The following is a 70266-nucleotide window of genomic DNA, read 5'->3' as shown; positions in this document are numbered from 1 at the left end:
CAAAACACAAAGAGGCTTTTAGGGACCTCAAGGAAACCATTATATCCAAACACAGATTTGAATTATTCACCATGATGTTTACACTGGTCTTTTTTCTAGACTGGATTCATGTTCAGACTGGTTTCTTATTCAGACTTGTTCCATGTCCCGACTGCTCTTTTATCCAAAATGGTTTCAAACTGGTTTTGTGTTCAGACTGGTTTCTTGATCTGATTGGTCTCACTTTTTCGACTGGTTTTAGTCATGTTCAGATTGGTTCCAGACTGGGTTTATTGGTGTGTGTGTTTGTGCTGTGTGACAGAAGCTGTTTGTTTTTATTATGTGTGTTGCATTCAGGTCCAGTTTGTAAATATGAGCATTGTTTAAGACTTCAGCATGAGTCTGTTTTTATAAAGTTGATATTAAAATATGTTTTTATGACAACGAGAAATGATCTCAGTTTGCCCTTTTTTATCCTAAAACTGTGTGTGTGTGTGTGTGTGTGTGTGTGTGTGTGTGTGTGTGTGTGTGTGTGTGTGTGTGTGTGTGTGAGTGTGAGTGTGTGTGTGTTGCTGCCCTGCTAAATCATGGTATCACCTTTAGTTAGGAAGACAACAGGAAGTATGTTTCATTTTGAAAAACAGTTTTTTCTCATTACATTTATTTCCAAAGCTGCAATTCAAACAAAATTTCTACCAGACATTGGTATTAACTCAAATAATCCACACATGAAAAGAAATCACAACGTTCAGGTCCATAAATAATGATTATGTGGAATCAAGTGCGATAACACAGGAAAAAAGTATTGAACACACCATGGAAAGGCTGTATACTTTGGCAAGGAAATGCACCATACCACCTGAGATCTGTCAGTAATTATTACTTGAACTTCCAATTAGTGCAAACCAACATCTGCTGGGCTAGAGCAAATTGATGGTCCTATAAAAAAGGTCATTATTTCAACAAGCAGTTAAATTAAAAAAAAAAGACAATCACAACCTGATTGTTGCTCAGCATCAGGATGGAACTGGTTACAGACTTATATCAAAGCACCTGAATATTCCAGTCAGCACCGTTGGGGCCATTATTCACAAGTGGAAGAAGCACCACCTTACCATCAACAGGCCACGCACAGGAGCTCCTTGAAGATTTCTGACCAGGGAGTCAGAAAGATAGTCAGAAGAGTACTCAACGAGCCAAGGACCACCCTGAAAGTGCTCCAGAAAGACTTGGAGGCAGCAGGTACAATTGTTACAGAGAAAACAATAGGCAATGCACTCCACCGCCATGGCCTCTATGGACGCTCAGCCCGCAAGACTCCATTCCTCAAGAAAAGGCATGTTGAAGCTGGTTTAAAGTTTGCTGAACAGCATCTTGACAAGCCTGTAGAATACTGGGAGAATGTTGTCTGGTCAGATGAGACCAAAACTGAACTTTTGGGCTGTCATACTACAGACCATGTTTGGAGGAGAAATGGCTCTGCACATCAGGCAAAAAACACTACACCAACAGTGAAGTTTGGAGGTGAAGCATCATGGCATGGGGTTGTTTCTCATCTCATGGTGTTGGCAAACTTCATATAATTGACGGAGCAATGAATGGAGCCATGTATGGGGAAATTCTTGATATGAATCTGCTGCCATCCACCAGGATGATGAAGATGAGACGTGGCTGGACCTTCCAGCAGGACAACCATCCAAAGCACACGGCAAAGCTGACTCTCAAATGGTTTCAAACAAAGAAAATCAATCTGTTACAATGGCCTAGTCATTCACCTGACTTAAATTCGATTGAACATTTCTGGAAAAGAAAAGGGTTCACCAGAGGGCACCAAAGAATATTCCAGATTTAAAGACAATCTGTGCAGAGGAATGGGCCAAAATCACACCTGAGCAGTGTGGGCCATTAGTTCAAACATACAAGAAGCTTCTGGAAGCTGTCATTGCAAACAAAGGCTTCTCCACTAAGTATTAGATGAGTCTCAGTTAGCGTGTTCAACACTTTTTTCCTGTGTTATCGTACTTAATTCACCATAATCATTATTTATGGACCTGAACGTTGTGATTTCTTTACATGTGTGGATTATTTGAGTTAATACCAATACCTACTGGTGCTCAAAGACTGCTTTTATTTTGAAAGGACAGACTGTTGCTGTAAGTGTGCAATTGATTTCTTCATGAATCATTCAAATTATCAGAAGCACAGACAGAGACAGACATCAGGGATTGGACCCAAACGCAGACTTAAGTCTGATGTTGAGTAAAAAGCTTTATTGATGATATCAAGGCTAACACAGGCAGAGATTTGTACATTTAACCCTCAAACACACTTTCACCCCCAGACATTTACACTGGTAGAAGAAAAGCTGACAGTCAGCTGCTGATTGGAAGTCAAACTCAGAGTAATTACTGTCATTTGTCTGTAAAGTCGTCTCCAAAATCGATCATTTTCTTTAGAGCGCTCAGGATCAGAGCGTCCACATCGTCATTCAGGTCGATCTCCTCGCTGTAGTTCTTCACAGGGAAGATGTAGTTCAGTGGGATTCCCACAGCTGCACTGAATTCCTCCATCTGCAGGTTCAGGAGACGACGCATCAGCTGATACATAAAGACTGACTGACAGGAAGTGACTTCACCTGTCAATACCATAGACTGTACAAAACACCTGTTTCTGAAACGGAAAATGAAGCACATCGGCTAAAGTGGCCATATTGGTAGTGGCAAGGGCTTCGCTTGCTGCCATAGAGCCTTTTTCAAATCGCCCCCTACACACTCCCCCCTCCATGATGGAGTGCACTCCGTCATGGAGTCACACTCGCAGCTGAAAGAAGTTCACTTCATTAGGGTGTAGGGTATAAATACAGCTTTGGGACAGAAACTTCCCTCTCTCAGGCGGAAACATACACAAGAAAAAAAAAGAAAATGAAACATAGAAAAGAAAAAAGAAACTTATTCCTATGCTTCTCTGGCCGCATTTCTTTTTTATTGAAGAGTTTTTCATGTTTCACTCTCACTTGAATGAATTCTTTTGTTTTTGTGACAGTCCCTGTAAATATAAAACACTCAAATAAAGACAAACTGTCTGAACAAATGCAAGGCAGACAATCAATGAAATGTACATCTAAAGTTGTTAACATCTGCATGACAATCATTCAGTATTTGTGTTAGTTTAACAGTGTTTGCGCAGGCACATATGTGTGGAACTTACATTTGTCTGTTGCTTCCTCCATGGCTGACACCGGACATAATTTAGCGCTGCACGTGTTCAGCGAGTCGGCATCCTTGCAGACTCGCTTGTGGAGGGTTTTTATAGCCCAGGATGGCCCTTAATGTGGCGGACCCTCCGCAAGGATGCGCAAACGGAGGGGTAGTGGGTAGGGAGAGTGTGTAGGGGGCGGTTTGAAAAAGTCCCCTTGGGCGCCTGTTGGTCCCATGACCCTCAGCTGTGCCTCTTATAGGGGTAGCTCGCGATCTCAATATCCTCTGAACGGCTGCGTTAGAAAAAAGTTCAACCCCGTACAGTGGGTGCTGTTAGTAGAATTAGCGACTCAGACAGGAGATGTTTTTTGAACCAGGCTGTAAATAGGTTAATTTCCCTCTTTGAAAACAGCTTTTTTTTGCTTGGTGTGTTTGTGACTTCTGGTACTTCCGGAGCCAGCCTCAAGCGAACACTCGAGAAACAGCAGATTTTAGCACCTCAGCATTGTCTCATATTCTTTGACCGGAGGTTGCTGCTTGGTCAAGACTCACTCACCTTCTTCTTAAGATGTTTGCTCTTGTAAACGTTCTTCAGGTCCTTCTCCGTTTCCTCACAAGCCTGATCGATGCATGAGATGATCGCCATCTGAGGAATCCCTGCACACACACACACACACACACACACACACACACACACACACACACACACACACACACACACACACACACACACACACACACACACACATCTATGCTGAGGAACAAAACCTGACTTTACTGATGTGATGATTATAAGACAGGAGCCATAAGATCACATGTTTGGCGTTTGAGAAATGAGGGATGGAAAGATGAATAGTCTGTAGGTAAATGGGTAAACCTGTTCCTTTTTTACGCATGGAGCTCGGGAAAAGAGCGTTTAGTTTTGCCGCTCCTACTGCATGGAACTCACTCTAAAATGAGCTAAAATGGCGGCTCTCATTTCACTTGGAGCCTTTGGCTCAATCTTAAGAGACAAACTGCACAAAAGATAATTGGGCAGTGCCTGTGTTTGGAATCTGTAATCTATCAGCAAGATTCTTCACTTCATCTGTAACTCAAATTGTACATTTTTTACTTATCGTTTTTAAAGATGTTATGAGGAGGATCTGTTTTAATTGCACTCCCTTGCCACCTTCAGTCTTGGAGTCTCTGTACACTGTCGTAAATCACTATTAGCAAGGTGTGTGTGTGTTTGTTTTGGAATCAAATGGAGATATTTTTTTGTTCATGACAACGTTTTACTGGATAAAACACGCCAAGGTAAGGTGTTTATCAGTACAGTCAACGCTATAGTTTGAAATGTGACATCAAGCAAACGTTGTAGCAGCAGGTTATATGTTAGTGCTATCGTCAGCCCCGTGCTCCAATGTTTCTGTAGGCTAACATGACAACAAGTAAAGACTGTCAGTTTGTATGTAGTTTAGTAGCCGTGTATATTTAGCCCAGCTGACAGACCGGTACTCTGAGACATGTCCTTAATGTGTAACGTTAATGAATCCTGGTTATGTTCTGCCAGTCATCTACCAATCAGAGCTAACGTAACCTCACTCTTCATTTTATTGATAGACTCTCAAGTTTGAAGAGACCACTGCAGAATAACTGCTGACTGTGGGTTGGAATCAACATTAGCACGAATAGCTTAGCCCCTGTGTTATAGAGTGATACAGCCAGAGCTAAAGGCTAATTAGCCTTTGAAATAAAAAGGCTAATTAGCCTTTAGCTCGGGTTGTATCTATCTCCTGTTTATCTTTCTTCTGCTCTTCTGTCCTTTTTCTGTCTGACAGTTAGGCTCCAGTGTCCACCATCACGACAAAATTAGTCATAGAAATCGTGTTTAGCAGAGAAAAACACAGATCTCTGAGTTTTATCTCTTCTCTCTACTAAACTTCATCAGCTGGCTTGGTGTTGTCATAGAGACCTAGACGTGCCATAGATCAATCAGGTCCTGGACAACTTGTCCTGGAAGCTAAGAAGTAACAATTTGAAATAACCTGTAACCAGCAATATTGGCGCTGATAATCTCATGTTAAAAGGTGGATTACAATCAGGCATATATCTAGAAAGGCGACTTTTTCAGGATCACTTTTAAACTCCTCACAGCCTCTTTAAAACTCTCTCTTTATCATGTTTGGCTTTCTATGATGTGAGTTGCTGCCCTACGGGCCAGGTAAAAACAAAAATGAGATCCTGATCTCTGTGGGTAATTCACCAGGTTAAGTGGACCAAAATAAAAGGAAAAAAAAATCTTCTCACCTAGGAGGCTGGCCACCTCTCTGATGTCCGCCATCTTTTTTATGACAGACTCTTTAACTTCTGCCACGTTAGCAGAGAGCACACAAACCAGGACGTGGACTTTGTTGTCCAGCGAGGGGGAGGGGTTGTACCCTGAACTTTCAGGGGTCAGTGGAGTTACAGGGTTGAACTGGAAATAAAAATGACAGCGAAAATCATTAATCATAACATCAGATAATCTAATACTTACAGCTGTATATAAAGAGGCAACTTCTGAATATTATCTAGACTATTTTAACAATAGTTTTATGTAATTATACAAATGATTTTAAGTAAAGCAAGATCATAAACAGCTTACTATTAGAACATGCAACTGGAAGTAAATATTGCTAAGCGTAATGATAATGATGATCATCATTCCCCAGAGTTCAAAGGTAGGGCTGCTCATACTTCCTGTTTAGTTTTAGCTTTTTAATTCTGCATACCATGTAACCCTCCCTCATGTGTCCTTTCAGGGCCACTTTGATGTCGTCGGCACGGACCCCCTGGCCCTCGCCGTCCTCCAGACCCATGATATCATTGAAGACAAATGGATAATGTGTTTTTTGGCCTCCGCGTCCTTTTTTGATTTTGTGAGTTTCAAACTGAAACAAAAAGCAGCAAGATTTCAGGAAGAGCTAATTTACTTTGTAGGAAACTTCATTACCGATTATCCAGGAGCAGAACCCGTGTCAGACTCTAAATCAGACTCTGGGTTTGGTTATGGATTGGGTTTGTTTTTTACCTTTTTGGTGAAACTGTGTCCTGCATGGACGACAGAAGCAGCTATAGCTGGAGTGGCCATCCTGCGTCTCATCACGCTGCTCACAGAGTTAATGAAACTGGACTTTCCAGCGCCGATGGGTCCATACAGAAGGATCCGGATATGTTGGAGGTCTTCATTTCCAGGCTGAAATTCCTGCACGTACTGCAGAGTCTCAGCATTGTTTCTGTTTAAACCAGTTTAGATTTTAGATTCATACAGAAACCTCAGATCATTAGGTTTTACTCAAACATTGATCTACCCTTTGTTGTGTCTGTCAAACAACGTCAACAATAACATTTAACTAACATAATACAACCTAAACAACCAACAAACTAACTTAACTCAGACAAATATTAAAAACACACACTAACACACACCTATTTGTGAGATTTCAAAGATATACAGCGTATCCCAAAGGAATGAAACATGCTGACTCACCCCCATGGAATCTGCCTCCATGGCTCACTGAAAGCTGCGGAGGGAATTATTTTAGAAATATTCATGTTTAAATCTCAGTGGCCCTTATCTATCAAATCTGCATATGACCAAAAAATGGGTGTATGCTCATATCCACACAATCTGAAGGTGGGCAGGGGGTACGCTCCATGCTAGGTCTGAGAAAGTTTAAGTTTCATGTCAGAGGGGAGCGCAGAGGAAAATCTGTCTATATCATAAAACTTTTAGATCATCATAGACCAGTGAATTTTCAGACAAACAGAAGTTCGGAGATAAATATTTAAGTTGGTTGCCAAAAATGGCTGGATCTCCCCAGGTTCTTCGGCAACATAGGTTTGTATGGCAAACCTTTAAGGTTCAAAATATTGACAAGAACAGCTCCTGCCTACCTGGGGTCCCTCATCCAGGTCTACACTCCTTCTCGTCCACTACGTTCTGCTTGTGAAAGACGCCTGGTGCTCCCAGCCCAGCGCGGCTCCAAGTCTCTAGCCAGACTCTTCTCCTCTGTTGTTCCCAAATGGTGGAATGAATTACCTAACTCTGTATGATCCACAGAGTCACTTTGTACTTCAAGAGATGTCTCATCAGACTCATCTGTTCAGGGAACACTTAGACCCTTAATCTGACCCTACTCCTCCTCTTCCTCAGGGGTAGAATGAGTCAGAAAGTCTAAGACTCAGCTCTTATTGATTTTTCAGCATTTATTACTGAATGTTGTTGAAGATTGAGGTATATTGTTGCAGCAATTAATTGTGGTTAGTTGGCTAGATTATTCTACACTACTTCAAATTAAAACAAAAAAAATCCTGCACTTAATGGCAGCACCTGCAACCGAATAACTTGTAGCACTTTGTCACACTAACAAATTTTTTCCTTCTGTCTAAATTCTTGCTTGTGTTGTACATCGCTTTGGACAAAAACATCCCCAGTGAAGCTCTCGGCCCCAAGGGATTATGTTGTGTAGTCCTAAACAGTACTGAACAGATAGATAAATTAGATTTGACACCAAGAATGTTTTTAACATTTCACTCTTCTTTTACCACTTGTTTTCAGCTGCCAAATTTATCGATACTATCAAGGTTTTACGAAATTAGCCCACATACGCACGTTTCATCAATCACACGTAAACATTGGTGAAAGCTTGTTTTCACACCCAAATCTGTGCCAATTCCCAGATTGATGGATGAGGGCCAGTGTGAAAGTGTTGTAAGGAAGAGAAGTCATATTTTTTACGTACTGGTAGATGGCGTCTCCTTTGCTGTAAAGGAATGTGACCCAACAAATGATTAAACATATTTTATTGTTTTCTGACCTGATAACCCAACACAGACAGGTACAAAGAACATCAGACAGTAAAGCTGTTGTTTTTTTCTGAGACCAAAAGTGAAAGTAAGACTTGAGTAAGATAACTGTCAAAGTGCACCGTTTAAATATATTTACAAGTCTTTGTTTGACCCATTCTGTTCAGGTGAGTTTCTTTCTCACCTCGATTAACACATTCATGTCGACAGAAAAAGCCATGCCCTATAGAGAGGATGGAGAAAAGGTTGTCGGGTTAAAGTAAAGGAACACCTAAAGGAATACTTCACACACTAATTAACAATGAAATACCCCTAAACAAGCTCATGCTGTGTTTATTATCTGAATACACATACCATGTTTATCCTATAATAGTTTAAACGGTATTGGCATTCACCATTGTTGCCCTACGCTCAGGAACTCCCATGACTGCATCAACGTACCCACATTCAAATCTCTGCTCAAAACCATCTGTCAGGACTTCTTTTTAATGTTGTAACCATTGTTTTACTGAATTATTGTTTTCATTAGGTCAAATAGACAAGTCACCAAGAACAACCTTATGTCTGTGACTTTATCCCCCCCAAAAAAACATTTTGATAAGAAATATTACTTAAAGAATCAACTTGACATAATAAAAATGAAAAGAAGAAATATTCTTACATAGGCTATGTCGACAGGGGCATTCCTTGCATTCCCTGCACCCCTTGCATCCCCTGCATCCCCTGTTCATCCTTCAACCTCTTGAACCGCCAGGTTACTGACACACAGCTCACACTCCCTTAATATAGCCCCTGACACACACACACACACACACACACACACACACACACACACACACACACACACACACACACACACACACACACATGAACAGAGGTGAGAGTCAAATGAATATTTTTTTTCTGTGAAGTCATGTGACCCCTGGTAGGTGTGTGTGTGTGTGTGTGTGTGTGTGTGTGTGTGTGTGTGTGTGTGTGTGTGTGTGTGTGTGTTTGATCAATATAAAGAGTGTGTCAGTATGCTGACTGTATTCAGCAGGATGGAGGAGCAACCAGCAGCTTCAGGTCAGTTCTTTTCTACAGCTTTATTAGAAAATTAGCATCAAGAATCGCACCCACTGTACTGTTTGTGTCAGAACTTAAGAAGAGACTTTAGTCCTCTCTTAGTCTCTTCGTACATGCCGACGTGTATCCAGAGGGGTGCCCTTTGCCCCCTGATCAGCCAGATCAGAGACAGAGCTTATGTGAAATCACAAGTTTGGACTGTTACCACAGGCTGGTCTCTGCTTTGTTACAAGTCAAATTGAAATCTGTGATTTTTTTCTTATGTCCTGTATTTGCTGCTCTCCTGTAATTTAAAGTGTATCAATAAAATGAACTCATGTGAAATAGCTTTTGACTCTCTGGAGTCATACCTGTCTCCACAGGTGAAGGCAGCTCCGTTGACCCAGATCACATGTCTGTGGACGATCCACAGAAATCAAACCCTGAGGTTGGCTCTTAAGTGTCCACACTGAATACAAAGACTCACTTAAAATTTTTTATTCTGAATGTTACTTTTCTTCCTATCCACAATTTTATCTTCTCATTATGTTCTTTAAATTGACTGGTACTCACAGAGTTGTTCACAAAGTGGGACCAGACCAGAACCAGGACCTGTGGAGAATGCTGTGGAAGCGACTGAGGGGGTGGTCTCTCACCCAGTCTGCCCTCATGGGGAGCAGGTGAGACCAGCAGCAGATAAACATAAAGATGGCTGTGAACATGAAGAAACTTAATGTTGTGAACCTTCTTCTTATGAATCTTTGTGTGTGTGTGTGTGTGTGTGTGTGTGTGTGTGTGTGTGTGTGTGTGTGTGTGTGTGTGTGTGTGTGTGTGTGTATGATGCTCAGCTGTACCTTATCAAATATAACAATAATCCCCAACTCAGTACCTAAACTACTCTATTTGTAATGCTGACAGATGCTAATGGGTGCTAACATGCTAATAAAGATGTACTTCCTGTTTTGTTTTCATGTTCAGCTAAATGACCTCCTGAAGGACCTGACAGGCCTGATGCCAAAAGAAGTTTTCAAAAGTATTAAAGTTTGATAAACATCACACAACACTTTGAACACTCCCTCTGTATAGAAACTCATCCTGTGTGAACTCTTATCTTTTTCATTCTTAGATTACATTTTATAGGATAATGTGTAAACCTGTGTGTTGTGAGCAGGTGTTCAGAGTTTGGTGGGAGGCTGCAGAAACCAAACTCCAGTGGAAAGCACCTCACTTATTGATCTGCTGCAGTACCTGAAGACAATACACAGGACACCTGATAAAGGTGAACACATTTCAGGCTTTTTATGTCCTTATCATGTGACTCTGCATTCGCAGTTTTTGCACACTCATGTGTGCAAAAAGGATCCACACTTTGTTTGAGAACTCATACTCATTCATTTTTCTGCTAACTGTAAAAAATCCTGATAAAGTGGAGTCATTGAGCTGTGGGGATGATTTTGTGGGTCTTTCGCTCTCTGAAAAACAAAACTTCAGTATTAATTTTTCTTTCTCAGTGAGGAAGACCTCTGACACCCGCTCTTCAAATTCATCCTCAACTTCATCAAGCCGGTATTCGTACCTGTACATAGTGAAAGTGTTCCCTGTGGTAACTGGGAAGACCTGTGGGGCTGATGAGGAAATATTGGAACGGTTGAAGAAGGTTGGAAAGATTTCAACTATGGAGATCACCACAGACCTGCAGGACTGTGATGTCATTATCCTGTTCTGTCCAATAGTATCTCGTGCTGGGACAGATGTTGATGCTGCCATGAAAAGCGTTCCAGGTAAAACTCAAGGTTATTTATTTTTAAAAAATCAGGGGGTGGAGCTTAACAAGCCTGTGTCCAATGAAAAGAAGTGTTAATTACGGGTGAACTGATCTGTCCTCTGTGTCTTGTGTTTCTGTTTTCAGGGGACAAGAAAGTCATCTTGGTTGTGATGCACCACACACGACACGCTGACTACTCAGTGGACGAGAAGAAAACATGGAGTGACGATTTCAGTAACATTGTTTTGAACGTTCACGTTCTCTTCCACGAAACTCAGCGTGGGTTACTAAAGTGTAAAAGGAATGATAAGGCAGTCAAACAAATACGAGACGCGTTACAGAAACACAGTAAAAACAGATTTACCTTAAGTTAAATAAAAAGGAACGAGTGATGAGTTTAACAGCAGTTTAAAAAACATGTGATGTACTCTCAGTAGGACCTTAAAATAATTCTGTTGAAGTGACACTACTTGTGAAAAAATACCCATCCCAATCTTCATCGTTATCATCATCAGCTTCTCTTGCAAACTAAAGAAAATAAACTGTGAATAAAAAGTAAAAACATGCTCTGCTCATTTTTTAAAACAGTTTCTCAACATCTTCTTCTATTCAGTTTGATCCGGTCTGGCTTGGAAACAGTTTATTTACTTATCTATTTATTTTTGCATGAAGTGAAGGGCCCATTGAACCTTTTTTCTGAATCACATATGAAGGAATTAATAAATTAATATGTGAATGAAAACAGTTTACCACGGTTGGATTTTTCTGTCATTAGGTCTTCATTAGATCATTAACCAACGCTCATTGTCAACTTATTTCTGATTTGAAACAGGTTTTGCCCAAACTTGCAAAAGGCCTGGCTACATTTGACAAGACGCTCAGGGACAAATCTCCTCTTTCTCCATTTATTGAAAATCACAAGTGAAGTATTATTTCACAGAAGCAATAAGTGTACAAAAAACATAATAAACAATCACACAAACAGATATTATTACCTGCTTTAACTAGCTAAGACAGCTTCGTTTTAATTTATAACACGATTATAAAGGACAGAAAACTGTAAAATACACTGCTGTCAGAACAACAAAATATCTATAAAGCAATGTAAATCCACACCAGTAGTAGCTATCTCTGAGCTGTTCTTCTCTGCACGTTTGTGTCAGTGGAAGAAACTGCCTGCAGAGCTCAGAGACAGCTTGTTTAAAGTCACAGAGATATTTACTGCAGATTAAAGGTCCCATGTTGTGCAAAAATCACTTTATTAAGTCTTTTAGTGAAGACCACAAAATGTGATATTTAATGACCAAACCTGTACTTAGTTGTGCTTGTGGATGTAAAATCCTGAATTTCCCGGATTTGCTGATGTCAGCGATTCCCTTTTTTGACCAATCAGGAGCAAGTCTGACCTGATTGGTCCACCGGAGCAGATACCTCCTCATTTATCAAGGAAATGTTCCAGCTACACTCAATAAAACTGTGCATGTGTACGGCTGACTGCTTTTCCAACTTTGGACAGTCCAACAGAGGGCTAGCCAATAGACTGGTCCTGAATCCAGGCGCATTACCAACCATGCACCAACAAACCTGGGACCCTGGAAATGTGAGTATTTTAAATGCTGTGTGCTGTGGAGCAGATGGAAGAGCTTTTCCTCAGTGTCCCCCCTGTCTCTGTGTTAGCTTCAGGATGCTAACTTTAGCTGCAGTTAGCCTGTTGTTTTAGCCTGTAATGTTACAGTAAACGAGCTTCTCTGTTTTCTAAACATTGTGCACTCGGAGCTCGTGGCGCCGCTCTCAGTGACGTGGAAGAGCGGGTCGGTATCAGCAGTGGCTCATTTACATATGAAGGCCACGCCCACTAAATCAGAGCGTTTTGAACAGAGGGGCTATGAGAGCCTGGAAACAATGCTGCTGTGCTTGATTTATTGGCTTTTTGGACCAAAACATGTTACTACCATTTCATGAAGACATCAATGATCCATATTAAACTGCAGAAAAGGAGCAGAATATGGGACCTTTAATGTTAAAAAGTGAACTTAATCAATGATTCATAAGAAAAGTGAATAAGGTGAGGGGGCTGTGAATACTTTCTGAAAAAACTGTACAATATAAATGAATACAGGATATTTCACTAACAGTATGAGACACTATATTTTTGTCTTTCACAAGCTGTTTGCCACAGTGAAAATGATTAAAAAACATGAAAACTAAAAGGCTTTGTATTAAATTTTAATCTTATATAGATCAATAGATATACATAAACATGAGGGCTCCATTTCCCAGGGTGCCCTGCAGCAAGCTGGACCTGAGAGGTGGGCGTGTTCAGTCAGCTGCATCCTCATCGATGAGCAGGATCCTGCCGGGTCTCAGTCCGTTTCCCGTCAACAGCTCGCTTCCTTTCTTTGTACCATCCTTCGTTTGTCGGTGTGTCGTCTCCCCGTTAACGGACAGGTGCGGCGATGGGAGACGCGGCGGAGTGCGGGGTGAAGGTGATGTGTCGCTTCAGGCCGCTCAACGAGGCGGAGCGGAGCCGCGGAGACAAAAACATCCCCAAATTCAACGGAGAGGACACGGTGGTGGTGGCGGTGAGTGAGCACAGAGACCCGGGGGGGACTACCGGCACACCCTGCGACCATCTGCGGGCAGAAAACAGGCACACGGCCACGATACGCACACACACACACACACACACACACACGCACAGAGACAGACGGTAGAATACACAAGCAGAGCAGACACACACACACAAAAAGAAAAACCATCAGACACGATGAAACAACAACCTAGGACAGGAGACAGGCAGACAGACCGCTCCCTCACACACTCACACACACACACACCTCACAGTCTGACTGAGCATCACTAACATCAGTACAACACAAACACACCGAAAAATAACACACTGCTGCAGATCAGTAAGATGTAAATATGCAACTGATGATGCAGCTTTAATGAGGAGCCCTCTGTCTGTCTCATTCTCTGTAATGAGACATCATTACAACAAAAACAAACCTTCCTGTCTGTTTTTTCAGGTCAGTAAATCACAGATTCAAAGAGGAAAATAGGCTAACTCAGGGGCTGGAGCTTTATCTGTACAAATACCACACATTCAATCCATAATCATACAAATTTATTGAAGGTATGATCAAACTAATGTATTAAATCTGAGATAATCTGTTTTACATAGGGTAAGGAGAAGAAGCATGACTGTGCTTCTTGTGTATTGGATTGTTTTTTGTTTATGTTTTTCGTCACAGACTCATATCAAACATTAATGAATAACAACTAAGAAATTAGGATAAACATTAGGTCTGACTATCTGATTCAAAACTGATTAATTTTTTGTATTGTATTTACATTTTTCATGTTTTTTAAAACAAGACACTCAAAAGACTAGCTAAGATTATTAATTTAATGATTATTATTACTTTAAACCCTGACGTAAACAAACACGATTACTGTTTCATCAATAACTTTTCATCTCTTCATTTAGTCACATTTGATTCACTATTTCTGTAGGAATGTGTGTGTGTGTGTGTTTGAGTGTGTGTGTGTGTGTGTGTGTGTGTGTGTGTGTGTGTGTGTGTGTGTGTGTGTGTGTGTGTGTGTGCTTGAATGTGTGTGTTTGCGCTCTGACTGTTCAGCCTCCTCCCTCTGGGATTCAGTTTCCATGCCAACAGGTGCTGTATCATCATCAGCTGTTGGATTATAACTGATTCAGCAGACATAGGTCAAAGGTCAGGGACGATAGTGGAAATACAAAACACAGACATATATATATATATATATATATATATATATATATATATATATATATATATATATATATATATTTAATTGTGTATTTAGATAAAGCATAATATATATGATTTTTTTTGTAAATAAAGTTTTCTTTCTGTTTCTCTCATTTTTCTTAAAAGGGGACATATCATGCTGATCCCTGATTTCATACTTACATATAATATAATAAAGTTGAAAACAAGACCTTTCACCCCCTGAATTTTCAAAAAATGAGATATTGTATTTTTTCTGAAATCCTAGAACGAGATTTGATGCCTCTAAAAATAGGTAATTCCCATTTGGCTGCGAGATTTGGACCTTTGTGACGACACGAGGATCCTTTCTTTTTATTGGAGTAATCTGTTAAAGCAGCTCCTCCTCTGTGATGTCAGTTAGTCACACAACCGCCACCGAGGGATACACCCACCAAGAGCCGACTGACTGAGTGCTGGATGCAGGGACTCTGCTCTGCTGAGCAGCTCGGCTTTACATGGTGAATTAGCAGTTAAAACACTGTAGTTTTAGCAGACGTGGTAATACTTGTGAGACTGTGATATTTGCATGCTTGTTCTGACATGCACTGTGAACCTGGACCACAATAATGCTGCGGTAATAACAAGTGAGGAACTGACGGTAGAGGTGATCTTTAGACTACACTTTCAGCATGATGGATAAAATAGACAGAGAAAAGTGAAGGAGCAGGATGGAGCCCTGTTATAGAAATAGTTTATTGGTGAAGTCTGCCTATATTTCCACGTATAAACTCTACATGTTACAGTACCGGTTTGACTCACCACACTGAAGCGTCCTGAGATGATCTGTGTCCAGGTGGATTTTCTTCCTCCTGAGCTGCAGAACCGTCCGGGTCTGACTCGGGGTCCAATACAAAAGGACGTATCCTACACTCTGCCATTTTATTAGTGCTATCAATGCCTTACTGTGAAGTTTTGGCAAACAGCAAACTCGCTCGGTCTGCCCCATTCAATATGGTGATTTTGTAAATACTGCCATGCTGCAAAAACCGCCCCCTGGCTCTACCCCCTCCGCCCCTCTGATAGAACTGACCAATCAGAGCACAAAGGGCTGTGACGTTGCGAGGTTACTGGAGGTCATTCTCAAAACGGAGCGTTTCAACGAGATCTTCAGAATGGCCTAAAATGAGGATTTTGAGAACGCTATTGTGGGGCAATGAAGGAACTAAATGACTTGTACTGAGGGCAGAAATGCTTTACAGGCATCCTAGTCTGGCATAGTGAAAAGGAGAAACAAGCATGATATGTCCCCTTTAATGTTTATGATTATTTTGGTTTTCTCTACAGTCATTTTATTTGTAATTAAGCTATTTTCTGTTCCTTTCCTGACGTTTTGGTTTTGGACAAACTGCTTTCCAAATTTTGAATTGTGAATGAAGATTTTTTTTTTCGAACATCTCTCAGAATCAAAGGATGATTTAAGAGATTCCCTGATTCTGTTTTTAAATCCACGCTTTAAAATGTCATTGTTTTTGTTTGTCTCTGAATGTACAATTTTTTGCTGACTCATCAACTCTAATATATTCACACTATGATTTAGGATTTAGAATTTATTAGTTCCAACAGAAAGACAAGAAAAGGCTGACTGTTGAAGGGTTTAAACTTTTATTTTGAAAGTTTGTTTCCTGTGTTTCAGGGGAAACCTTATGTGTTCGATAGAGTCTTCACCCCCAGCACTGAGCAGGTTCAGGTGTATGACACCTGTGCCCGGCAGATTGTTAAAGGTGAGTTTGTCTGTCCTTTGTATGGCTGATTCAACACAACGGAGAAAAGAGAAAAAGTTATAACAGTGTGTGTGTGTTTGTGTGTGTGTGTGTTTCAGATGTATTGGGAGGCTATAATGGAACCATCTTTGCTTACGGTCAGACCTCATCAGGAAAGACTCACACAATGGAGGTCAGTCTGCACTGCCTTATATTTTAATATATAGATCATATTTTGGGGAAAGCAGTCTGTTTACGTCTGCATGCTGTTGTGTGGGTTTTTTAATGTCTTTTATTAATTTATTTCATGTATTTCAGGGGAACCTTCATGATCCTCATCTGATGGGAATAATCCCTCGTATCTCTCGGGACATCTTCGACCACATCTACTCCATGGACGAGAACCTGGAGTTTCACATCAAGGTGATGCTGGAACTATAACAGCACTATCGATGGCACTTTTTATCATTTTTATCATAATAATCAGAGGTTAAATCAGTCTGAAGCTTTTACTGAGAGCGACCTGTGCTTCTTTCTGCAGGTGTCTTATTTTGAAATCTACCTGGATAAAATCAGAGACCTACTTGACGGTGAGGATATCTTACTTATGCCATGTTACTATTTAGAAAGACAAAACAAACAAATTCTTATTCAAATAAACAAAACTTATGTTTATTGTCGGACCTAGAGGAGCTGTTGTGATAACATTTGATTCATGTTTCAGTGTCGAAAACAAACCTGTCGGTCCATGAAGACAAAAACAGAGTTCCTTATGTGAAGGTAAATGAGTTAGAATATCAGAAATATAAATAAAACTGCTACTGTGCCTTGATGTGTTTTACTGTGTTTTTTCAGGGCTGTACGGAGCGGTTTGTTTCCAGCCCCGATGAGGTGATGGACGTCATCGATGAGGGAAAAGCAAACAGACATGTGGCCGTCACCAGTTAGTCCTTCACTTTACTACTGACACTACAGACACAACGTCAATACGACAACACTACTGCCAATAAAACTACATGATACGTTAAATCAATTTGACAGTCATCTGCATAAACCAGAGGAAGCAAACATAAACAAAAAGAAGTGGTCCAAGCACTGAACCTTGTGGAACTCCATAACTGACTGTTACACACACAGGACTTTTCATTAACAGAAATAAACTGGGATCAGTCTCATGAATCCATCTGAACTGAATGATCTGGTTTCATCCTGCAGATATGAATGAGCACAGCTCTCGGAGTCACAGTATTTTCCTGATCAACATCAAGCAGGAGAACGTCGAGACCGAGATGAAACTGTCAGGAAAACTCTACCTGGTCGACCTGGCAGGCAGTGAGAAGGTCAAAGAAAACCCACACATTTTTGATCTAACACACTGATTAGAATGATGATGATGATGCTGAAGGTGATGTTTATTTCCAGGTGAGTAAGACGGGAGCTGAAGGATCCGTTCTGGATGAAGCGAAGAACATCAACAAATCTCTGTCAGCTTTGGGAAACGTCATCGCCGCTCTGAGCGAAGGAACGGTAAGACTCTGGATTCTCATCTGTTACCATCGAATTACACAGCCTCATCTCATTAGGGATGGGAATTGATAAGATTTCATCAATACCGATGCCCTTATCGATTCTGCTTATCGATCTGATTCTTTCTTAATTCCCTTATCAATTCCTGTTATGAATTTTCTTGGGACAAAAAGTAGCTTTACAGGTTTTCTGTGTCAACAACATTTAATTGAGTTTTTACTGTAAGTGAAAAAATGTAAATGGTCCCTGAGTCTGGATATTTCTGGGCCTAATTAAACAGAAACAGGTAAAAATTGCCACAATGTGACGTTGATGTACTGTGTTTTAATATATTAATAATTCAAGTAGGCCATCTAGTGTCTCAAAGTGGTTATAGCAATGGTTTAAGTTGTTTGGAACCTTTCCGTAGTTTTGAAGTCAGCCATGAGCTTTTCATTAGCCTGTTAGCTTTTGACATTTGAAATTCTGTTTTTTTTTAAAGAGTTGATGTGATATGTTTCTGTAATGAAAGTTGAAATTCTATTCTGAAGCTGAAGTTATACTGATGTATGCTAACTGCTAGCATATCAATGCAGTTTCCCATATACGTTAGCATCAAGCTTGCGCTGTTTTGTTATTTTGGTAAATGAGGTGATTTATACCCTTTGGAATGTACTGAATATGAATCTCCTGAGAGAGAGTAATGTACATTTCTTTATGAAGTCAGTTCTTCAGTAAAACTTCAAGATGAAAATCCTGAATCAGAGTTTTCTTGGAAACGTTATCTAAATGCTAAGCTAAGATAGCTGCAGCAGACTAGTTGACGTAAGGCCCAGCGGCTCCGGCACAATGTAAAGAATTGATAAGGGAATCTTTAAGCACAAATGCTAATGATATCGATAGATTGAAACATTTCTTAACGATTCTCAACAGGAACCGGTTTTCGATTCCCATCCCTACTCCTCATATAGCACTTAGCATTAGCTCTGTACGTCTTCATATTGATATTTTGTGTGCGGATAGAAAACCCACGTCCCGTACAGAGACAGTAAGATGACGAGGATCCTGCAGGACTCTTTGGGCGGAAACTGTCGAACCACCATCATCATCTGCTGCTCGCCGTCTCTTTACAACGAGGCCGAAACCAAGTCAACGCTCATGTTCGGACAGAGGTACGACGTTACAGAGCCAAGCCTCAAAGACAGCAAGCCCTGTGATTGGTCGGCTGAGCAGGATTGTGTTTCTTCTATTTACATCTAGACTTTCCAGAATCGCTGTGGACACTCAATCAGAAATTTGAAGAGTTTAACGACACACTGTTGTCTTAAATATATCTATATGCCTTCCTCCGGTGTCCTCTCAGAGCTAAAACCATAAAGAACACAGTGTCTGTCAACCTGGAGCTGACTGCTGAAGAGTGGAAGAAGAAATACGAGAAGGAGAAAGAGAAGAACCGCAGTCTGAGCATCGCCATCCAAAAACTGGAGAATGAGCTGAAACGCTGGAGGAAAGGTGAAAATCATCATCACTGAAACTGAACTGTGTTTATTAAAGATAAACTGAGTCCCTCCCTACCTGTCCAGGTGAGTCTGTACCTGTGGAGGAGCAGCTGAGCAGCAGGAACAAGAAGAGCAGCAGTGACGCAAATGCAGTGACTGAAAGCTTGGCCCCGCCCCCTCCACCTCTGTCAGAGGAAGAGAAGACGCAATATGAGACGCTGATCACCGACCTGTACGCACAGCTGGATGACAAGGTGAGTCTCACCTTTAGTATCAGCACGTCTCACCTGAAACTTCCTGAGTGATGGCTAAAAATCTGCTGACTCATGTTTCAGGACGATGAGATCAACCAGCAGAGTCAGATGTTTGAGAAACTGAACCAGCAGCTGATTGATCAGGACGAGGTGAGTCTCACCGAACACCCTGTGATGTGTTTGTATCCTCCATGTTTAACCTTCATCCCTCCTCCTCTTCCTCCAGCTGCTCCTGTCCAGTCGTCAGGATTACGATCGCCTGCAGGAGGAGATGTCCAGGCTGCAGAGGGACAGCGACTCAGCCAAGGAGGAGGTGAAGGAGGTGCTACAGGCACTCGAGGAGCTCGCTGTCAACTACGACCACAAGAGCCAAGAGGTGGAGAACAAGAACCGGCTCAACGAGCAGCTGAATGAGGAGCTGGCAACCAAAACTGTGAGTACAAACACAGAAACACAGGGTGGTGCAGGGGTGGTATCATATCATACTGAGCAGATCCTGGTCCTGGTGTCTTTCAGGTGGGTCTGGAGGCGGTTCAGAGAGAGTTTTCTTCCCTGCAGGAGGTCAGCTCTCATTACAAGAGGAGGTCTGCGGAGATCCTCAGTCTGCTGCTCAGAGATCTCAGTGACATCGGCAGCGTCCTGGGGACCACTGACCTCAAAGCTGTAAGATTAAAAGTCCTCTTCTGCAGTCAGCGATTCATCGTCATCTGTCACTTCTTTTCTTTCTGAGGGTGTGTTCACACCTGTGGCTTGTTTGCTTATTTCCGACTCGAGGGCAAAAATGACACAATCGTAGCGGTTGTCACTTGGTTTGTTTGTGTTCACACGGCAAAAGTCTCTTCCGCTCCAAAGTTGATCGATCAATTTTTTTTCTCTCATTAGTCAGAAATCATTCCTGGAAGACGGGGAGTTTCCTTGTCTTCATTCATTCATTTATTCATGGACATTATCTTGCTCGGCTCGATGTGACGTCTCCACAAAAACTGCTCCCCCTGGTGGCTGGCTGCAGTACAAGTCAAAAAATACATCTCCCCAGTCATTCCAGATGGACTGTTGTCAAACTTTAAAAGATTAATACACCTGATAGAAATGTTTCTCAGGTTAGATTGTTGTGGTGATTTGAAGACATCATTTGGCTGCTTTGTATTCAAGTCCTCTTTTTTCTGAAAAGTTTTGTTTTCATTAGTTATTCGAGGTTTTACGTCACGTTTAATGATGATTGACAGCTGATGTTCTCGTGTATTTTTTGTAAATATGTCGGGAGGTAGAGTCAGGAAGTGGTTAGACTCTGGAAAGAAAAATATTATTATTTTGTCACCCAGCTCCACTCAGATTCTCCCAGAATCCCTCACAGTCTCTACTGCACAGACTGCACAACTGCTACAATGGCTGCGCCTGTGACGGGGGTATTTTGGCTTCAAAACCGTGCAATGATAAATGGCGAAACCACGCTGTCCACTCAATATACAGTCTTTGGTTCTTACCTGCTTTCCTCAGGGAAATGCTGTGTTCACATATGCCCAAACGAACCAGGGTTTCGAGGGGACTGCTCGCTGTTTCAGAACAACTGCCCCAAACGATCCATGTGTGAATACACCCCAAAACAAAAACATTTCACGCTTTTTTTATCCAACCAGTTCTCATTATAACTAATCAGAACATCACAAAAGCTTTTTCCTGGATTACTTTTTAGCTCTCTCTTTCTGCAGATGACAGAGGCGAGCGGTGTGATGGAGGAGGAGTTCACCACGGCCCGTCTCTACGTCAGTAAGATGAAGTCCGAGGTGAAGTCTTTGGTGAATCGCAGCAAACAGCTGGAGGTGAACCTGACGGAGAACCTGAGCAAAATTGAGGTCACTGAGAAGGAGCTGAACACCTGTCAGCTGCTGGTCTCACAGGTGAACCATCATTTCACAGATTCAGCTTATCAGTGGGAGACTGAAGAGTTTATGAGTCATGGGATCCAGAAATCGACCATGATTGATTAAAACTTTGCCATATTTATCACATTTCATCTCATTCTTGACGTGTTGTTGTTGCAGCTCCAGGCTAAGATCCAGTCTCTGACGGAGGACCTGCAAAGGGTTGAGCAGAAGAAGAGGAAGCTGGAGGAGAGTCAGGATTCTCTGATGGAGGAGGTCGCAAGACTCAACGCTCAAGGTCAGTCATGTGACCAGTGGGACAGGAAACACAGCCTCCAAATTGGCTGGAAGCTTTCTGTTAACATAAAGACACAGATTAAGGATGATACCAGTTTCTTTTAGTCAAAACTATGTTTGTGTGTGTGTGTGTGTGTTTAGGTCAGATGCATGAGTTGACAGTGATGGACAAAGAGAAAGAGCACATGAGTCGACTGAGGGACGCCGTGGAGATGAAGGTAAAATCTCACCCAAGGCTGAACTTAAGATGCAAAAAGTAAGGTGTTTGACACATGAAGTTTAAAGGAGACTCTGTGTTTAATTGATTTATTGATTTATTGATTGTTTTGTAGAGAACTCTGGAGGAACAGATGGAGAACCACAGAGAGGTTCACCACAAACACCTGAGCCGCCTCCGAGACGAGATCGAGCAGAAGCAGAGAGACATGGACCTCCTGAAAGAGTCAGATATTACTCACTAACACTTTTGATCATTCACACTCATCGTACTTTTCACTACAGGATATGAATATGCGAAATAACTGAATGTTGTGTTGTTCAGTGTGAATCAGGCTCTGCAGCTGGAGAACAGGAAGCTTCTCTCAGACTTTGACAAACTCAGAGCTGAAGATCAAAACAAAGAGCAGAGACTCCAGAAACTGATGTGAGTTTGTCCCTCAGTGCTCGCCGTAGAAGAAGTGTTTCATCTTAAATCTGTCAATTCCTTGGAGTTAAAATTTGAGTTTCATTGGGATGAAAATGTGTCTCTGTGTCTGTGATTCAGGTTCCTGAATGAGAAGAGAGAACAGGCTAAAGAGGACCTCAAAGGTCTGGAGGAGACTGTGGTACGTGGATTATTTTCTCTAACATGAAGAATCCTGAATATCTTCAGAGCAGCTGAGTTTGTGTTTTTGTCCAACAGACCAAAGAGCTTCAGACGCTCACCAACCTTCGTAAAGTCTTCATCCAGGAAATCAGTACCAGAGTCAAGAACGTAAGAAAGCAATCGATCACTTTAAGATAAACCCAGATTATGACTGTTAGATTATTCAGTTTGAGATTAGCTTTGTCAAAGATTGTTTCAAATCACCTCTACCTGCTCGTTTTTGCAGAGTTGTGAGAATGATTGCGATGAAGCTGGAGGCAGTCTGGCTCAGAGGCAGCGAATCGTCTTCTTAGAAAATAACCTCGAGCAGCTCAGCAAAGTCCACAAGCAGGTGAGCGCCCCTTAACTAAGCCCCGCCCACTTGTGTTACACCTGTTAAAGTCTCTCCTCAACCTTGATTATGTTTTGAAAAGAAGTGTCTTGTATGTGCGAGATAAGATTGTGTTTCCTGAATTGAACTATCATGTTCTCCCCTCTTGTTTGCAGCTTGTGCGGGACAACGCAGATCTTCGCTGCGAGTTGCCCAAACTGGAGAAGCGTCTGCGAGCGACAGCAGAGAGAGTCAAAGCTCTGGAAACAGCTCTGAGAGCCGCCAAAGAGTCCGCTTTAAGGGACCGCAAACGCTACCAACAGGAAGTGGATCGCATCAAAGAGGCCGTCCGGTTCAAGAATGTTTCACGCAGAGGACACACTGCGCAGATAGGTGAGCTTTCACACCCTCACAGCTGTCCGATGGGGGGAGTAAAGGACTCTGATCGCACCTTTTACTTCAGCTGATCACATGACTTAATTCTTTCCAGCCAAGCCAATCAGAGCGGGACATCAGCACCATCAGCACCAAGCCTCCTCTACATCCATCAGGACCCCCATCAGGGGAGGGGGGGCCACAGCCAGTCCACGTCACCACCTCTCTCGACAGCAGCTGCAGCAACTGCAGCAGCAGCAACTTCATCAGAGCCACACGAAGTAGGATAAAGGTGAGACACACACACACACACAGACACACAGACACACATCAATCAGGAGCCTCATTGGTCAGCTCGGCTGTCACTCACTTACTTTGATTCAGTGAGTTTATCACTTCCTGTCTCCACAGGTTAAAGACGACTCAGCCTCTGTTTCCATTGTTTTGGATTTCTGAATCTCACCACTCTGCCTTTACTGAGACAAGACTCCTCTTCTTTATTCCACCTTAACAGCCGTTAAACCTTAGCGATCATTCCACCTTAACAGTTGTTCATCTTTAACTGCCATTCCTTTTTAACAGCTGTTCAGCCTTAATAACCATCCCACCTTAAAGCCATATACAGTATTACCAACCATTTCACCTTTACAGCCATTGAGTTTTAACAACCATTCCACCTTAACAGTCGTCCAGCATTTACGATCATTCCATCTTAAAAGCCATTAAGCTATAACAACCATTCCACCTTAACAGCCATTCTACCTGAATCATTCCCCTTTAGCAGCCGTTGTACCTTAACAACCATTCCGCCTTAACAGTCTTTCAACCTGAACAACTATTCCATTTCAGCAACCTTTCCCGCCGTGATAGTGACTTCCACCTTTTCAGCCATTCCACTTTAACAGCCACAGCGCTGTCAGTCCTGTCTGTGACTCCGTGTTGTGTTCAGGGACAGTTCAGTCCTGACTCTGAGACTTTAAAGAATTCGATGTGTTCAATGAAACGTGTGATTCAGGGTTTATAAACTGTTAAGATGTCGTTGCTGTGTTTCCTTACGTGTTCTTATGACACAACAAATGTTTAAAATGTGATAAAACATTAGGAGGGATAAAAATCTGTTGATGTTTGGATAATTTTGTTTTTTTCCAAACATTATTCTGAGATTTCTTTAGAGGTAGAATTGTGTTTTTCCCCATATTTTAAAAACACATTACTTTATAATACACACATTATATGGACAAAGATTATGCTCTAAACCATAGACTGTATAATATATGGGTGATGGGTCGATGACATCACCCATTCTTTTCTGACACAGAGATTTGAGGCCCTTTATTGATAGGGTTTCTTAAAGAGACAGTAGCTGAAATAAGGGTTTTTGAAGAAAGCTGACTGAGATCAGTTAAGAGTGTTTGGGATGTAAAAGCTGCTGGAGAGTGAGTCTGTATACTAGCACAATACACTTGTATCTTATTGAATTTATTTATGAATTAATTTATTTATCTATTTATTTATTTATTTATTTATATTTTTTTACTGGGACAAGTCTTAAATGTCCTTTTTGGAAAAAGTTTTCTTTTTTTAAGTGTTTTATCAGGATAAAGTCAGTCTTTGCTCACACTTTTTTACAATAAGATTTATACATTTTAATTAGATACAGTTTAATAACTAAAGCATGAAAATAACAATTAAAACTTTTACAATTCTCATACAAAAATTACGATGTTATTATTTTAATTTACATATCTGTATTTTTTTTCCTGTTTGATTAGCACAAAAGAAATCTGAATTTATTTCACTGATATTGAATGTTTTTGATCAAAATGTATTTATATGTTGTTGTTTTTTTAAATAATTTATATGCTTCTTTTTTGAGTGTTGGAGGTTTTATCAGTGTAATGTTCCTTCTTAGTGAATGTGTTGAGCTGCTGCTGTCTTTGTTTTCTACTGTACTGGATTCACCTGAACGCCTCATGAACATGAACAGCAGTGTTATTGTGTCTGATTAAACTGTGGTAAAAACAGGACATCATTAAACAGAAGTTTGTGTGTTTTATTTTGTGTGTTTTTTAACATCAAATTTTTATGAGAGGATTTAAGGAAATGATTTAGAGATCTGATTAATGACCAGAGGAGGGCAGCGACACGCGCTTGATGCCTGTTTGAACCGTAGAAGAAGAACGCTCGCGGTGCTCGGTGATCGACTGATCGTCACTGGATCGCTGAAAATTATCGATTAATCAGGCCTGGTCTTCCACGCCAAACTGGAGTCTCCTGTCTGGTTTGAGAAGGTTCTCGTTATCTACTGTCCACGGAGAAATATCAGGAGGATCAGCGGGACACAGACTCACACTCCCCGCTGACAGAGCTCACATCATCGGGTCTGGACGTCACAGTCGCCCGGTCATGTCTTCCGGAGCGGTGGTCACCGTGAGGCTGGTTCGGTCCTTCGAGCACAGGAACTTTAAACCTGTGGTGTTTCATGGAGTCAGTCTGGAGCAGACAGTGCAGGACTTCATTCAGATGGTCCAAAACGGTGAGCATAAAATACAAACATAAACACACGCAGATAGAAATCATAATGATTATTTTTTTAGACCAAATATGAACTAAACTCTGAAATTTCTTCTAGATATCGCAACAAGAGCAGGACTCCCTCCTCCATTTAGGAAATATGGTTATGGTATGTCTGACAGGATTATTCCATATAATCTCAAATGTTTATTATCCTGTTGTTGTTGTCACAGAAACAGTCTAAGATTGTATTTTTAGAGCTACTTGTTTAGACACCTTATTGTTCATTATGCCTAAAAATGTTGTATTGTTTTATAAAACTTTGATGATACGTGCATCTTAACTATTTAAACCTCGAGTGAAGACTTACCTGTTTACTAACTTTCATTAACTCATTTTAAAAAAATATTTAATACCATTTTATGGGGTTATATTTGTGCCATCAGAAACTGAAATTGAATTAAAATATTGAATTTTGAAAGCATGAAGTGTTACTGGAAATTAATGTTTTGAAAATGAATTTATTTTTTTAATTGAATTAATTTTTAATTGAATTTGAATTTGTATTTTGTCAATGAAAATTCAATTCTTTTTATACTTTAATTTAACTTTTTTTTAAGACAAAATCAATTACACAGAATTCAATTTCAATTCACATAAAGCAGATTCAGTTTTAAAATTAAATTTCAATTAATTTTAATTTTCAGTTACACTTCATGCTTTTCAAATTCAATATTTTAATTTAATTTCAGTTTCTGATGGCACAAATATAACCCCATACCATTTTTTATAATTCAAAACGACATTGTAATTGTTTTAAATAACAACTACAATTTCTGCCGCTGCTTTAATTTCCCATCAATCCATAATCTTGTCAGTAATCCTCTGATAATTGTATGTTTCTCTATTTGAAGACACAATGAAGATTGTCCACCAAGCTCATGGAGCAAAGGTTTGTTTGTAAGATGAATTATAATAGACACTTGATATATGACATGAAATATAACTATGTAAATAGTAATAGTTTTTTCTACTTTTCTATACTTTTTATATTCTTTGTATTTCTCCAAATTTTTAATTTTGTATTCTATTATCATTATTTTATTTTTATTGTTATTGCATTACTGCAGTTTTTTGTAAGCTGCTGTTAAAAAAAAATCCCTAAGGAGGATTAATAAAGAATATTCTATTCTATTCTATTCTATTCTATTCTATTCTATTCTATTCTATTCTATGCTATTCTATGCCAGGCTTCTCAGTATAAGAGATCAGTAAATAAGGCATGTAGCATTAACTTTACCACAATGATTATTTATTTTTTTCTGGGTGTACAATTAAGCATTTTTACCTGAACTATGATTTTAAAAAATTACGGAATTTTTGGCTTTGTAATTTGTGTCTCTTGTCTGTTTTTTTCCCTCAGACTAATGAGTTGGTGATGAGTCTAGATGATGACGAAAAGTTAATTCTCAGAGACGGTCAGACGTTGAGTGACTGTGGTGTTGGTAAGAGTAGTACTTTATTGCAAACATAAACAAAGATGAATCAGCTTTTATCACACACACTTCAGACTTCAACTATTTGTCTTTGACTTACTGTGAATTCACGTTTTTTTCAGCTAATGAAACAGAGTTGGCTTTCTTCAAGAGAGAAGATTACAGTCTTTTTAAAGCAAATCCCAAAACTGTCTGGTGACGCCCGGGTTTCAGTTATAGCGGAGACAATTCTGCAAAGACAGGTCAAAGGTCAAAAACACTCAGACATTTGGAAGATTAAGAAAAATGTTGTCATGTTTCTGCTGCAGACTTTTAATTTTAAAAGATTGTTTTTAATGCAAAGCTCATTCCCCACCTCACAGGTGTGCCTTTTATTTCTCTTCTTAAGAGTGTTTCTATGAGTAATTTTGACCAAAAACTTTTTTTCATTGTTGTTTAGTTGTTTTAAAATATGTTTAATAAAGTTTTCTGACTACTTTTCTCCTGTTGGAAGTTTTTTTTATTATTTATTTATTTATTTATTTATTTTCAAGGTTTTTAAGGTTTTTAGAACAGTTGCATTTTGCCACAGAGGGTGAGCTGTGGTTATTTTCTGCAACTACACAAGTGTTTTTTAACATTATTATTTTGCCAAACTATTTGAAATTATTTTTTGGATATTTTTTCTGGAATATGCTTTTTAAAAAAACAAACAAACAAACAAACAAACAAACATGAAATGTTATGAAAAGCAGCCCACATTCTATCAACCCACCCAATGCACTTTTTTTTTCCAGCCCAATAGAAGCCCAGTTGGATGCAATCCTGCCAAATGTGGCACCACTGCTTCTAATCTCAGCTACAAAAAAGAAAAAGAAAAAAAAAGCTAAAAATGGAACAAAATTGCATGCAGAAAGGGCTAAAATGAATAACAAATTTAAAAAAATAAAAAGAAACAGCAATAAAAATCAAAATAAGGGAACTGGATTAAATATTTATGTTTGAGTAAATGATAAATTAAAAGTTTTCTGTGGTAAATAATGTCGCTCCTCAGTTGTAGAGACATGATTGGTTACAACAATCACGCCAACCAATGAGAAGCCGTGATTTTGTGCTATCATTCCTAACAGCCAATCGTGATAAGGTGTGGGCGTGTCCTACCGGCTTCAGTGTCGCTGCGGACTTCGCCCCTTCTTCTTCTTCCTCACCGTCCAACTAGCGGTCTAACTGCAGGGATCTACCGGCTACCAGGCCTCACAAAGGACCAGTAACTCAACATGGCTGACCTGAAGGTTAGTGTGCAGTTATTTGGAGAGTTGTATGCAATGAGAAGGTCTCTTATAGTCCCGTTTATGCAGAGAGAGGGGAGATTGTTAGCTTGTGCTAGTTAGCCACATGAAGTGACAGCTAGCCTCAGGTGTTGTTTCCTTCGGCGAGCACGTGGAAACTAAACAAAGGAGGTATTAAAGATACTCTGATCTATAAGACGTAAGCTCGGTCACCATTTATTAGCGTTGAAATCATGTGAGGTACAGCAATTAGAGTGAGTTTGGAGATGGTTTAGCATTCTGTCTGACCATTCGTGACCTTTGACCCACTGCCTACACATTGTGACAGCCTGAAGGGGGGAGGGAGGGAGTCACTCATCAACATTGTTAAGATTTTTTCTTTAGTTTGATCTTTAACTCTCTTTATGCTGCGATAGTATCACTGGTTTCTGTTGGAGGTTTCCACAGTGTGACATGTCTTCAGAGCTTGTTGGTTTTTAACACATGGTTATCACGGTATTACTATTCCTCCAGTAGTTATTACATACAGGAGGATCAACCCATGCATTAACCTAAACCTCAATCAGATAATTTCACTGGGGCTTTGGTCCTCCCCTCTGGCCCAGTTGGCACAGAGTGGTACCACAGAGGGGGTTAGGGGTGTCGGAGGGAATCAAAGAGTGTTTTGTGTTTGGCCTCTGTTCAGTATTACAGCATCAAGCGCCACACTCACACTCTGAAAACACTCTGAAGCAGCTTCACTTAGCTGTGCGTTAGATTAATCTGAAATTTCTACATCCAGATTTGTTTTGAATTATCCTAAACAAACCCTGAACCTATGGAGACTTCAGGGTTATCTGCATTGATCCAACCTGAGTCACCAGTTTGGTTTAAAGTCCATCACTCTCATAATGATAACTGAAGTCTGAGTAGTTCATGTGAGTAATCTGAGAAAACACACATCAGAAATCAGACTGACACGATTGAGTCTGAGCAAGTAGCAACAAACTTCCTTAAAAATAAAAATAGTTAAATAAAAAGTCTGTTATTTGTTTCTTTGATTAGCTCATTAGTATTCTTGGCTGTAAAATTTCTGTCAGGGTTGGAAATTGGTCTTACAAACCCCAGGCTCACCTTTGACCTCCTCTGCATTCACTCTTCCTTCCAGCAAAAATTTAATACAGCTGCAGAGGATGTGAAGAAACTGAAAGAGAAGCCTGCTGATGAAGAGATGCTGCAGGTCTACTCGCTGTTCAAACAAGCCACCGTAGGAGACGTCAACACACGTGAGGAACTCATTACATGATCTACTTGTCATCTTTGTTACTCTTTGATATTGATATAATATACAATGTCATTTTTAATTTTTGAATAAAAGATTAGAAAACTGTCATTCTGTCCCAAATTGTTTTAATTTTACTTTGAGAAAAAAACATTTCTGCCACATATTACCTGAAGAGGGCAGCAGAATCCTTTCCTCACACTTCATTAGACTTAATTTATTCTCTATACTAACACCTGTTTCTCTCTCTGCCTTCCTACAGCTCGTCCAGGGATGTTTGACTTCACAGGGAAAGCTAAATGGGACGCCTGGGAGAAGCAGAAAGGTACGCCTCCAGGTTTTTAATTCATTTCACAGCTCGAGTCTTGAAACATTTTTTTAAATAGTTTTCTGTGCTTTGTGCGAAAATGTCGGAGTCAGCCTCCCCCGTCTTCAGAGATTAACCCTCACCTCAGGTGTCATTACAGCTTTCAGGGTTATCTGAGGCTGTAAAAATCCATCTGTGTGAATGTTTATCATCAGGTTCAAGTTAAATGACACAAGCATGTATTAAAGGCAGCAGATTGCTGAAACATACCAATGTCATGTCATGATTCATTTAGGAAAGAGCCAAGAGGCTGCCATGGAAGACTACATCAAACTGGTTGAAGAGTTGAAAGGGAAGTACGGGATCTAATATCACACACATGAAGAAGTAGAAACCTGAGGGGCCAACTGCTGGATGGACTGGAAGCCCCCCCTTCCCTCCTTCCATCCCGACACAGTGAAGCCTTAAAACACCAGCAGAGTGTCCTTAAACACAGGAAACACATGGACTGTGTGCTGGACTGTGATTAGTCCCTGTGAGATTAACAGAAGATGAAGGTCTGATATCAAAAATTATGTCAGTGTAACTGAAAAGTCCTGGATTTTCAACATTAAATCATTCCTCTTTGACAGCTGGGTTTGACCATCTCTGATCCTTTTGTCACACTACAGCTTCAGTAAGTCCTTCTGTGGCTGGTGGGTTGAAGAGAATAGAATAAAAAATACTTTATTTATCCCCAAGGGGAAGTTCAGGAGGAGTCACAGCAGCAATCAAGAAAACAAAAGAAAGTGTATAGAAAGTGCAAAAAAGCTCCATAAGAAAATAGATGCTGACAGCTTGTCCATCATTGTCCAGTCAGCCAGCCTCCACCTCCACAGGGTCCAGGACTGAGCTTCTTCAGCAGTCTGTTCAGTCTCTGTCTCCTGGATCCTGTCTGCTCACAGCAGGTGAAGCTCTTCCAATGTGGCGTTGGTGTCTGGTGTTAGCTCTGTTAGCCATGTCTGTGAATTACATGATGCTACTCTGCCTTCTGGTATTCCCTCTGTTGCTGGGTTAGCACAGCTAGCTCGTCCATCTTATTGGAGATAGATCTTACTTTCCCAATAACGATGGATGGAAGGACAGGTCCATGTCGTCACTTCTTAGCTCACACCTGAGAACCAGCACGTCGTCCTCACCTCCTTCTCCTCACCTTGTGGTAAACATCTGGCCTTGCACCAGTTAGCATTGACATGCTACAGGCTGCTAACAGCTGATTTCACATGTAAACAATGCGGCAATAGTTAAATGTAGGATTTCCAGACAAACAAAGGAGCAAAATTAGTAAAAATATCACTGAAGCCACAAAAAGTTTGGTGTCCATGACCAACAAATGAGCCATACAAAGTAATGATCCACCCCAAATACAAAGAAAAACAACCGACAGCTCAAAATGCACTTAACATAAAATAAAACAAACTCCATGTATAACTTCTTTTTTTAATCTAAGGTTACTTTATTTATGCACATAAAAAAATACAGCAGTGAAACATGGCAAAGCAACAATCCAGCACCAAACCGTCATAACATAAAATACCTTATAAAATATTTACAGGAGAGGTGACAGATTTTAAAATATAAATAAATACAGGCAAAAATTCAATTAAAAAAGACAGTGCAGCAGTGTGGAGTCACATTTGGTTTCTTCTTGTTGATATTTCCTGGAGGTAAAGGAAATAAAGTCTGCAGCTGTGCCAACAACGCTAGGAGGCCGCTCAGTGGAGCTGAATGCTAATATCAGCATGCTAGCCTAGTGTGCTGACCTCAAACTCCCACTTACTGCAGCATGTTTCTGTCAAATCTGATCAGACTCGGGTAAACTGGATGATTTCATGATCAGAGAGATGTTTGTCGGCCCTCCTCCACTCTGGCTCAGAGAGCTACGAGGTCTCCTGGTCTCCACCTGCAGGTTCTGCTTCTGTCTCCACCTCCTCCACCTTTTCTGGAGCTCATTCTGCACCTGGAAGAGAAAAAAACAGTGCATTTACCTTAGAGTTATTTATTTTGTTGACAAACTCAGTCTTAACTAAACTATATTTGTTGTGAAAAAAGGAGCTTCTCTGTGGGGAGGAAATTGAAATGAAAGTACCTCTGCATTCAGGAAGCAGTATAGAAGAGCTACAACAAACCCCTGAAACAGCACATGAAAGAGTCATCTGTTAGTCTGATTAGAAATGACTCAAAACTGATATAAAACAAACTTTTCTGATTATTTATTTGTGCAGGATGAGTGGGAAAAGTTCTGCGCAGAAGAAAATAATGAACGTTAACAAACCGTTCATCCAAGCGTACCTGAGTTGAAGCAAAAGCCAGCTCGATAAAGTTCCAAACTTGGTGTGTTGTGTGAGTGACTTTATGTGGAAGAAAAGCAAACAGGATGTAGTGTAAGCCAAACAGAGACACGAGCAGGAACGAGGACTTAGCCAGCTTCCTGTTGGAGACACAATAAGGATAATGAATGGGAGGTTGAGAGTTTACAAAAGTGGGTTTATTCCTGTGTCTGGATTATATCTGCTCAGGACTCTTTATTTTCAGACTCTAACACCTGCTGAGTCAGAGATAGTTTGGACTCCGGTTTTAAAAAAAGACACTTAGAGATGAAATCACAGTAATTACAAGTCATACACCTGTGGAGACGTCTCACCTGTAGTGGTTAAACTCACTCCCTGGCATGTCCTGAGTCCTCAGTTTGGCCACCAGGATTCTTATAATGCAAACAAAGAATGACAGATTCACCTGAAACACACAGAGAGACAGAATAATCTGTATTGTTCTTCATATTTAAATCACATTATGACAATTAAATTAAAGCTATGGTCTACGATTTGGAAGCTTTGTACATCTTAATAATACCGTTTATAGGGCTGTAATGGTCCAATCTACACAATATAAAGACCAAAAAGAACGAAAAAAATCCGTTCAGTATATCTGCTCCATCCAATCCCCTGTCTCCCTCGCTCCACACCGTCATGCCCATGGCCCCGCCTCATCCTTCCCCACTACCCCTCTCACGTCAGCTAACTGCTCAGCTACCGAAGCGTCATGGAGCAGGAGAAGACCAAAACCAGGAAGCTGTTACTGTTACCCTCTACAGAGAAGGGAAGAAAACAAAAAAAGTTTCAAGGAAAAAGCTGAAGCAAGGAAGAATTATGAGTGATACAGGCGCCAATAGAGACTGAATATTGGAGAAATGTACGACCGGTGGAAAAAGCTGCAGAGGGATTTGGGACCGAAGACTGACACAGAGACAGCTGAGTTTCTATTGAACAGGTAATGACTTTGTTTACCACAGTGGGAGATGTCAGCTGAATAACTCTGGTTAGTCTGAGCCTGTACTGGCTAATGACTGAACGCTGCTGGTCGGAACGGGTCGGCTCTGTCAATAGATGTTAGCATAAGTTAGCCACACATCTTTAGCATTGTAAACTGAGCTGGTGAAGACACGCCGAGAAAGGTAAAGCCTCGCTCACATTCGGCTCTGCTCTGATCAGCTGGCCGTGGCAACGCCAGACCTGCTTCGCCGGCTAATTCATGGTTTTGATTGCGCAGGGAAGGGGTAAGTGAGGCTGCGTTTTTCAAATGTGTCTCATCAGCCAAACTGGGTTTCAGATCGTAGACCATAGCTTTAAATTGATGCCAAAGGTGAAATAATCCAGGTATTACTGACTGTGATGAAGATTAGAACAGGTAATCTGAGAATCCACCAGATCCACCAGATCCTCCTCGTCTCCCAACAACTTCAAGTTAAAAAACAGATCAAACAGATGTTGATAAAAGCATTAAATATTCAAATAAAAGAAACCATGTGAGCACACACATCTTTATGTCTGATCCTACCCTTCATCTTCATGGAGATACCTCGCACTGCACCATCCGATCAGGATAGCCAATGGAGCACCTACAAGACAAAAAAAAAAAAGTTAATTTCTGTTTGCTTCAGGTGTTGTTAAACTAAAGTTTTAATTTTTTTTTTTTTTACCCCAGCCAAGGACGATGTAGTACCACAGGCACCTCCTGGTGGAGAAGAGAGACACACTGAGCAGACTGTACAGGAAGTGACCCTCAGCCAGCAACCAGCTGTAGTTTGCCATGATGCTGTAGTTTGACAGAGCTGTGGCAACTTTACACCCAACCTGCGGGGGGCAGCAGAGAACAGAGACAAAACTTTAAAAACGACAGATGTCTTAAGAATAAGCATCATTTTACACTGCAGAAAATTAATGAATAACTTTGTTGGGAGTCTATAATTAATCCACTTGATATGAAAAAAAAAAAACAATAATTGTGAACTTTAACTGGTCTGATGTGATGCTGTAAGAAAACTACTTAACAGACTACCTCTAGGGGGCAGCAGAGGACAGAGGAGCAATATTTAGACTGCAGCATAAAGTTCAACTGTTGTTTAAAGGTTGTTTGAGTTCATAGAGGTGGGAAATATATGAAATAAATTCAATTATTTTTTGACATGAGGCAACAACAATGAAGAGTTTTCAGCCAAAACAAATTAAAATCCATGTTGATATTTTCCAGGGAAAATAACGAGGATTGAGTGGGTAAAGTTAAGAGAAACACAAAGCTACTATGTATCAGACAACATCTGTTTCATTATATTATTATATATTATTATTTATAAACAGGAAGTAGTTGTTTCACAGTTTGACAGCAGACAGTACCGGGTAGATACCGCAGTGGAAATGATCATCAGTGGAGAACAGAACAGAGTCTCTGATGAAGATGAGAGATGCTCTGAGGATGAAGGAGAGGAAGAGTTGGATGTGAACAAAGTTTCTGGTGCAGTGGAGCCTCCTGGTGGAGAAAAGGAATATTAACGCTAAAGAAAAACAAAAAGCATCACAGCACAGGGCAGACAAAGAATTGCTTGTGCTGGTTTCTGACCTGAACACACAGAGGATGATCACAGCGATGGTGAGGGAGACGAGGGAAAGAGCGTATCCCACAGAGTACATGATCCTCACCAGCATAAAGTAATGCTGAGACCTGAACACCTGAGGAAAAAAGATGTGTTTACTGTTAGTTCAGCCCCTGCAGGGTTAATAAAAAGAGTGTGAGTCTCTCCAACTAATGAGAGCCAAAGATAAGAAACATCCTCCCAGATTCTGACAGAGAATGAAATAATCTCTGCATACTTCTCTGCAGTTTAACAAAAAACAGAACGTAAGAGACAAAGTGCATCCACGCAGCCTGTGTTTGTCTCCTAAATCAGCTGAGAGAAGCTCTGCCGTCCCCCAACAGGAAGATCTGACCGCTGACACAAACCAGACCTCAGAGCTCACTGGTTTACTCAACATCTCCTCTTTAAACACACAAACAGACTGTGGGAATCAGACACAGACGAGATGAGCTGCAGCTCATTCAGATATTACTGTAGCAGAGCATTTTCAGCATTGGTTGTGTTGGAAAAGAGATTCTGAATTTCCTGCTTAGAAGCTTGATAGGGAATCTGCCATAGGGCACAACAGACCCTGTAAGAGAGGAAGACAGGAAGAAGAAGAGAGAAGATGGGAAGGAAGGTCGCTGAATTTTAGAATGAATGGGTAAGAGAAGAGGTCCCAGGTTTACAAGATAAACCAGATAGAGAATATTTGTTAAAATAAAGCAGATACAATTTGATTTTCAATCCTACCGACAACGCCAATTTATCTGATTACATGAAAAGCTGCTCTTTGAAGCAGATTAGCAACCAGTTTGACTCAATTATTAAACTGCTTTCCCATATTATGCAAAAATCACTTTATTAAGTCTTTTAGTGAAATTTGTGGGTCTCTGGCTTTCCTCCCAGCCCACAAAATGTGATATTTAATGACCAAACCTGTACTTAGTAGAGCTTGTGAATGTAAAATCCTGACCTAAAACAAGCTGTTTGGATTTTGGGGATTTGCCGACGTCAGCGATTCCCTTTTTTGACCAATCAGGAGCAAGTCTGACCTGATTGGACCACTGGAGCAGATACCCCCGAACTCCCTCCCCGCCCACTCCCGTCCCCGCTGCTGGAGAGAAATATCTCCAGCAGCGGGGAGGAGAATGCTGAAGTTGAGGAGCCATCACTGCTCTGTTTTTGGCTGTAAACAGCCACATAGTTCCATGCTCAAGCTTCCCATCTCGGAAGAAGACAAGACCAAGTGTCCAGAGTTCATTTATCAAGGAAATGTTCCAGCTACACTCAGTAAAACTGTTCATGTGTGTGCTAGTCACTTCATGGCCGACTGCTTTTCCAACTTTGGACAGTCCAACAGAGGGCTAGCCAATAGACTGGTCCTGAATCCAGGCGCATTACCAACCATGCACCAACAAACCTGGGACCCTGGAAATGTGAGTATTTTAAATGCTGTGTGCTGTGGAGCAGATGTAAGAGCTTTTCCTCAGTGTCCCCCCTGTCTCTGTGTTAGCTTCAGGATGCTAACTGTAGCTGCGGTTAGCCTGTTGTTTTAGCCTGTAATATTACGGTAAACAAGCTTTGCTGTTTTCTAAACATTGTGCACTCGGAGCTCGTAGTGACGCGGAAGAGCGGGGCGGTATCAGCGATGGCTCATTTACATATGAAGGCCACGCCCACTAAATCAGAGCGTTCTGAACAGAGGGGCTATGAGAGCCTGGAAACAATGCTGCTGTGCTTGATTTATTGGCTTTTTGGACCAAAACATGTTACTACCATCTCATGAAGACATCAATGATCCAGATTAAACTGCAGAAAAGGAGCAGAATATGGGACCTTTATCATGGAAAGACAGAGATAAAGAATGACCATCAGACTGAACAGATGACAGACATGTTTACCTCTGCAGGTAAGCTCTGGTTGAATCCGTACTCACAGGCTTCCTCATGTGGAGGAAAAGACTCGGACCATCCGTGATCTGTACAGTTTCTGAACACCTGACCTGCACAGATATGTGAAAATGAAATGTTTAAGATGAAAAGGAGAATTAGATTATTAGTAAATCAAAGCAAGGAAAGAGTCAAATTTTTGCTCATGGACTGGACATTTGGCCTGATGTACCTGTGGTGTGCAGAAACCTGGGACACGGCTGAGACACGACATCTCCGACTGCAGCATGAGGCCAACAGTTCAGGTGATCCCACCAGCCCCTGCAGCCTGACAGAGAGAAAAGGAAAGCTGTTAGAAACACATTTAGAGAAAAAACAAGCAATTCCCTCAGGGGGAAATTGTACCAACCAAAGACTAAAAGCTACATGATCAGGACTATTATCTACCTGCACATTTCTGTGAGTCTTTCATCATCTTTGCAGACTCCAGCTGCTACAACGACTAATACCATCTCCATCATCACTGCTACAACGCTAAAAGCTAATTTTAGAGCTCTGTCCATCTCTCTCATGTCCCTGTCAGGTCTCGCCGACCCTCTTAGATGTAGCTCATTAGTCTGTCTCGCAGCTTTGCGGCTGTAAGCAAACATTTCAAGAACTTGGCTGAGCAGCAGATTTGATCTTATATGGTCTGAATTTGTATGAAAAGGCTTCACATTAGATAAATAATCATCCCAAATAAACAAGTCGACTGTTTTTGGTTCTAAATTTTTCTTTATCACACAGTTTTTTTGCGTTGAGTCTGAGAGTCACTCTTGGAATTTGGCAGGAGAGCAGAAGAGAGTCTGGATCAGATTCAGCAAACACTTGACTCTGTGATTAACTGCTGAGAACCAGTTATTCTGCTATAAACTGACTCAGCTGGTGCTTCTTCTTCACTGACGTTCTTAAACAAAAAGTACATTTCAGGTCCAGAAATGTAAACTTAAAGAGGTCAGGAGTAGCTAGAATCAAAAGACTGAAGCAAAGAACAAACTGGTTTTCGTGCGAACATCAACATGAAGTTAATGTCCGTAATGGATCTGTAGATAAACCCGAGACTCTGAGGATCTGTAAAAATGTACGACTTCATCGTGTCCAACATCAGTCACCTTAATGCAATTCCTCTCCAGGTCTCTGGTCTCCATTACCCACCTGGGAGACGTAACTATGGCAGCATTAACTTTTACAGGTCTGTAAATGTAATCAGCTGACAGATCATGACATTACCTGCCCCAATGATGGGTGAAGGTCGCCGTTGTTTCCTCTCAGGTCAACACATTCAATAAAAATGACAGATAGGTGTGTAAGTATAGGTTTTATTCTGTCTCTGTTTTGTTCTATCTTTAGACTTCCTGGAAAAGTAAAAGCCTGAACAGACACAGACTTCAGGGTCTTAATGTCAGGGAGGTTTACTCTGCTTTCACATGGATCCACACCAGAGAAATTAATCAATGTTTTACCAACACAATATCCAGTGCAGGTGTCAAAACCTACAACAATTTGCAAACACATAATTTCTGTATTAAAAGCCTTTTCCGACCTCAAGATGTTGGATGACTGAAAACTGCAGGAGAAAAATCAACTTCAGACCAAGCAGAGAGTAATGAGTCACCTTGACCCAAAATATCTGATAATGATAACAAAGTGCTTGCTTTTTTTTCCCACACATACTGGGACACATTGTGTATTAGCATGTCAAATTATGGCTACAGTATGCTTGTCAGCTGATCAGGTTTGCTGTGTCTCTGATTGGGTCAACGTGTAATCTTAGTACCTGTTACAAGTTACAAGAATGAAAGCAACTTTTTTATTTCAGGCTGTAAAAAAATTGTCTGTTTTGCATTAGTGTGTATGTAGTTTCTGGTAATTCTGGAGCCAGCCCCAAGTGGACACATGAGGAACTGCAGTTTTCAGCATTTCTTCGTAAGTCATACAATGTGTTTACATACAGTCAGTAACCCTTTCAGATTTGGGAATATTAGCAATAACTTGGTTGCGCAAGGGCCATGTTAAGACCAATAACCCTTTTTAAAAACAGGAATATGCTTATATTCCAGTTACGAAGTTTCTGGTATACGCCAGTCGGGCGAAAAGAAGATTAAGTTGTGTTCTGCACATGCTCTGTTCACATGGAATCTTGGTCTTTTGAGTGCAGGAAGTCTGCCGTGCTGCTGCTGCTGTTGTTGTTGTTGCTATAGATACAGCAAGACAAAGCGTAGATGACGCACACTGCGTCAGGACGTTTTCCGTGCGTCGAGATGTTGCCCATGCGTTGCCATTTTGATCGTGATACCATGTAAAAAAAAAAAGGAAGAACTCTGTTTGCGAGTCCGGCTAGTGATTTGGAGCCACACTAAGCCAGAAGGAGAGCTTTGACTTTGATTGGAGCTGCTACTGGAAGCCAGTGAATCCAGATGAACAGCAGGGTGACATGCTGTTTTGGGCTGGTTAAAGACCAGATGTGCTGCTGCATTCTGGGTAATCTGCAGAGGTTTAAATGTACACGCAGGGAAGAGAGCTGCAGGAGTCGATGCATGAAATTACAAGGGCCTGTACCAGAAGCTGTGTGGCTTGTTGTGTCAGGTATGTTAATGCAGCCATAGACATTTAAATTTAATTTTAACAATAACCGTAAACATAATATGAAATAATATCATAAATAGCCAAAATATTATTATATATATATTTTTTTTCTCCATTTCTGAAAACTTGGTATTATGACTCAGGTAATCATGCTATTAGGCTAACAATTGACTTCATTCTGGAAGTTGCTACTTGATCTTCACATTCTACATCATCACATGATTTCCTCGCTGATTCGCCTCCGTGGCAGAAACGATTCACCATAGCTAAGATTTTTCAGTTGCAGAAGTGAATCCTGCTTTTACATTTTTTTTTGTGTGAGTATGATGACATTCCTGCCACGGCATTTGCGTCACGTTTAAATACGTCTTTACATCAACTCGTGTGAAACTGGAAAGGGTGATTTTTATCCTCGTCTCATGTGAAAAACTTACATAACGTGCTGTAGGTCTTACACTGACCTCTGAAATCACTAACACACACTTATCCGTCCTTACTGTGATGCTCTCATTCAGAGCCATCAGATAAAAACTCTGAACAGGAGCTTTAACTTATGAGACGTACTGTAAGAAGAAGCAGTTTACAGTATTTGTATGAACTTGTGTACTGTAAACATCCTCAGAGTTCACCTGGACTCACCTGGACTTCCTGAGCTGTGGTTGTTTCTGAGCAGCTCCAAACAGGAAACTTCTTCCTGGAGTAAAATGAAGTTTGGGTCACACTCAGGAGGGACAGCTTCAGCCTGCAAAGACATTTAAAGAGCTGAAAATACAACACAGGCAGTCAAGATGGAGGACTCTATACTTAATTCTCTAATGTAGTAAGATTCACTTTTTTTTTGGCTATAAAGGATTCTACATCTCATCTTCTTGGGACATTTATTGCACAGTTGCAGAAACTTCACCTTCAATGTTTTTGCAAAGCTAGAAAAGACAAGTCACCATCCTATTCATCAATCCTTTGACAGTAAATATCCCAGTAATGAGTCTTACCTGAGTCCAGCACTGCAGAAACAGAGTCAGAGCTGCTACTCCTCCTGGTTTCCACATGGAGACGACATTCATGATCCAAACAGGAGTTTTATAAAATCCACAAACATGTGAAGTCACTCAGCGCTTGATGAAATGATCTGGAGTCAAAGTGAGGAGAGAAAGAGTCGAGGATCCGTGGAGCGTCTTCTCCATAAACATCCTGTGTGTGTGCGTGTGTGTGTGTGTGTGTGTGTGTACTGCAGCTCTGACACACACCACACGTGATACCCTATACTTCTTTGACCCAGCCCTCCAGAGAGAAGAGTGAAGATGTGAAAACACTGTCTGCTCAAGTCGCCCTCTGACACAAACATCACAACAATAAGAGAAAAAATAATCAAAAATAAAAACTTTAAAAAGTTTGTTCCATAAAAACTTTAATGTATTTGAATCTGCATGATTTATTGAGGTAAAGAGTTTACAGCAGCTGTCAGAGTGAACAACCTCAGATTCAAACAGAGAGGGAAACCAAACTTCTGTCTGTCGTGTGAAGTGTTTATTCGTCATTAATGCCACAGTCGCTCAAATGTGACCTGCAACTTTCATGAAACAGATTTATCTTCTTGATTTGTGTGGAGGGATGAATAAAACTCTAATATTTCTGAAGAAACAAACAGATGTCAGTCACTATTTCCCCATCGAGCCCTGATCCTCTGCACCTTCGTGTTTCTGTGAAAATAAAATAAAATTAATGAACCGCAAACACAAACACTGCTGGCTCCTGCAGAGCAGCTCCACACACACACACTTTGGTTTAATGAGTGTTGCGTTCAGCGTTTAGCCTGTTTAATGTGGAAACACATCCTCTTTCTGATTCCATTTGGAGGTCACGCATGTCCCCTGAATTTATCTTAAAGTTCGTATACAACAACACAGAGCTCATAGCTGTCAAATGAGAGGATTAAAAAAAAGAGGAAGCAGATAAAAGATGTTGTATAACTTTGTTTAAAGATAAGATTGAGGAAGCAAATATAAGCTGGGGCAGAGTTTATGTTTGTTTAAGTGTCATCTTCATTTCAGAACAAAAAATAGAGGATTTGACAGCGCACACATTTATGTAAGAGGAGGCCGTAAAGTTGGAAACACAGACAGTGCAGGGAGGAGGCCGGACTGTCAACATCACATCTCTTTATAAAACAATGAAGCCAAAACACCCGCAAAGAGCGCTGACATGTTGATGTATTTTAGAGCAGAGACGCACACAAATGATCTGATGGTACAGCCCACATTTGACTTTTTGGGGCCGCTGTGGCTAAGTGGTACAGTGGGTTGTCAATTAGCGGGCCAGGGGCCACATGCAGCCTGAAAGCAGCTGCCAAGTAATTGGGATTCAGGTTCGATGAGAAAAAACATCTTTTATTAATGTTAACAAGCTCATACAAAGATTCCAACATTTTCACAAATACTGACAGCATCATTTTTCATAACTAACCCACAATGCACTGTTTTATTGAGCAGGTGTGTTTGAAAAGTTAACATTAGCAGTGCTACACAGGTAAAAATAGCCCTTCTCTTTCTAACCTAGAATTAAAAATTAACAAGGAAAATAATCAGTTTGATCCTGCGTGTGGAGAGTATCAATTTATCTAACTACCAAGCCCAAAAACCTAAACAAAATGTTTGAAAGATAATAATGTCTGAAGACACCACCCTGAAAAGCTAGGGGGCGCCAATTGTAAAGTTGCACACACTACAAATAACAACATTTGGCCTCATTTAGCTAAAAAAAAAACACTTTTTCTGCAGATTTAGAAAAATATTTATGAAATAAATTTGTCAAATATTACATATGAATGTTGAATGTTTTATAGAAATGTTATAAATGAATGCTCTGAATCTTGATATTTAGCTACATTTCTAAACATTTAGTTTCATTATAATTATTTAGCTAAGACTAAATATTCAGTCAAGATTTATAAATCTTTTGGAAAGATTTCTAGATATTTGCAAAGATTTCTAAATATGAAGTCAAGATTTCAAAATCTTGAGGTACGATTTCAAAATATTTAGCTAATATGCAAATTCACACTCCTGCCCGCCGGAAGTACCAAAATAAAAGTTCAAGGAAGCGATTTTGAGAATGTCAGGCTCTACTTCTTTGATGTCGGCCACAGGATCTTCAACAGCGCCATCAAAGCTCTTGGTTCGTTTATTCTTAACGGCTGATTTAAGCCGCGTTTCCACCAAGCAGACCGGTTCAGCTGGTTTCGGTACGGCGTGCATTTTGTGGCATTTCCACTGACTAATCCCAGGACAGATCCCCAAATAACCGAGACGAGCTGTCCCACTTTTTGGGACCCTTTCGTATGGGTGCCAGACTGAACTGATCTGCTCTGGGAAGGTGGAGCTACAACACTGCAGACCGTTGATTGGTCAAAAGAATCGTCACTTCCTGTGTGACAGCGTCCGTATCTCTCCTGGCGGCACACAGACTTCTCTGAAACAAAGCTTGATTGTTCTTTGTATCAAAGAGCTACATGCCAATCACAGAGAGGACGAAATGCTGCATGTCTTTCATCGTTGCTCTTTGTTTACCGTGCCATGTTTTTCTTCTTTGTTGGATTTATTAGCGGGGTAAACTGTGTCACACTGCTATGGCGTCACGCTATTACTTAACAGCGGCGGCGTTCAGCATCCAGCTTACACGCCTTCCACCACGAGAGGGCACAGTTTGCTGTGGAAACACAAACGGGATCAGGCATAACAGTACCAAACCGTACTGAACCGGACCAGACTGCTTAGTGGGAACGCAGCTTTAGCCGACTGTGTTTGACTTTCTCAAAATCCGCTTGGCTGGATCGCTTCCTCCAAATTTTATATTGGTACTTCCAGCAGGTGTAAGTGTGACTTTGCATGCTAGCTAAATATTTAGAAATCGTATCTCAAGATTTAGAAATCTTGACGTCATATTTTCGAAATCTATAATCAAGATTTAGAAATCTTTGTTTAAGATTTCTAAATCTTGACTAGATATTTAGAAATCTTTGCAAAAGATTTATCTTTGATAAATGTTTAGAATGAAAGTAAATGTTTAGAAATGTAGCTAAGTATTTAGAATCAGGACATTCATTTATAACATTTATAAATAACATTCAATATTTATATATAATATATGACAGATATATTTCACAAATATTTCTCTAAATCTGCAGAAAAAGTGATATTTCAGAGCCAAATGTGGAGAAATGTTGTTTGCAGTGTGCAACTTTACAGTCAGCGCCCCATAAAAAACATTTCAGACAAACTTTCCCAAGGAATCTCATGAGGGAGCGGTTAAAATTCAGAGTTTGACTGTGTGTTGCAACAAAAAGCTGAACTACAATAAAGCAGACTTGTAAAGCTCAGGAGACGACCACAGCAGCTTCACTTTGCTGTGAAAAATGTGTGACCCAGCTCATGTTCTTCGTCTGAAAATCCGTCCTGACTGAATTTTTAATTGAACAGCCGTGCACTAAAGTGGACCTAGGGGTGTGTTGGAAACATTAATACAGGAGTCATTGACTTTTCACGCCCCCTTGTGGATAATTTCGGTCATGTAAAGACATTTATGGATCCTTGTCTCCTTTATTTAGCAGTCACATTGGGATGAGAGGTTTCTTTATTGAGAAGCACCCGAACAAAAAGCTTTCTTTCCAGGCTAAACTCGAAATAAACACGTCCAGAAAAATGATCCATCAGAGTCATTATGTCTCAGTAAAGGTTTGATGTATCTCACCCATCCTCTAATCTCTGCTCACATTTCTCCATCTCCTCCCCTCGCCTCTCTAATCTCATCACCCCTGAATGTTTTCATCGATTCCTCCGAACATAAGCCGAATCAAAAAGGTACCACATCATCTCTGTGCCTGGTCATAACTCTGTTAGCTTCCTTGTTCTGTGTTTTTATCTCCCTCTGGTGATTAACGCCGTAGAGACATCACGGCTCATCCCGCAGAAAAACATTCTGTTAGTGAAGAAATCTGAAAGCGGCTGGATCAAAACAGTCGAGGAGTTTAATCCGTAAACAGCTGAGTCATGTCTCTCCTGACTCTGACAATCTAATAATATGTAGCCGCAGAGATGAGCTCATTGTTCAGATGGTATCATGACACCAGGGGGACCTGACTGCACTGCAAAAGCAGGAATCAGAGCAATGTCTTATAGGAGCCATTCTGCAAAATCAGTTCCATTTGTTTGTTGCATAAATCTCTGCTTCTTTCAACTCTTAATCTGATGAAAACAAATTTTTAACTACTCAGATTTAGCCAAAGATCATTACACTTTTCTTACTCCTGTTACCGAATTTATGTGACCTTTAAAACACATCAACTTATTTCCTGCAGCTTTTCTGCAGCACTTTGTTGGAGCTTGGTTCCCAGAAGTATTACATTCACATTGTGAAACTGACCTTAAATCTCAACAATTGGAGTAGTTGAAACTCTAAAATGTAAAAATCCTCAAAATTAGCTTGAGGCTGCACTTAAAGGTCCCATATTCTACCTGCGCTTTTACTTATTCTTTTATATTCTTATTCTTCAAATTATTTAGATCTTTATTCTGTCTTGATCTTAATGGAGGTTGCCTCTGCAACCAACACCCGTACTTCCTGCTTTGATGATAAAACATAGAGCACTTTAATAATAATAATACTAAATGTTTTATGTTCAATGTTTACTTTTTAAATTTTTTAATTTGTTCCTATCTTGTCTTTGGTGTTTTATAATTGTGTGATGTTGATCTCACGTACTGCAAAACAAATCTACCTACGGGTACAAATAAAGTAACCTGAACCTGAACCTGAACCATATTGTGCAAAATTCACTTTAGACTTGTTTTGTAACAGTAATATCCGTCCCAAGCCTGTCAACAAACACCTCAGACATGAGAAAATTGTACTGTCTCCTTCTCATGTATGCTCAAGTACGACGGCGTATTAGGGCCACTAAGAAATAAAAAGAATAAAGTCACAAATTTGTCCCTAATACGCCATCGTAGTTATGTACTTCACAGCAAAATGGACTGAATTGTAAGCCTCATAAGATTGTACTTTGGAGTTGATCTCAGCAATAAGGAGATACTACTGGTTTTAGCCCAGAGTCATTACATTCTTACGGGCTCTGAAAAGACGTTGTCGTGTCATGGGGCTGTTCAGAAGAAAGCAGCACACTGGACTTGAGGAGGAGGCATTTTATTTAAGGAATGAAAAGAAGTTAACAGCTGATCTTGCGCTTCTGCAGCGAAGACCAGAGCAACCGATTACAGTTTACAGTCCACTCTGACGTCTCAGTAGATCACAGATGAACAAATAGATCGTGCAAAAACACATGAAAACATCTGACATCTCCCATATCTGTCACAAAACAACCTTCAATTTTACAATTATTTCAACTTAGCTTTTTTTCAGCTTATCTACATCTCTCAAGTGTGGCATCCCCTCTACCTGTGCATCAGCGAACACGCGGGACTTGTCATAAACCAGCAAATATACGACTTTACAAGGTCGTAAATTTGTGACTTTTTTAACTCGAGAATTTACTAGTTTATTAAGTCGTAAATTTTCCACTTAATGAACTTGCAAATTTTTGAGTTTCTAAAGTTGTAAATTTGCGACTTTAGAAACTCAAAAATTCTGAGTTTTTTTCTCGATTTTTTTTTTTATTTCTTAGTGGCCCTAATACGCTGTCGTACTTAAAGGGCAACTCCGTTTTTTTGACACCTGGACCTTATTTATAGGTGGGTGCATGCTCATATACTCACTCAGACAAACATCGTGCAGCTCGGAGTCCTTCAGAAGTTATTTAGATCCAACTGAAGTCCAACTGACTTTATGTTAACACTGGCGATGGATGAAAAAATATAGCTGAAATGAGTGATTTTGCAGAGATTATGTCCCGTGCTGAAGCTCCCTTGCCGTGGCCCCCGCTAAGTGCGGCTAAAATCTGCTGGATCTAAATAACTTCTGAAGGACTCCGAGCTGCACGATGTTTGTCTGAGTGAGTATATGAGCATGCACACACCTATAAATAAGGTCCAGGTGTCAAAAGACCGGAGTTGCCCTTTAAGCCATGGCTCAAGCACGCGGAGTTGAGATCTGCCCTGCATGACGTCATGATCCTAAAAAAGTAACTCCTTCAGGCCTGCCCATTGTACTGCCCCTTCTGTGCAGCGCGTTTTTCACCTTGGCTACTCGGCTGCTTCGGTAAAATAAACATGGTCAAGGTACGAACGTAGCACGGCGGTTGCTCTGTTATTGGCTGCACAAAAAAGCACAGAAGTCTTTTTTTTAACTCCATCTCATGAGGTTTTGAAGACGCAGTGGGTTAATTTTATTTTTGATGGAGATGCACCCACAACAACCCCTAAAATGTTGTATGTGTGTGCTCACCATTTCACTACGGACTGCTTTCTCAACGAGGGCCAGTACAAAGCAGGATGAATGTGGTTTTAGCATGGCAGCTAACATAAGTTACAGTTTGTAACTTAGTTTCCTTACACTGCATTAACACACATGAGTAAATAATATCAGGGGACACTAAAGAGAAGATATATGGACATATATTTCATGTGAGGCTAGCTTTATATACACAGTGTCATCTTTTGTTTGGACGGATGTGACTACATGTCGCAGTAGCCTCCGGCGGAGCTAATGTTGTGCTACAGGGTAGCGAACACACTGTCAGCTGTTATTATGGACGCTAAGACCACAGTCACCACTAATGTGTGTGTTACTGCTGCAGCTTAGTTTGCTTGATAGATGTCCCTCATGGTACTGTCTGGAAAAACTAACAGTCCAGTCTGCACACAGCTCTTTCTGCTGGGTATGGTCTTATAACCCTGGTTAGCACCTAGCTGGTAACTGCAGTAGTTACTAACCACTCAGAAACGTCCTGCTGCAGCCGTAGAGTTTGGATTTCTCCAGACGCCTCTCCTTCCGGGTCAGACCCTGGATCAAACTGGTCTGACTGAACCACGGCGCTTCTATCTATCTACGCACTCTGTGTAAACACTGCAGCATGGTACCAGAACGAAAGCTACACCCTCGCCCAAAGAAGTTGTGAAGGAGGCGATGACAGGGCAGCTAAATTATCATTTAGAGCTTTAACGCTCTGGTTTTTTAGTCTTTCTTCTTCTAGAAATACTAAGAAAGGAGTTTCTGCTCACTGTTGCTGGCGTTTAAGGCCTTAAATAGCAAACCGTCACAATCAGACAGTGAAGATGTTGTTTTAAAAGGAAGCCAAAGAGGACTTGAGCTCCATTAAACAGAGAAAAACTTGCGTTTCACTCTGTTCTTTGAAATGCTAATGCTGTTAGTGATGAGCGTACCTGCTCCGCTCCCTGAGCTGCTCTGTGTTCAACAAATGAGGCTGATTCTCCCTCAGAGCTGCGTTCAGGCTGTTAATGAGGAGACGGATTCAGCTGGAGGTAAAACTCTCCTCTTATGATCCCTGAGAAATAAAACAGCCGGATTAATTGAAAGCATTTGTCAGAAATAAACAGCTTTATTTGATAATTACAGCTTGGAGAGCCATTCAGGACGGTGCAAGCCTCCACTAGGGGGCAGTCTGCCTCTACAGCAGCAGCAGTCAGTGTGTGCATCAAACCTTAAGGGTGAGATCTGTGGGCGGTGTTGTGGAGTGGATGTTTAGACAGGAGCACTTATAGAGCCTACATATTTCATAATGAGAAGCGGAGACAGAGGAGGGCTTCACGTTTTTAAGACAGTGTATTTTTTATCATTATATTTGGTTTTTTATGTGTTTTTAATGCAGAATTGTTGAGAAATGTGGGGGAATATTGTTGCAAAAAGCAGAACCAGTGACCCCTGCAGCATCCGTACACGGGGCGCACACTCAAACTGTTAAAATATGCACCATCACATCTTTACGTCATGATTTCTTGGATAGATAAATGACGCAGTTACCTCCTCCTCTTTTAACAGAGAGCCACTAAAGTGATCAGCAAATTAAAAATAAAATAACAGATTAGAAAAATCTGCCTGAAGGTGAACAGCAGTTTTGCTTCCACCATGCAATCTTAATCTGAACTGAATCCAAATTTCTAAAAATTACATTACACTAAAGAACAATCTAACACCTTAAATATTAAATCTGTGCCGGTCGTTAGGAAACAATGAATCCAACATTTCACAGAAGAATTAAAATAAGACAGATAAAGAGCGAGGATGACTTGAGGGAATCTCCTGAATCCAGTTAATTTGTTCAGCGTCCTAAATGAAGCCTGCGGCGCTCATAAATTACCATTTCATTAAGATTCAGGGTGAAAACAGATTTAAATATTCATGTGCTCTCAGGCTCGGCAGCCCCACCTTTAATTAGATTTAAACGACATGGCTTTGTCCAGAACAAATGAGGAGCAGCGGCGCTCTGTGTGCGCTGATAATGAGCCCACCTGAAGAGGACTGGAGCAGGGGAGGCTCCCTGTGGAGGAGGCTGGCTGTGAGGAGCGCAGGGAGAGTCTGTGTGAGAGGGAGGCGTGGGAGAGAGGAGACCTCACAGACAGAAACTGTTTTCCACTGCAGGAATTTTGAAACTTTGAGAAACCAGGGTCTAAATTTAGTTCCAACAGAAAGTTCATGCTCGGAGAAAAGCTGCTCTGCTGATTTATTTTTGCTTCACTTAGTTTAAAGGGGACATATCATGTTTGTTTCTCCTTTTCACTATGCCAGACTAGGATGCCTGTAAAGCATTTCTGCCCTCAGTACAAGTCATTTAGTTCCTTCATTGCCCCACAATAGCGTTCTCAATATCCTCATTTTAGGCCATTCTGAAGATCTCATTGAAACGCGTTTGGAGAATGACCTCCAGTAACCTCGCAACGTCACAGCCCTTTGTGCTCTGATTGGTCAGTTCTATCAGAGGGGTGGAGGGGGTAGAGCCAGGGGGCGGTTTTTGCAGCATGGCAGTATTTACAAAATCGCCATATTGGATGGAGCAGACCGAGCGAGTTTGCTGTTTGCCAAAACTTCACCGTAAGGCATTGATAGCACTAATAAAATGGCAGAGTGTAGGATGCGTCCTTTTGTATTGGACCCCGAGTCAGACCCGGACGGTTCTGCAGCTCAGGAGGAAGAAAATCCACCTGGACACAGATCATCTCAGGACACTTCAGTGTGGTGAGTCAAACCAGTACTGTAACATGTATAGTTTATACGTTTATACTCGGCTCTTGGTGGGTGTGTCCCTCTGTGGCGGTTGTGTGACTAACTGACATCACAGAGGAGGAGCTGTTTTATCAGATTACTCCAATAAAAAGAAGGATCCTCGTGTCGTCACGACGTTTGAAATCTCAAAGCCAAATGGCAATGACCTATTTTCAGAGGCATCAAATCTCGTTCTAGGATATCAGAAAAAAATACAATATCTAATTTTTTGATAATTCAGGGGGTGTAAGATCTTGTTTTCAAATTTATTATATCATATGTAAGTGTAAATCAGGGATCAGCATGATATGTCCCCTTTAAAAATCCCTGAACATTCGTCTTTTTTGAGCCTGATAGTGTGAATGTGTCTCTGTCTGGCCCCGGTGTTACAGTACAAACGGTGACCTTGTAACTTGGAGACCTCTAGTTTGGTTTTTATTAAATATCAAATCTCCTCATCAGATCAGTGTTTGGAGATAAAGCCATTTGTGATGGATGCATGTGTCTGGAATTTAATAAACTCTTTTTACCTTTGGTAAAAATCCAGATCCGGTCCACAGGTTGCCTCACTAATCAGCAGGAATTAGCAACACCTGTGATGCTCTCCTCAGCTGGTGCCAATCAGCTGAGAGGTTATAAAAGGAGGCTGAAGTTGGCGCTCAGTTGCTCGTTGAAGGTCAACACCATCAGTTGACTTTCTAGAAGCAGAGAGTGTGTGCTTGAGTTTCCTTTTAATTATTTTCCTCTCTGAAACTCCACTTTTCTTTGTTGTTTTGGGACAAGTTTGTCTGTCTTTTGAGTCTAACTTTCAGCATGTTTCAGAACACACAAGAGATGATTTTCTTTCAATTTCCTGTTAAGCACAGTGTTTTTATTTCACTGCGACCCCTATAACCCTCAAGTTTTTCTCAAAAAGGAAATGTAACAGCTCTTCAAATCAAAGCACAGCTTCATCTCTGCCACTTTTGAAATCGAGGTCGTGATCTGACAGATCTACTTACAAAGCAATAAATCAAAATCAAAAAGAGCACAAGTAAAATCTCCTCTGTGCTAAAATGCTAAAAGTTGTGTTAAACATGAAAATCTCAGCCTGTTTGCTGCAGTTTATGGTGTCATTTGTGCCTTTCTTACTGCCCTCTACTGGTCTGAAAGTGTACTACAATTTATTTTATTGTTTCTCCACATGAGTTGACTGACTTGCACAATGTGTATGGGGCTTAAGGGGGAATTCAGAGAAAAACTGGCCACATGGACCAGTTAGCTCCTGAAAGAGAAAAAAAGTTCCTGGTACTTTTAGTTGAAAACCACACTTTGGTGTTGTTGAGAGTGGTTGAAAAGTTCTCATTGACTATAAGACCATGTCCACACGTAGCCGGATATTTCCAAAAAGAGTTTGTTTTTAAAAATACTTTTGTCCACACGCAGCAGGTAAATCTGTCGGTGAGTTTGACAAATGCCAAACCCATAATGGGCAGTGTTTTCCAGATGTAAAACCAGTGCCAGCCAATCAGAATGAGTCCCCGTCATTTAGCTGTGACGTTTGAGAGCCGAAAACTCTGTTTACCGGCGTCTACACAAAACCATGGTTGTGTCTCAATTCAGGGGCTGCAGGCTCCGTAGGCTGTAGCTTTCGGAGGACCTGGCCTTTGACCGCAAAGGCCGAACTGAATTGAGACGGTCTGGTCTACGGAGCATTTCCTGTATGCCACCCATGACGTCACACAGCTAGGGATGGGTACCTTTCACATTTGAAACGATACGGTACTGATGCCCGGTACCTGGCAATCGGTACCGGTACTCAACGGTACCAAGTTTTGGTTCTTTTTTGTGTTTATGTGGTAAAAAATATCAATTTGTTTTAAAATGACATATAAAAAAATGTCAATTTAACAAATTTATTCTTCACTTTATAACCTTGTAATGCTGTGTTCATGTCCAGCATGGAAAATCACCTACTCCTCCACTCCCTCACAGTCACAAAGATGCATTCAGGTACCCAAACATGGCACCTTTTGATTCTACGTGAATCGATACCCAGTACTTTTGACAGAATTCTGTCGGTACCTATAAAAGTACCTAAATCGGTACCCCCCCTACACACAGCGCTACCCTCACCTGTCAGGCTTACATTACTTTTCAAACACACGTAAACCAAATCCTCACATTTAAAACAGGATGATTTATACTTTTTTTTTTTTTTTTTTTTTTTTTTTTTTTTTTTTTTTTACTTTGCGTCATTATTATTATTTTAATTATTATTTTTATTTTCTTTATTAATAGAGTATAGTGCTGCCATTTACATGAGAGTAAGTCAACAACGTACATTTTCAACATCTGAACAAGTGCTGGGGGGATGATTGATAAAAAAAGTATGAAATAAAAGCTGCTGAAATGATTCAATGTCTTTTTTGAATTTCCTGTAAAAAAAAAACACCAAGTCAGTTTTTTTCCTCAAAGAATTTACGTTTATTAACATTTTTTAATGTAATAATGAGAAGATTTATAAAGAACTGTTTTTCGTCCGTTTATTACTTAAAAAGAGCCCAAACAACACATTTTCACACAGTAAAATTTTTTTTTTTTTTTTTTGATGTTTTAGAACAACAATCACATAGTTGTTGCCAGAAATCCTTCACATCTTGATAAACCAGGACTTCTTCTGGAGTTCGACTGTGTCCATCATCTTCGGCGTTCACGCGCAATGGATCTTGGGATACACGACACTAAGAAGATTCACCGAATCCGTCTTTCGTGGCACCCGAAAAGGAGGCTGGATTCGTCAGCCGCATTTGGAGGAGTCTTTGAAATGGGACAGCCTTCAACGCACCGCTGTGAAGCAATCGGTCTACAAATTCAGCCTTCGTAGGCTGCAGCTCCTGAATTGGGACACAGCTCATGAAACTGAAGTTTTCTAAAATCCTCACTATGGCTGAAGTTGTCAGAAAACATTGTTTTTAGTGACGTAATGCTGCATTATGATAAGATGATGCTCGATCAAGCTCAGAAAATCTGTTTTTAAGAAACAAAAAGAGGCTCTGTGGGGTCACCACTATTCTGTCTCCTTCACCACTCCACAAACAAGAAGCAGCAGCATGATAATTACTATAACAACAACGCTATTTATATCGCACTTTGGAGACATTGGTTTACAGAGCGCTGAGACAATCAAGCAAATTAAACACAAGCTAGAAATAATACAACATAAAACCATAATTAAGACGAACCCTGAGCTGTCAGTTATCCTCAGCTTCAAACTAATTATTCAAACATTTTTAGCTGAACTTCATTATCTGGGACACAGCACAGGCTGCATAATCCCCGCGTTCAAACCTGAAGCATATTTCTCTTGACTTTAAAGTGAAAACAGCTTTTTTAGCAGCCACTGTATATTTATGCTGAATAAACAGCTATTTAGAAAAAGACACATAATTATGGCTGCAGAGGAATGTGTGAGCTCTGTATAATGAACCCACAAACACAACCAAACAGTCACATATTATTCCTCCGGGACCAGATGGGGGAACATGATGTTAATGATGGTTTTATTCTGGGATCCCACCAGATTAGAAACATTCGGGAGTATGCAGATTAAACCTGTCTGTCATCGTCTGAGGGAGGCCAGCTCCACATCTGTTGGTGATAAACAAACTTCAGCCAAGATTTAATTTCACTCAAGGACTTTGCGTTATCAGCTTTTTAACAACACCATCAATTTTTGGTTCACCGGCCACTTAATTAGGCACACCTGTCCAACTGCTCGTTAACGCAAATTTCTAATCAGCCAATCACATGCCAGCAACTCAGTGCATTTAAACATGTAGACATGGTGAAGACGATCTGTTGTAGTTCAAAGAGAGCATCAGAATGGGGAAGAAAGATGATTTGAGTCACTTTGAACGTGGCATGGTTGTTGATCTGAGTGTTTCAGAAACTGCTGATCTACTGGGATTTTAACCCACAACCATCTCTAGGGTTTACAGAGAATGGTCCCAGAAAGAGAAAATATCCAGTGAGCAGCAGTTGTGTGGGACAAAATGCCTTGTTGATGCCAGAGGTCAGAGGAGAATGGACAGACTGGTTGGAGCTGATAGAAAGGCAACAGTAACTCAAATAACCACTGGTTACAACCGAGGTCTGCAGAAGAGCATCTCTGAACACACAACACGTCCAACCTTGAGGCAGATGGGCTACAGCAGCAGAAGACCACACCGGGTGACCCTCCTGTCAGCTAAGAACAGGAAACTGAGGCTACAATTCGCACAGCAACACCAAAACTGGACAATAGAGGATTGGAAAAACGTTGCCTGGTCTGATGAGTCTGGATTTCTGCTCCACATTCAGATGGTAGGGTCAGAATTTGGCGTCAGCAACATGAAAGCATGGATCCATCCTGCCTTGTATCAACGGTTCAGGCTGCTGCTGCTGGTGTAATGGTGTGGGGGATATTTTCTTGGCCCACTTTGGGCCCCATAGTACCAACTGAGCATGGTTTGAAGTCCACAGCCTACCTGAGTGTTGTTGCTGACCATGTCCATCCCTTTATGAGCACAGTGTACCCATCTTCTGATGGCTACTTCCAGCAGGATAACGCTCCATGTCATAAAGCTGGAATCATCTCAGACCGCTTTCTTCAACATGACAATGAGTTCTCTGTACTCAAATGTCCTCCACAGTCCCCAGATCTCAATCCAATAGAGCACCTTTGGGATGTGGTGGAACGGGAGATTCTCATCATGGATGTTCAGCCGACAAATCTGCAGCAACTGTGTGATGCTGTCATGTCAATATGGACCAAACTATCTGAGGAATGTTTCCAGTGCCTTGTTGAATCTATGCCACCAAGGATTAAGGGGGTCCAACCCGGTACGAGCAAGGTGTACCCAATAAAGTAACCTAATGAGTGTGTAGTTTCTGTATCTTTACTTCAACATTCAATGATATAAAGTTGCTGAAATAACGTTAAACAGAAGATTAAAGCCACTGATCAGAGAAACAAACCCAGGGTTGTAAAAATGTTTCTCGTTGAAACACAGCCCTCGTTTCTGGAAACAGTTTTTCTTCAATAATTCATATTTCTCCTTCTTCCTCTCCCAGTTCAATGATTGAACTGCCGCTCGCTGCAGATGGTCACTTTTTTTTTCATTTCAACACAGAAACGTCTGAGCAGTCGAACCTTTTTATTTATTAAACCATTTTTCTATACTCGGAAAACATGGCTTGTTTTACTTGAAATACCTTTTATTTGCTTTTAGTTGGATTTCTGTCCTCTGGGGTGAAAAAACATCAAAATAATGCAGATCCATTAATATTTCAGCAGGTTTCACTTGTAGGAAAGTCGATTTTTTATTATTTTTTTTCCCTTTTCAATTCAAATGAAAGCAAATAACATCCAGAGCTCTGCTTTTACAGCGCTCCACAGACTTATTTCCTCTTATAGCGAAGGGAAACCAAAGGAGAGAGTGTCCCATTTTCCCCTTCTTCACTTTAAGATGACTCACTCTGAGCTTTCTCCCATGAATGAAATCTGAAGTCAGTTTCCATCAGCGCTCTGCTGCTTGTCCTCCACCACTTTCTATCTGCCAACTTTTTGAAAATCAATCTGATCTCATAAAAAATGCTCTGTGCTCGTCTGAAGCACCCGGGTTCATCATCAGGCAGGATGAGGTCGCTGCACAAACTGTCTCAAAGTAAGAGTTTCGATAACGTCCAGTAGGGAGCGACTCTGGATGTCTGCTTGAATCGAAGTATGTGGTGTTAAGTTGTAGACCATCGATACCTCCCTTCGCTGAGTTTCCCAGCAGCTGCAGATTCTCCTGAATGCCTGAACAGGTTGTTTGAGGGCAGCAGATATCAGCCAGCCTCCTCCAGCTCTTACATTCTGCTCCTCTCAAAATGTTTGAGCTTTTTTTGATACTTTCAGATGATTTCTGGCATCCTTCGCCCTCCCTCACAGATATACTGCTGTATTTACTGCGTAGAGGAAATGTTTAGCACTCGTACTAAATAATATGCAGATAAAAGTGACAAATAAAAAGCTGAGTGTTTCTGCTAAATGGAGTTTTCAGGGCTGCTGTGATTCTCTGGGTGTTGAAGGCCAAATAAAACCCATAAAGGCTTTTACAGGTTATCAAAGGCTTGCTGTAAGAGTTTCTGTGGAAGTAAACACGCAGACATCAGTAGAAGTCGAGGAGACAATAATACTATTTCTCAGCTGATTTATTTTCTCAGTAAATGTTTTCCAGACAAGTTTATGATCCTAATCTCCAGTTCAGGTCTTCTTCAGCACAGCCTGACGTTGATTTGGCAGAGTATAGTCACATTTAGACACAGATAAGAGAAGAGTTTAGTCAGGGGATACTTTAGAGTCATAAGATTTAGATTTCTTGTTGCCAAGCGCTGCTGCAATGTCCTTGTCCTTTTCTTTTTTCTTCTCTTTTTATTTATCTTTGTGTTTGGAGACTGTAATTACTTTTTATGGCTCATTTGTTGGATGTTGACGCCACTGTCACTCTTTGTGTTTGTCCAGGGATCCTAGTTGTTACCCAGTTGGCACATGAGATCAGCTGGAAATAGCCCAAGGAATGTTAATGCTAACTGGTGCTAGGCCCAATGTTCCCCATGAGCCAAGAAGAGACAACATCAACTTGTCCTTCCATCCATCATTATGATCAGCGTTGGGGAAGTTACTTTTAAAAAGTAGAGTTTGCTCGTTACACGCTACTTCTTGAAAAAGTAGTCCCTTACTTTACTTAGTTACCATCTATGGAAAGAAACTTTTTATGTTACTCGTTACTTTTACTTTACCTTTGGTGAGCAGAACTCCATCTCATTTCCTAAATATGTATAGGCCTACATAAAGTTCTGCCATGGAGCACATGACAGGTAATTCTTGTGTGCTCTTCATTTTGAAAAATGCCACAGAGCACTTGACAAGAAAAACAATAATGCTATGACTGACTGCTCTCCTCATGCTAGTGCGAGTACCAGCCTCAGTGTGGAATGAGAGCCCACGACTGTTGCCATCAAATCGGTCCCTATAAAAGTAATGTTGTGCCCAAATGAAAAAGGAACTACATTTCGTTACCATATTTTCACGTTGCTAGGCGCCGCCCTGTTGGCAATGACTCCTAGTTGCAGCAGCTCTCTCTTCTTTGTCCATTTCTTGTCATTTTTAGTCTCTTTTTCGTAATCTTTGTATTTGGAGTGGATCATTACTTTGTATGGTTGATTTGTTGGTCATGGACACCAAACTGTTTTTGTGTCTTCAGTGATATTTTTACAACTTTTTGCTCCTGTGTTTGTTTGGAGATCCTACATGTAGCCATGGCTGCATTGTTTACATGTGAAATCAGCTATTAGCAGCCTGTAGCATGTCAGTGCTAACTGGTGCAAGGCCAGATGTTTCCCCACATGATGAGAAGAAGGAGGTGAGGAAGATGTGTTGGTTCTCAGGTGTGAGCTAAGAAGTGACGACATGGACCTGTCCTTCCATCCATCGTTGTTGGGAACGTAAGATCTATCTCCAATAAGATGGACGAGCTAGCTGTGCTAACCCAGCAACAGAGGGAATACCAGAAGGCAGAGTAGCATCATGCTATTCACAGATATAGCTAACAGAGCTAACATCAGACACCTCCACCTGCTGTGAGCAGACAGGATCCAGGAGACAGAGACTGAACAGACTGCTGAAGAAGCTCAGTCCTGGACCCTGTGGAGGTGGAGGCTGGCTGACTGGACAATGATGGACAAGCTGTCGTCTTTGATGGGCAAAATTTCCAGGCCCTTTCAGAAAACATTTGACCTTTTATGTTATCAGTGTGTGCACATTACCTACTTTAAATTGGTTCTTCACATATTTCTTATGGTTAAATAGTCCTGTACATATTTTTTTTTCTAAGCTACACTTTTAATTACTATATTTTATATATTCTTATTGTAATGCTTGCACTATACATGCTCTCGTTTGCTGCTGTAATTATGTAAATTACCCCATTGTGGGAAAAATAAATGCTTGTCTTATCTAATCTTAAGGAGCCACAGTGTGTCACAATTATAGCACTTAATCAATATCATAGCATCAAAAATCTAATTCAGACTTAACAGTAGGGGGCAGTAGTGATTCTTTGTGCAGATTGACACCTGCTACAAAATAAAGGAGAAGACTCCACCAGCTAGCATTTTTATTTCAGCAAGGTTTCTGTGACTAATGCTACAACACGCCTAAAGATCTGATATCTTGACAGGGTCGTCTGAAAGTATGACTCAGCATTTTCTGATTTTATATCTAAATAAATGTGAGAGAAGAAGTGAAGCCCACAAAGACTAGTATTTATCCCCAGTGTGTGTTTTTAAGCACCATCCCTCTCTGAATATTTGCAGACATCTCTCAGAAATGACCTTCGCTGGTTGCTCAGTAATTCCTCTGAATATTCAGAAAACAAAAACCTCTCTCTGTCCTCTGCCGCAGATTCTAACGTGGCTGACTGATATCTGGACGTCGTTCTGGGAGGTGAGCTCAGCTTTTCTCTCTTCAAGCCTCATTTCTCCTTCTGCAGACGATGAAACGAGTCTGAGAGCACACGCAGAGAAACACTCACACACACACGCACACACACACAGCTAAATGTTCTGAAACAAAAGCTTTTAAAAAGACATTTCCAGCCCTCTGTAGGAGCCTTTATGGGTTTTATTTGGCCTTCAACACCCAGAGAATCACAGCAGCCCTGAAAACTCCATTTAGCAGAAACACTCAGCTCTTTATTTGTCACTTTTATCTGCATATTATTTAGTACGAGTGCTAAACATTTCCCCTCTGCAGTAAATACAGCAGTATATCTGTGAGGGAGGGCGAAGGATGCCAGAAATCATCTGAAAGTATCAAAAAAGCAAAAACATTTTAAGAGGAGCAGAATGTAAGAGCTGGAGGAGACTGGCTGAAATCTGCTGCCCTCAAACAACCTGTTCAGGCATTCAGGAGAATCTGCAGCTGCTGGAAACTCACAGAAACATGAAAGGTGCACGCCAGAGTCAGAGTACATCTGTTCTTGGCTGTTATTAAATCCCGGGGGGTCCCAATGGTCTCTAACTTTCCGTCCCGAGGTATTCCCAAACGCCTAACACTCACATCACGGGCAGTGAAAAGCTGATCTCTGCAGCCAATCCTGATGCTAGACCCTCCTTCCTCCAACGACCAGTCAGACATTAACACATAATGTCCCTGCTATGATCTCTCCAGGGTTGTGTTTACACCAAATGTAGATAGCATGTTTTTATCTTATTTGTTGTAAAAATTGTCTTTTTATACTCGATATGAGCCACATTCAACTGATCAGTCCGGAAAAATGTCTTGTTTCAAGTTATCTAAAGACAAAAATGAGGTCTGAACGTAGACTGCATTTAGAGTGGACAGCGGGACTAGAGGCTTTGAGAGAAACTCAATGGAGCCAGGTGACAAAAATAACAATTTGTAGTAATGAAAACGAAACTTTTCAGAAAAAAGAGGACTTGAAAACAAGACAGCCAAATGATATCTTCAGATCACCACAACAATCAGACGTGAGAAACATTTCTACGAGGTGTAATAATTTTCTAAAGTTTGACCACAGCCCATCTGGAATGACTGGAGAGATGGATTTTTTAACCTATACTGCAGCCAGCCACCAGGGGGAGCAGTTTTTTGTGGCGACCTCATTTCAAGCCGAGCAAGATGACATCCATTTTTTTTTTTTTACAATCTAAAGCTGCGTTTCCTCCAAGGAGTCTAGTTTGGTTTAGTATGGTTTGGCTCGGTTTGGTACAGTTAAGCCTTATCCTGTTTGCGTTTCCACAGCAAACTGTGCCCTCTCGTGGTATAGGCGGCGTGTAAGCCAGATGCTGAGAGCCGCAACAATAGCGTGACGCTGTAGCAGCGTGGCACAGTTTACCCCGCTAATAAATCCAACGAAGAAGAAAAACGCGACACAGTAAACAAAGAGCAACGATGGAAGAAATGCAGCATTGATTGGCATTAGCAATGTCCCAATATGACATTTTCACTTCTGATATGATACCGATACTGCAGCATTAAGTACTGGCCGATACCGATATTAATCCGATATGATGTCAGCATTAAACATGCATACTTTTATTACTTATTTTGTAGTATGTCTGTCATGTTAGAAAAGGCTTGATTAAGTTATATTATTCAAACAAAGAACAGTAGTCAGCAACAGTAGGTATGAGGAAAAACTGACCCATTTATTATTAACCAATGGGTAACAGAAATTTTAACATTAAACATAAAAATATAATAGTAATTGAATGAAATAAAGAATAAATTAGAAGATGCAGAAAATAACCTAAATAAATCAAATAAAAACAGCAGGAGAGGAGTCTGGAATGGACTGCTTATATCGGAGATTTTAGATGCATTCTGATATAATCCGATACTTGTTTTTTTGCTGATATTGGACCAAAATCAATATCGGACTGGGACTCCTCGAATTAGCATGTAGCTCTTTGATACAAAGAACAATCAAGCTTTGTCTCAGAGAAGTCTGTGTGCCACCAGGAGAAAATGCAGCTGCTGTCGCACAGGAAGTGACGATTCTCTAAACCAATCAACGGTCTGAAGTGTTGTAGCTCCACCTTCCGAGAGCGGATCAGTTCAGTCTGGCACCCATACAAAAGGGTCCCAAAAAAAGGAACAGCTCGTCTCGGTTATTTGGGGATCTGTCCCGGGATAAGTCAGTGGAAACGCCACAAAATGATCACTCTATCGAGACGAACCGAACCGGTCTGCTTGGTGGAAACGCGACACATTTTGTGGACGTCACAAAAACACTTGATAAGATTTCAGATTTTTGCACTGAACTGAGTGAGTTATCCCAACAAGGTTACACAAACCATAGGGCAAATTTATGACATGTTTCTTGTTTTTTTCAATATGAAAATCTGATCTTCAGCAAATCTCTTCTAAGAGATGTTCAATTAGAAAAGAAACCACCCACTGAGGTAGGACCAAACTCTCAGAGGAGTTCAGATTCTTTCACAAGTTGTGAAAAACATCTTCGAGATCAGCTTCGTTTTACGATGCCAGACTGAAGCAGAGTTTGAAGGAAATCTTTCGTCACGTAAGAGTCGTGTCTTTTGGCACTTATGAATGGCGTTATTGCTAGACTGCATCAGATCCATCCCACGGGACGGACCATATGGACCATAATTAACTAAATGAGCATCATGCCGTGCTGAAGAAGACTTAAACTAGAGACTGAGACACAAAGTCGTTAGGAACAATATTTACAGAGGAAATAACTCTTTGTGCAATTATGAGAAACGTCTTTTCTAAAACTGTTATTAAAGCCCTGCAGTAAGTTTGTGTGTGTGTTTGTGTGTGTGTGTTTGAATGGTGTGTGTATCTCCTCGCTGCCATTTGGGAACATGTTGCTCGTCACACAAACTGATTAAAGGTAATCATGAATTATTGCTCAGCAACATCTGCCTGCTTTCACTCCCCTCTCTGCAGAGTGTGTGTGTGTGTGTGTGTGTGTGTGTACACTGTTTTAATGCCTGCCCTGTGTGTGTGATTAACAGAAAGGCTCATTAATGTGTCATCAGCTCAGACATGGAGGTGTTGTCTCTCATTAAACTCTCATTGAGCTGCTCTGTTTACACTGAGGAGCAGCTTTAAGTCACGAGGGCGCAGAGACTGAAACTTTACGAACACCACAGGAACTTTACGACTGTGAGTCCATCGTGGGATAAAAAACAACAACAACAAACAGTGATTCAGGGTTGGACTTGGTCCTCGTTGGGTCAGGATTTACATCGAGCATATCTAAAAATACACAGTCACATTTCCTTCCCCTGAGGAGCCGTTCAGCCCACTGGAGGTTGCATAGATCAATAAGACATTCAGCAGGGATCTGGATGTCAGGGCTCGGTTTTCCAGGAAAGACCCAGAGCGGTCTCTGTCCTCCCTGCAGGTGTCTCCTCATTAAACATCCACAGACGGCTGTGTGCCCCCTCTTCTGAGGGCAGATTTCTGCTCTCTCAGAGATCCTGGAGGGTCAACAGGCAGGAGGAGCTGAGGAGAATCTCCTCTGATTCGGATTTCACAGAGACACTGGATTTCTCATCCTCAGGGGGAATCGTCACACTCGGCTTTCATCACATTCCCAGAAGAGACTTTAATCTTCCCCAGAAACCACAAAAGAAGAAGAAGACGACGAAGAAGAAGAAGCTGCAGAGTGACTCTGAGCAGAAACTGGAAGCCAAATTAATTCCGCCTGCAGCTCTGCAGCTGACACTGACTGATAAATAAAAAGATGTAGGAACAGAGCGAAGAGTGGAGTAAAAAAACACATAAAAACATCAGAAATAATGAAGAAGAATGTTATCTGAGCGAGCAGACAGACCTCCGGCTCTCTGGGAGATTCTGGATGTTTTGGTGGAAGATTTGTGAAGCCCGTGAGAAGGGCGGGACTGAAAGATGGAGCCAACCGTCCGAAAAAGAATTATGGCAGCTTCGGGCCAAGCGCGGAGAGACTCTCGGTGCCATCTTTAACTGTCACTTTCTGACTGTTTCCTCCTGCAGGCTGTCAGCTGAATCAGTTAAACAGATAAACGTCTGAAGCCTTCACTCTTTTACATTCATCTCCAGAGCAAACAAAAATAAAAACCCTTAATGTGTTACAGAAATAAGAAGCAGCAGCTTTTTCTAAAACAACCCGTGGAGGAGCTGACCTCCACATCCAGGGACACATCGCAGAGGAAGACGATAAAAGACCGACACTATCCCAGAAGACAGAGGAGCTGGATGGGTGGGAGAAAGGTGGAGGAGGAGAAGGTCAGGAGGTGGATGACAGAAAGAGGAAGAAGAGGAGGAGGAGGAAGAGGAGTGAGGCTGAGGCTTCACGGTGACGGGATGAAACAGAAAATCAATGAGTAAAAAGTGGCAGCGGCAGAAAAAGAAGTCAGCCAGCTGAGTTGGATCAGGATGTGTGGAGTTGAGAGCTGCGGGGTCTGGAGGGAGTCTTCCTCTTGAGGAAGAGGAGGAGGAGAAGAAGAGGGCTGGTGGGATGTTTGGAAATCAGCAGAGGAGAAATATCCAGAAGGCAGAAATAACTGCTCCCGTGTCTGTTTATCTCAGAGCCCCGAGTGCCCTCTGCCCTGTCCTCCTCCTCCTCGGGTCATGTGTCAGGACAGGGGAGCCGGACTCCTCTCCTCCTCCTCTTCCTCCTCGTCTTCCTCTCAGTTTGATGCATGTATCATGTGAGAGGGAACTTTAAACATCTACAGCTCCTCTGTGATGGAGCCCTTCACGGGCCCGGCTTCAGGTATCTGCTGTGTCAGCATCACAGCGTCTGTCTGAACACATCAGCTCTCTTCATGCCGCAGTGACGGCCGGCAGGTAGTGATGACTTTGTTCTTCCATGTGTTGCCTTTGATTACAGTCTGACAGAAACAGGAGACGTGAGGATGGATCTGATGATGGGAGACGTCTGCTCAGAGCGGATTGATAGCTGTTCTGTGATTTCTGTTTAAAGAGGTTAATTTGAGTTAAACAGTCATCAGACTGCTGCTGCTGCATCTGGATCAATGGTCTTCTACCTGTGGCTGTGGAGCCTCATGCGGCTCTTTGACTACTTTGTAGTGGCTCCTTGTAGCTTTAGATAAATACTATTGAAATAAAGAATTTTTATTTTTCTTACAAAGGGTATTTATGATTTAAGACACTGACAATAAATACAATTATACATATATATTTTGTCAAACTAAATATGCATAACCTCTTGCTATTAGGGTCAAAATTTTGTTCTTTTAAGCAATTTTTTTCTAACTTTTGCAAATTTTGGGATTTTGGGGAAAATTGTTAAAAATTTAGAAAAAAAATCGATTTTTTTTTTTTTTTAATTTTGGACAATTCCAATTTTTTTTTTTCTCCAAATTTCAAATATTTGTGAATTTCTGCAAATCATTAAAGTTCTTTTTCAAAAAAACAATGCAATTTTTCAATTCTCACAATTAATTTTTTTTTCTTTATGGAAATAAATGAATTATTTGTCAATATTTGAATTTTCATTTTTTTGAACCGTTTTTTCAAATAAAGAAAAAAATCATTTTGAAAAATGGTATATTTTTAAAATTTTGCCCAATTTCAAATATTTATGAATTTAATTTCAGCAAATTATTCAATTTTTTTTAATACAGTTTTTTAATTCTCAAAATTTAAAAATTTTCTTTGTGGAAATTAATGATTTTTTGTTAATTTTTGGAATTTTATTTTTTTTCTTTTCAAATGTAAAGAAAATCCAGTTTTTGAAAAACTTTTTTCCAACTTTTCAATATTTATGAATTTCTGCAAAAAAAAAGTTTTTTTTAATGAAGTATTTCAATTCTCACAATTTTGAATTTTTCTTAAGGAAAATTAATGAGTTTTTGTAAACTTTTTGAATTTCATAATTTTTGGAATCTACACATTTTTGCATGGTTTTAATTTTTTTTTTTTCAAAAAGCAAATCTTTTAAAATTAAAAATATCTGAAAAATGTTGCAACTTACTGAAATTTCATAAATTAGAAAATTTGGCCTTAAAGATTTTTCTTCTTAGAAAATGAAATTGATAAGAATAAAAAACTAAGACATCACATTTATAATTTCATAAACACAAAGATGTCTTGTTCAGATTATTTTTTACCATGTCTAGAATTTTATACACTTTTTTTGTCATTATTGTGAAGATAAAGTAGATTTTGCGTCCCCTGAATGACTTTAATCCAGGGAACTGTGGTAAAACAGTTCTTATGCAAGTAAAGGTTGCAAACCCCCGGTCTAGTGTGTTGACTGAGAACAGACCACTGTAAGGCAGAGACGGACCAGACACAGATCTGGTGGAAGTCTGGCCTAAAAGGCTTAGAAGTCAGTTTCTGTGACATGTTGGACATAACCTGCAGAAAACAGAGTATTTAGTGCTCTGCTTGCCCACTGCTTCATCATCATCATTATAAAATAATCTGTTTCTTTTTCTCAAACACAAACAGAATCTCTCCCTGTGAGCAGCTGACTGACAGAACCACCATCACCTTTCTGCTCTGACACATTTCCATGTTGTCTTTAATAAATCCTCTCCTCCTCGCTGAAGCAGACACTCGGAGCAAACACAAACAAAAACATCGTCTGAGCGTCAGCGATCCGAGGAGACAGACTGACAGATAAACACAGGAGAGCAAAGGGAGCACCTGGAGCGACAGGTGGAAGGATTGAAACAAAGACAAAGGGTGCGTTCTCTCCTGAAGCTGATCCAGACGATAAAATGATCCATGGTTTCGTTTGTCTTTGGGGTACTTTATCGTAGGCCAACCACATGCCATCACAAAGCTTGTTTTGTCAGTGTGTTACCATCTCCTTTTCTCACTGCTGGGGGAAACCGACTCCATGTATCAGGTCAGGCTTTTCATCATGGGAAACTGACCTTGGGACGCCAATTAACTTCAGTATGTTAGCCCACCAACAAAATGGGGGGCTAGTCTCAGTGGCCATTCTTACCATGACCAAGCACATTTCAACCTTTGAGTCCAGTTCGTTAGGCCAGCGTGACCACAAGTGTGCCGTACTCAGGTATGGTACCCTTCCTTGGCTTTGTCACACTTCAAGGAGTATCATTTTAAACAATGGGGTGTCAGAGGGCTGTGTTGGACCAAAACATCTCAACAATAGTCAAAAAGTCACTGAAATTCTAGCATGTTCTCTGTGTTTTCCATTTTGTTGACTCTGGTGAGGCCACTATATATTCAAGAGGCAATCGTGCTTCAGTCTGGTTCAAGTTGGAGTTGTGTGACCGCAGGCCGTACTGGCCAGCAGAGGAATGGTGCTGCTGTGGGCCAATCGTGCTTGAGTACAGGTACACGGTACGGTACAGCATGGTACAGTACAACATGGTACAGTACGGTATGGTATGGTATGGTACGGTACAGCACAGTAGGGTATGGTACAGCACAGTACAATATGGTACAATACGGTACGGTACGGTATGGAATGGTATGGTATGGTATGGTATGGTATGGTATGGTATAATATGGTACAGCATGGTATGGTACAGCATGGTACGGTACAGCATGGTACGGTACGGTATAGTACAGTATGGTATGGTACAGCATGGTACAGCATGGTACGGTACATCTCGGTACGGTACGGTATGGTACGGTACAGCAAGGTACGGTATAGCACAGTACGGACATTGTTAGCCCTGGGTTGGAGCAACGAGCAGATCTTAATCAACAAACCTCCACCTGCCAAGCTCAAAACAAAGATCCTCTTTCCAACAGAACAGTCACTCCAACACAAAGAGCTGCACAATTAACAAAATCAGAAACGTTGTACGGCCATCTTAACCGACAAATTCCCTACAGCAGCATGTAAAGGTAGAATATAAACTTGGTGAAAACAAAGGTTCCAGTGATTACACCATGGAGGTGAAGCAGGTGCAAGAGTCATAAATCTGTTCGCAAGACCCTAGAAAACCTCAATCCAACCATTTCAAATTGTGTATGTGTACTGCAAAAACAGCAAAAAGACATCAGAAAAAAAGAAAAATGTTGTTCCTTAATTTTAAATTTGCATTATCAACATCTCCATACTTTTCCAAAAGATTCACTGGATCCCTAAATATATTTTCTTTTTGCATATCTTGTCTTAAACAGTAACACATGAGAAAAATGCATGCCATCTTTAACACTTTACTGCCTAAATTAATCAACAATTTTAAAAACAGATTTTTTTCATGTGTTTTTGCATTCTTACAGATGTTAAATTAAGTGGAGATAGTAAATTTGACACAACAGTTATAACTAAGTTATACTACATATATATATATATAGACATGAGAAGTTCATCACCTGACCAATACATTGTGAGATAGTGGATCTGATATCGTCTTTGGTTTGTGTAGAATATGAATCAATAGGTAATAATGAGATACAAAGGTCATTTCAGCTGCATCAAGACCTGACAGCGTGTGTCGCAAATTTGCATCAAGGGGTTAAAACAGCCAAACAGGTAAGTTTATCCTGCCGTTAGCACCTGTAATAGTGGGATCTGCTATCATTAAATTTAATGCTCTGTTGGAGCTTTGACCTGGCTTGTGCATACTGCTAATCAATTGTTTTTTTTTTACTGGAACAAAAAGTCTGTTTTCGTCAATAACGGCTGGACGTGCACACAGATGCTGCTCTTCTGCATCTCTGCTATCGTTGGGCTAAGTTTCAGCCGATGTCAGAGGTTTGGGAGAAACCCTTCGGCGAGGAGGCATCTGATGGAGATGTGAAGCTCTCTGAGCTCTGATAGGTCAGAAAAAAGTTCTGTGCGCTGCTTCACCTTCATGAAAACTTGTTGAACCTCTGGACTGTGAACTTGAAGTACTCCACAGAAATCCAATCATGCTGTAATTTTCACCAGGCTGAAGAAAACTAAACTTGTTGAAAAATTCATTAAGAATGCAAAACTAAAGTTTACACCAAGCTAGAAAAGAGTAATCTTCTGATGTAAACAAAAAGGCAAAGGTTTTAGCATTTGATCTTCAATGAACATCTCAAGGCCTGATACACAAAGTATAACGCTCCAACTGAAGTAAATTTTTGGATCATTTGAGGATTTGAGAGTTGAATACTTCAGTGAGTCATGCCCGGAGTGTATCGTGTGTCCTGTGGGGAAAATGTTTCTCAAAGTTCATGCAGGTTTATCGGTCACTGAGCAGCTCTGCAGTCTGAAGGGATTTCAAAAAAAGAGTCTGAAATGCTCAGACTTCATGTTTTAACTGCAGCTCAGAGAGCCTCCACGCTTGAAATCAATAAGAGCACACTGTTTGCTCCTCCCAGCATGCTTTGCTGCCGCGCGGCTGTGACCTTGTGGAAGCAGAAACAAGACGCAGCACTAATCAGTGAGATGTAAATCAGCGGGGAGCGAGCAGATCACTGAGCGCCGTGACGTCCTGTTAGAGGACAGAAAGTCAGAGTCTGCAGATTGTTCCATCCACACACACACACACTCACTCACACACACACACACACACACACACACACACACACACACACACACACACACACACACACACACACAGAAACACAGAGTGAGGATGGGAGAGTAAAACAGTATCACTCATCTTTAGTTTCAATCATCTGCCGTTGGTTGTGTCTTTGCCCGGTGCAGGTTTAAACCACATTTGTAGCATGTTGAGAAATATAACAGACATATTTTCCGTCTCAGATTTTATCCATTTGATATTTTTAACCAGAAAAGATAATTTTCAACACTTCAGCTAAAAGTTTGATGTTTTTTCTCCAGTCTGTTTGTCTAAAGTGTTTAAGTGTGTGAAGTTTCGCTTTGAGAAACTGTGACACATTATTTTTTTCCGCCGTGTTATCACAGCGTCTAACAAACTGATCTGGGAACTTTTCATCTGCAGGATCAATGTGTTCAGAAATCTGAAACTTTGATATTCAGTTAGAACAAATTTCAGATGCAAAAGACTTCCGCAGTAAGCGAGTTTTGAGACCAAATGAAATCAGAATAAAAGAAACTCCTCTTCTTCTTCTTCTTCCTCCTCCTCCTCCTGAGGGACTGGACTTCCAAAGCCTCCTGCAGCAGAGCAGTTAGAGATGAGCTGTTTGATAGTTTCACACTCTTTAAATGAACAAAGTGACTCCTAAAGTTTCCTCATCTTCTAAACGGATTAAACACGAGGTCATTAAAGCTCCTTTGTGTTCACTACACCAAAGTCCTGTTCACTGAGTTTCTGTATTCATCTGCTTTCTTACTTTTCTCGTCTTAAGTGAAACATTTCTTATTAAGCCCTGGGCTTTCACTCCTCCTGCGCTTTGTTAATCAACCATGTAATTACTTTAAATTGGATAAATCATTCAGACCAACCCTGTTAGTGAATCGGGCTCGGCTCTGTTTGAAGCAGCACGGAGGGAGAGGAGGAGGAGGAAGGAGAGGTTTTACCGTCCTGAATCTCTCCTCAGAGTCTCATTTATTTAACTCTGTGGAGCAGCCAATCAGACGGAGAAAATCATCTCCTGAAGACGATGTTGTTCAACATTTTAACGGTCAAATTCTAGTCAAATTAAAAAAACGGCTGAATTATGATTTTTACCACGTCTGTTTTTCTGTAAGTTCCTCTCTTTCATTCACTCCACTGATCAGAGCAGGAGCTGCAGACAACAGGCTGAAACAAGTTTCCCTGAAGCACCTTTTCCTCAGACAAACCAGATGGTTCATCTCTTTAAACCTGAACAATAAAATCTAGCCACAGTGAACACAACAACAGGTTCAGTAGTTATCTGTCGATGCCTCTGTCAGGAGCAGAAAAGCCACTTTGAAGGTGTTGTGCTTCATGTTGTCTTATGAAACACTCCTTACATCCAGCTACACCTCAGTTCTAAGAAAGAAAGAAAGTCAAATAAACACAAAGTTGATGATTTTATTTCGTCTTTTTAAGCTTCACGCCAGGACAACGCCAGATGTGTCTCCGTGCTAACTGCATGCTCTCTCATCCGTCAATTCACACCAGGGAGTTCCCACTGCCCGCTCCAATGACGATCTTCTCCCGTTTCACGTCGACTCCTGTTGGTTTGTTGTTGTAATCAGGCTAAATGTGATGTGATTTTTACACAATTTTATTTTGAAAATCACTTGGCATTTACATGTGGTGACTTCCTGTCCCGCTTCATCAGATATTTGTAAAATTGAAGCATCACAGCTTCAGAATTAGGAGGCTTCCTTCTGCAGCTTGGTGCAGATCCAGTGTAAACTGACATGTTGACTCATTTAGAAACCACAGTGAAATATGGTGATCTAGGAGGAGTTTGAGACCCCTTAAATGACTTCAAAATGTTGTGGGGGAGAAGTAAATGTCATAATACATTGGTTGTAATGTGGACCCGTAACTGTGAGCATGGTCAGGGCTCGAAGTGAGGTCTCCACAAAAACTGCTCCCCTGGTGGCTGGCTGCAATATAGGTAAAAAAATCTGTCTCCCCAGTCATTCCAGATGGGCTGCGGTCAAACTTTAAAAAATGAATACACCTAGTAGAAATGTTTCTGATGTCCGATTGTTGTGGTGGCTTTAAGATATTATTTGGCTGCCTTGTATTAAGTCCTCTCTTTTCTGAAAAGTTTCGTTTTCAGTAGTTGTAAGAGGTTAAAACAAGGTTTTATGTCACGTTTAATGATTGACATCTGACGTTCTTGTTTTTTTTGTTTGCGGATTGTAAAATATGTTGGGAGGTAGAGTCATCACTCTCCCAATCAAAGGCACAGCTCAGGGTCACGTCCTATAGCTGTACCCGAAGCCCTTGCCACTACCAACATGGCTGTGATAGCTGATGTGCTTCATTTTTGGTTTCAGAAACAGACGTGTGACATCAGGGAGACTACGTCCATGTTTTATACAGTCTATGGTATGAGCACTCTCATAGGAGGAAAGCACGAGTGTCCTTTTTGGTTGCAGAGCAGAGTTGTTCTGTGGACCA

The 70266-nt window shown here is 40.8% G+C and overlaps 6 protein-coding genes across 7 annotated transcripts in view; 4 read left to right on the top strand and 2 right to left on the bottom strand.

The window, feature by feature from the left end:
- Positions 1-392, top strand: part of LOC141808277 (activin receptor type-2A-like) — a 10020-nt gene extending 9628 nt beyond the window's left edge. For both annotated transcript variants that reach the window (XM_074694793.1, XM_074694792.1), the window contains one exon: positions 1-392. This exon is cut by the window's left edge and continues 2014 nt beyond it. The gene's annotated coding sequence lies outside the window, so the exon portion shown is untranslated.
- A 1998-nt stretch (positions 393-2390) lies between these two features.
- LOC141808630 (interferon-induced protein 44-like) lies at positions 2391-6755 on the bottom strand. Its single transcript, XM_074695301.1, has 6 exons — positions 6691-6755; positions 6232-6436; positions 5933-6091; positions 5469-5637; positions 3733-3833; positions 2391-2549 (listed from the first exon to the last, which is right to left on the bottom strand). The coding sequence occupies exons 1-6, from the start codon at positions 6753-6755 to the stop codon at positions 2391-2393; spliced, it is 858 nt and encodes a 285-aa protein (XP_074551402.1).
- Positions 6756-13130: 6375 nt separating this feature from the next.
- Positions 13131-25320, top strand: LOC141808173 (kinesin heavy chain-like). Its single transcript, XM_074694594.1, has 26 exons — positions 13131-13400; positions 16264-16351; positions 16450-16523; positions 16649-16753; positions 16872-16920; positions 17055-17110; positions 17186-17273; positions 17546-17670; positions 17753-17857; positions 18860-19008; positions 19200-19348; positions 19420-19589; positions 19671-19739; positions 19816-20022; positions 20106-20252; positions 21299-21487; positions 21632-21749; positions 21890-21966; positions 22081-22190; positions 22290-22391; positions 22512-22572; positions 22650-22721; positions 22840-22944; positions 23100-23316; positions 23414-23590; positions 23710-25320. The coding sequence occupies exons 1-25, from the start codon at positions 13275-13277 to the stop codon at positions 23581-23583; spliced, it is 2928 nt and encodes a 975-aa protein (XP_074550695.1). The 5' UTR covers positions 13131-13274; the 3' UTR covers positions 23584-23590; positions 23710-25320.
- Positions 25321-25483: 163 nt separating this feature from the next.
- On the top strand, positions 25484-27765 carry cunh2orf76 (chromosome unknown C2orf76 homolog). The gene is made up of 5 exons (XM_074694595.1): positions 25484-25834; positions 25931-25981; positions 26727-26764; positions 27236-27317; positions 27431-27765. The coding sequence occupies exons 1-5, from the start codon at positions 25705-25707 to the stop codon at positions 27505-27507; spliced, it is 378 nt and encodes a 125-aa protein (XP_074550696.1). The 5' UTR covers positions 25484-25704; the 3' UTR covers positions 27508-27765.
- A 656-nt stretch (positions 27766-28421) lies between these two features.
- dbi (diazepam binding inhibitor (GABA receptor modulator, acyl-CoA binding protein)) lies at positions 28422-30773 on the top strand. Its single transcript, XM_074694983.1, has 4 exons — positions 28422-28579; positions 29724-29841; positions 30100-30162; positions 30440-30773. Exons 1-4 carry the CDS (start codon positions 28565-28567, stop codon positions 30511-30513), a joined length of 270 nt encoding a protein of 89 aa, XP_074551084.1. The 5' UTR covers positions 28422-28564; the 3' UTR covers positions 30514-30773.
- A 1034-nt stretch (positions 30774-31807) lies between these two features.
- Positions 31808-40640, bottom strand: sctr (secretin receptor). The gene is made up of 13 exons (XM_074695394.1): positions 40584-40640; positions 40231-40333; positions 37199-37294; positions 36979-37079; positions 35080-35189; positions 34857-34989; positions 34163-34316; positions 34021-34081; positions 33851-33920; positions 32828-32919; positions 32476-32614; positions 32273-32314; positions 31808-32143 (listed from the first exon to the last, which is right to left on the bottom strand). The coding sequence occupies exons 1-13, from the start codon at positions 40638-40640 to the stop codon at positions 31979-31981; spliced, it is 1323 nt and encodes a 440-aa protein (XP_074551495.1). The 3' UTR covers positions 31808-31978.
- Between the last annotated feature and the right edge of the window lie 29626 nt (positions 40641-70266).

This window comes from Halichoeres trimaculatus, unplaced genomic scaffold (assembly GCF_033239565.1).
Source record: "Halichoeres trimaculatus isolate MK-OKI-2021-1 unplaced genomic scaffold, fHalTri1.1 fHalTri1_scaffold_19, whole genome shotgun sequence".
Taxonomy (NCBI): Eukaryota; Metazoa; Chordata; class Actinopteri; order Labriformes; family Labridae; genus Halichoeres; species Halichoeres trimaculatus.
The sequence above is the reverse complement of the archived record's forward strand: the minus strand, read 5'-3'. Positions and strand labels throughout refer to the sequence as shown.

What these genes read in the sequence shown, in the direction of transcription:
- LOC141808173 (XM_074694594.1), top strand. Translation starts at nt 13,275, where the DNA reads ATGGGAGACGCGGCGGAGTGCGGGGTGAAGGTGATGTGTCGCTTCAGG. An exon ending in TGCCCGGCAGATTGTTAAAG is followed by an intron (nt 16,352 to 16,449) that starts GTGAGTTTGTCT and finishes TGTGTGTTTCAG; the next exon opens with ATGTATTGGGAGGCTATAAT. An exon ending in ACGCTCATGTTCGGACAGAG is followed by an intron (nt 19,009 to 19,199) that starts GTACGACGTTAC and finishes GTGTCCTCTCAG; the next exon opens with AGCTAAAACCATAAAGAACA.
- cunh2orf76 (XM_074694595.1), top strand. Translation starts at nt 25,705, where the DNA reads ATGTCTTCCGGAGCGGTGGTCACCGTGAGGCTGGTTCGGTCCTTCGAG. An exon ending in ATTTAGGAAATATGGTTATG is followed by an intron (nt 25,982 to 26,726) that starts GTATGTCTGACA and finishes CTCTATTTGAAG; the next exon opens with ACACAATGAAGATTGTCCAC. An exon ending in GTTGAGTGACTGTGGTGTTG is followed by an intron (nt 27,318 to 27,430) that starts GTAAGAGTAGTA and finishes CGTTTTTTTCAG; the next exon opens with CTAATGAAACAGAGTTGGCT.
- dbi (XM_074694983.1), top strand. An exon ending in CGTAGGAGACGTCAACACAC is followed by an intron (nt 29,842 to 30,099) that starts GTGAGGAACTCA and finishes GCCTTCCTACAG; the next exon opens with CTCGTCCAGGGATGTTTGAC. An exon ending in CGCCTGGGAGAAGCAGAAAG is followed by an intron (nt 30,163 to 30,439) that starts GTACGCCTCCAG and finishes TGATTCATTTAG; the next exon opens with GAAAGAGCCAAGAGGCTGCC.
- sctr (XM_074695394.1), bottom strand. Translation starts at nt 40,640, where the DNA reads ATGTGGAAACCAGGAGGAGTAGCAGCTCTGACTCTGTTTCTGCAGTGC. An exon ending in CCACAGCTCAGGAAGTCCAG is followed by an intron (nt 37,295 to 40,230) that starts GTGAGTCCAGGT and finishes TCTCTCTGTCAG; the next exon opens with GCTGCAGGGGCTGGTGGGAT. An exon ending in CTACATCGTCCTTGGCTGGG is followed by an intron (nt 34,082 to 34,162) that starts GTAAAAAAAAAA and finishes TTTGTCTTGTAG; the next exon opens with GTGCTCCATTGGCTATCCTG.
- LOC141808630 (XM_074695301.1), bottom strand. Translation starts at nt 6,755, where the DNA reads ATGAATATTTCTAAAATAATTCCCTCCGCAGCTTTCAGTGAGCCATGG. An exon ending in GACACAGTTTCACCAAAAAG is followed by an intron (nt 6,092 to 6,231) that starts GTAAAAAACAAA and finishes TTTTTGTTTCAG; the next exon opens with TTTGAAACTCACAAAATCAA. An exon ending in ACATGAGGGAGGGTTACATG is followed by an intron (nt 5,638 to 5,932) that starts GTATGCAGAATT and finishes TTTTATTTCCAG; the next exon opens with TTCAACCCTGTAACTCCACT.